We start from the raw sequence: 72,089 nt of genomic DNA, 5'->3' as shown, positions 1-72,089 counted from the left end.
GAACTTCATCCGAGAGGGGTACTTAAAACATACGGTTCCCCCTACCCAGTGGAGGAAATAACAAACATAATGAACAAAAGCAAAGGAGAGGGGGCTCCAGGGCCTAATGGCATACCTCAAGCCATCTTTAAGCACCACCCAGACTTTTGGAGCAACCACCTGGAGACCCTGTACTCTGAAGTTGAGTCCCAAAATCAAATACCAGCCAGCTGGAGGGGTACATTATCACACCTATATACAAAGGAGGCAACAGAAGTAATCCATCAAACTACAGGCTTATTGCACTGCAGGATGTAGACGCAGAGACCACGCCTCCTTGATCTTGGAAGACCTGGTCAACTGGTCGGAGGACCTCAACTTGATCCCAAAAATTCAAAAAGGAACATCTTATCAATCTCCCTAATAGCAGAGAAATGCAAGAAAAATAAGCAGAGCATGCATCTCTGTTTTATTGACCTAAAAGCTGCATTTGACATTGTAGAACAGCAACTTCTGTGAATCAAACTCTTGGCCTGGAATATACCTCACATGATTTTAAGAGAACTACAGTTATTTTACTTACTCTGAGACATAGTTGAGAGTAAGACTTGGAGACATTCTAGAGTCTTGAGAAAACTTTACACAAACAAGGGCTTGAAATGAGATGTGTGCTGTCCCCACAACTTTTTCAATCTATTCATGTCAGACCTGTCCGACAAGCTTAATGAGATCAACTCTCACCCACTGCATTTGGGTCCGTTAGCTCTCTCACACCTTGCCAACACATATGATGTAATCCTACTGAGTTTAACCAGCATTTGCCTGAGCAGATTACTACTACAAATGTCAGAAATCTTATCAGTAAACAAGCTAGAACTCAACATACCAAAAACAAAAACAATGCTTATTAGTAACCGGGCAGACCTTCATCACAACACCTATCTAGAAGGCAAACCTTTGGAGGAAGTGTCGAGCTATAAATATCTGGGATTTTACTCTAACAATAAACTAACCCACCCTGAGCAGAAAAATGATATGGCTCAGCGTGCATGTGCACTGACCTTTGCATTTAGGTCATTGGCAAAAAAACAGGGAGGTCCATTATTCAGACCACTGCTGCCAGTAATAGCAGTTAAAACACTCCTAACTTTTACCTATGCTAGTGCCGCCTTACGCAGGAGGGATTCAGCCCTTCTTAATAAGTTAACAACTAGCACTTTCAAAAAGATTTTTCAGCTTCCCCGGACTGCTTCGCCGGTGCATTGGGGCTAATGAACGAAACAATAGGCAGGTATGTACACATCCATAATGGTCTTGTAACATATAAAGGAAAATAAGGAGCACTGTGGACTTAATGAAGCCAATCCAATCCAAAACAGCTTTATTCGACAAATATGTCATCAAAGCATACAACATGATACATACATTTGTTTTAAAAAGTTAAAACTAGTCATAAGTACAATAAAAAGTACCCACAGTTACAAATGTGATCGAAGATAATAAAACAAAAAAAAACCTCAATAGTATCGTTCAATTCATCACCCTACATGTGGCCAGCACCTACAGTTCATACAATGGAAGAAACAATAGAAGCCGCCATCAGCCTAAAGAGAGAACATGCAATCTAATGGCCCAAGCTAAACATAGAAACTTTGCCAAGGCAATAACAATGGTACTAGATGTATCAGAGTGTAATAGTCTTAGGGCAACCTCATTCCTTCTGGTGCCTAGAGATTTACAAATTGGCATCAGCCATACTCGACATGGGGCAGCATAGGCTGGGCAAGCAAATAATAAGTGAGCTAAAGACTCCGGGTGAGTAAGACAGATGGGACAGGAATCAGCTTCTAGTTTCCCCCATCTTGCTGTGAATGATCTTACTGGCAATGAACCAACCCTGAATTGAAAATAAAGCTTCCGATCATGCGGCTTGGTAATAGTGTACCAGTATTGCTCAAAGCTTGGTGCTGGCTTAAAAGCAAGGAAGTGTCACAATTCCTATAAGCACCTTGGGTCACCCATTGCCAGTATTTAGCTTTTAAAACCACTTTATAGGGGAACGGAGAGCCTGCCGGATTTTCCCATAGAGGGGCCATACCGAGACTGATCAGGGATGCTCTAATCCCCCGCAACCATTTACTCTTATGGAAACGATCAGCGTTGATTAGGTCCCTGAGGCCTGCAGCATGATTGGCCAGCTTTGGGGTACACCAGATTCTCCGCCAATAAAGCAAGGGACGCAATCTTGCTATATCGGCCAGTGCCTTCTTACCTATGTCGTATAGCAGTGGGTGCACTGGGGTGCTTTGTGGGAGGCTAGTGATCTTACTTAGGAACCTGTTTCTTCTATTGTTAGTTGTGAGAGGTTCTCAAAACCCCAAAGCTCGGCCCCGTATAGGGCAGAGCTGACCACTTTCAAGTCATATATTTGGAGCGCTGGTCTTACTGGTTTTGTAAAAGAAGAGCTAAACTCGGATTGCAAGACACCGGCCTGTTGCCGGTGTTTCAATGAAGCCAAATCGAGTTGCTGCTTCTTACTCAGGTCTCTCTGTAGGGTGACCCCGTGATATACAAAGTCCGTGACTTGTTCTAAGGGCCGGTTATTCAGCACGATGCCTCCTTTAAAAACTTTATGTGGGTTAAAAGACATAAATTTTGTTTTCAACACAATGATTTCCAAGCCCCTTAATCAACAAAACTCTTCGAAGAGGTTGAGGGCTCGCTGCAGGCCACTTGGTGTTTTTGAAATGATCAACATGTCTTCCGCAAACATTAAAATAGGGATTTTAACACCTGCTAGGGCAGGGGCATCTGTAGGGATGGAAGCTAAAAAATCTGCAATCCCATTTATAAATAAAGAGAATAGTGTGGGAGCCATTACACACCCCTGTCGCACACCTCTCTCTATAGGAAAGGGAGTGGTAACTTCGCCCTGAGGTCCTCACCGAATTTGGGCAAAGTTATCCTCATGAAGTCTAGCGATAAGGATTACCACCTCCGGAGACATCTCCTTCTCTTGAAGTACAGACCATAGTTTACTACGGGAGACGAGGTCGAAAGCTGATTTAAGATCCACAAAGGCAGCATAAAGGTTGCCCTTGTTCAAGACTACCGTCTTCCAGTAAAGCATGATGAATCAAAATACCTGGTCTATTGTACTGGTACATGCCCTGAATCCTGCCTGTAGTGGGGATAAAATATCTGTCTCTCCCAACCAATCCTATACTTTATTTAAAACTAAATGCCCCATTATCTTTTAGAGTAAATCTATTAGGCTAATGGGCCTATAATTACCAGGCTGGGATTTATTCCCCTGTTTAAAAGCGGCGATGATCTCAGCCCCTTTCCAAGAATCAGGAACTGGAGGACCCTGAGCGATTGCATTAGCCAACATCACAATGTATCGGCTCCATTTAGATTTTTAATGCAGAAATATATCGGCCGGGATACTGTCTGGGCTCTACCCCCCATTATTGCCCCCTAGGCCATACTAACATCAGCCTCATCAAAAACTGTACGTAAGTAGTGCTGGCACAGGGGCTTCTCAACCTTCCCCTCTTCTGCACTACATGCATATTGAGACTTGAAGTGGGTGACCCATTGGTCCTGTGATACATGGTTTTGCGTCTGGGTTGGCTGGCCACCACTATCCCACTTAACTATGTTCCAGAACTATTTAGGGTTTTTATTAACACATGTTTCTTTAAGGTCCTGCCACCTAGCGTTGTCCCAGGATTTTTTGGCCTTCACTTGTGCTCTTCGATAATTCTGCCTTAGTAGCCGTACATTGCCAGAATTCCCCTCTTTAATCGCGGCTCCCAGTTACCTACGCACCTCTTTACATTCCATGTTAAACCACTGTGGGCCTTTCTTAGGGTGAGCACCCTTGGCCTTATGATGTCTAAGGAAATGGGTAAGTAGCTTGGCAAAAAACCCAACATGGGTGCCAATCACCGACTCTAGGGCCGTTAAATTTACCACACAAACTTCCAACTCAGTGATCGCACTTTCAACGTCCAGGTATATCGAAGCTAGAGCTTCGGGATGCTCAAGTATGTTAACTCATTTTAACCGTCTCATATTGTTTGTTGAGACCACATCACGAGTGAGCAAATTACTCCCTGGTTGCATTTGTTCCCGTTGTGGAAACAAATCAAAGGTCGCACACAGGGGGTTGTGGTCACTCTCTGGCCGCTCTCTCACTACCATATCCCTTGGGGCATGCCACACCTGCAAGTTGATTAATAAATTGTCTATGCGACTAGCACAGTGGCCATTATTAAAGGTATTAGCTCCATGCCTGTCAGATAGGGATCTGCCGTTAGCCGCCCGGAGTCCCTTCTCCAGGCATGTGGCATTAATTTGAATGGCCTCATCAGACCGTTTTTGTATAGGTGGCAGATCTAACTTTGGGATCCCCAATGCTCATCTTCATCTACAGTAAAGTCAAAATGCTCGGAGGTAAGGGGCTCGAAAGTCGCATTAAAATCTCCTGCAATCAGGATATTTGAGCCATGGGAATGAAGGTCTAATAAGTCGTCGAGAGCTGCTATACCTTCCGACTTCTTACCCTTTGAGCCCCTAGCGTAGACATTATACACGTCTACACCTCTTTGCTGGCCCCACTTCAACCTGACCACGAGGATATCACTGCTGTGTTTCAAGGACCTGGATGACAAAGCCAATAGCTTGGTGTATCCATAGCTATAGCTGACATTGAAGTGTCATATGCTATTGCAACACTTTATGATGAAGGGGAAACTAATGATCTGGTAGATTTTGCACGTAGTCTAGATGTCATAGAGGACACCACAGTAGAGAGTGGATTACGAAATACCTCTAAGTTTATACCCCCAAATCAATCATGCGCTGCATTAGATGAATTTGCACTAAGGGTTACACAGGATCTTTATCATCTAGAGGAAACACATAACACACATAGTAAATGCAAACGTGTTTAATTTTACTAAAGTAGAGAAAATGTGTTTGAACACACTCAGAGATGATAAGAGTATAGTGATCCGTGAAGCGGATAAAGGAGGCAACATAGTCCTGATGGACTATACAAACTATGTTGCAGAAATAGACCGTCAACTAAATAATGCACAATACTACAAAAGACTTAAAACAAATCCCACAATGCAAATTGAGAGTAACAACAATGCCAAATATTTGATTGGCGGGAATCAGGTCTAATTACTGATCAGGAATATAGGTATCTTTTTGCTCAAAACTCGCGACATCCCTGTATCTACATACTCCCCAACAGTGGTTCCTACAACAACAAGGGACCGCGATGGGCTCCAGATTTGCTCCATCTTATGCCAATTTATTTATGGGACTATATGAGATGGAGCATGTCTGGGGTGCAAGAGCGCATCACTGGATTGAGAATATTCTATTCTATGTTCCGGTATATAGATGATATACTGTTGATATGGAAGGGTAGTGATGAGGATTTGCAAGAATATTGTCAATATCTCAATGACAATGACATCCAACAGTTCTAAAACGGAGATCACATACTTGGATTTGCGACTATACACTTTGGGTGACAGCATTCAGAGTGATATATTCAAGAAAACTACGGCATGCAACAGTGTGTTACATGCGGATAGTTGTCATCCCAGTGCTACTATTATGGCCATTCCATTTGGCGAAATAGTGAGGGCACGACGTAACTGTAGCCAGGAAAACGATTATGAAAGAACATTGGGAGGCATTGAGGGAGACTTCAAGGCAAGAGGATATAACAACACTTGCCTTAAAAGAGCTTCGGCCAAGGCTAAAGGATTATGCAAAAAAGATACTCTTGCAGACAGAGTGCCAAAAGTGAATAAGAAATATACAGATCAGGTGGCATTTGTGACATAATATAATATGTACAGTACACATATTTATAATATACTGCGTAAGAATTGGCGTTTTCTGCAATCAAACACATTACCTGAAAATACTGTCTCTCTCAAACCCCGGGTTATATACCGTAGGAGAAAGACTTTGAGAAATATGCATTGTCCTAGTCATGTTACGGGACCAAAAGCAGGATCGCAGATATGGCTACCAGACAAACCGGACGGTTTCTATGTCTGTGGTAGTTGCTGTATCTGCAGATTTGGGCAAAACAAATGTTATAGCTTTCAACATAATGGTTCTAAAAAATATAATATACTGTCTTTTATAAATTGTAACACCACCTATACAGTATATATATTGAAATGTGCATGTGATCGAATTTATGTTGGCAGTAGTATCAGATGCTTAAAGATCCGCATACAAGAACATGTCAGAGACATTATAAACAAAAATGCTCAGTCTCCTGTTGCTTTACATATACACGACGCACACCCGGACAGACTACAGATCACGTTCCATGCGATTGATCAAGTAAAGAACAGTCCTAGAGGTGGAGATAGGATGACCATGTTGAGACAAACTGAAGCGCTATGGATTTGCCGTTTGAGAGCGGTTACATTGGGTCTTAATCATAATAACGAATTTCATAATTTTCTATGAGATAGTCATCTATGTGTATTGTGGTACAATCTGTATGGTACAACCTTTAAATGCGTTACTGCCCATTCCATAGGCAGATCGAGGAATTAGAACCTGGGTTGTCACAGAATTTTTACACAATAAATCATGAGGTCACCAACATAACACTAGATAACTACAGAGACGGCTAAAGGTAGGAGTAGGGACTGCCAAATGAATCTAGGTGATAAGTTGAAATTAATGTTATCACTAAATTAGTCATTATATTCTGACATAAACATTTAATCCTGGAGATAATGATGTAGTGATTTGGAGTTGTTACATATTATTCCCTCTCTATAGTGCAGTGGACTCCAGTTAAACACTCCTTTTGTTTGTGGCACAAATTATGTCTCAGGTATATGTCGAGATGTTGCCTATTACTGTGTATAGGGACAAGAGCTCACAGGATCTACTCTACTCCCCCTGGGTATAGTTCTTAATAGACTATGCGTTATTGTAATCTTATAAAGAAGAGACCGGAATATAGTTATTGACTTAATATTGCTGAATAAGTCATAGTCGTTGCATATAAACTTTCCCAATATATGTACGAATTATTTAACCCAATTATTTACTTACACACACAAAGATGGCGCCCAAATTTAGGGTCATGTGATCGCGTTCACTTTATATATCCATATTGGGTATAGCTCCTACAAAATTTTGGGCCAATCTCATGCCAAAAGTTATAAATTATATATAATGGCCAAATTAAATTATTTATAGACCCACGTGTAGATGCCGCTATGCCTAGGGTCGTGTGACCGCTGATTAACGCTCTGACAAAAAGGATTTTATATCAATCCTATACTTTTTCGAAAGATAAAAGATAATACAGACGTCCGTTTAATATTGATAAGAAGCCGCAATGAGGGTATATAATAATCTTGGCAATCGTATACAATGCTCAAACTGTGCATTTACCTGTGTTAAGATGGCGCCCATGAATACGCATTTATGCAATGCCCAAATTACTTTTTTACCCGTGCTAAGATGGCGCCCACGCATACGCATTCAGCCATGTGATTACGGAATTATTTGGATGGATCACAGGTGCGAGCACTTTTGAGAGAGGATAAAAGACATTGCAAAGGATAGCTCGTGTTTTCCAACCACGTTTTCGGTTCAAGTGCGGCATGGACATGGAGGAGGCAACATAGCAATGTAAGTTTTACTACCCCTTCGCTAAGGAAGAGATAACGCGAGTCACGCACCATAAACATTATATTCTAGACGCCTATGTAACTATTTGTTACATTTACTTTGACATTTCATTAGGTACTTCTGGGAAAGTGTGTTATCCTGTGATATTTTATAATATGGTGTGAGAATTTAAATTTTTTTGGGGTTTGGACACGCAAAAAATATGGTGATTAGGATAAGTCTTTATGAAATTAGCGTTTGTTCGAGCTTGTCTTTTTAAATTTGACAAGATGTGTTTCTATGTAGCATTACTCTAGGTATTATGATTCGTAGACTTATAGTTACGAGATGCATTTTGGTTTTAACTTGTGGGCTAGTGAGTAGAAGTCAATTTAAGTCCTAACATGTTAAATGTATGATGGTTTGTCAGGCGCTAGTATTCCTGTTGTTATACAAACGGGTTGATTCACAAGTTTATGTGGGTGATAATACTGAGGTCAGTGGCCCCTGAAAATGGCACGTCGCCTGTGACACAATTTGTGACACTATTCGATGATAAAAAGCGAGTGTATCCAATTGAGCAAGTCACATTCTATTGACAATAATAAACTTCGAAAGCTCTGTTAAATCATGCGCTCTCGTATTACACTTTTGAAGTTCTGCCACTGAATGAGATTGAAATAGGACTCTGATAGATGACAATTAGGTCATAATTTCATGTACTTTACAGATTTACACCGGAGAAGAATTCACGCTTCTTACATAAAAAGTGAAGTCCACATTGAAAACATTTATTGACCGCACAGAGACTTATGCTAATACCCACGCTTGATTCTAGTAGTAAGTGTTTTTATATATTTTTTATTTATATGAGAAACAGGCTATTATACCTAGTCCCTGTTGTGTAATCAAGATATGCACACATTAATGAACAATGAGTAGTAATCCATGCACTTTTCAATGTATTATTGTTCTAATTTTATTGAATAAATACTATAGTTTGTTTGCCAATACATTTTATACTATGAATTCTTTTTGTCAATACAGTGAATATTTTGCGATTGTATGTGTGTATATAATATGAATATGTGTTGAACCAAAGCCTAAGAGCTGAGACACAACTGTTTTTGTCTATAGGCATACAGAATTTCACTTGTGGTGCTGTCGACATTGGTCTGGCACTATACTCACTACCAAAAAAGACAGCACGTTGATGAGGTATGAATAACAGTATTATTAATAGAGTGACTTATTAATACAAACAATATCTTGACTTAAATTAGAACAAGGAGTGATTCAATGTATGATCTATGAATTTACTTACTGATTATGAGACAGCCATATTGAATTGGGTATCTTAAGTAGTGAATGCACTGAATACAGAGTGAATATAGTAATTGTAATACTTTAAAGCACTACAGAGTAGATGTGTTTCTTCCTTAATAAATTAAAACTGTGAAATTCCAGGCACTATATAAAGTAGCTTCCCAGTCTGCTAAGCATGCAATGAGAATGTTTTCCATTCACAAATATGAATTGTGTCATTGACAGAGTGTTGTGACATATAAAGTGATTTAAATTGTTATTCAGGTGGTACATAGAGGTCCACGATAATGTTTTAGCATACAAATATTGTACATAAGATTTGTAAATAAAGATTTGTAAATAGTGTTTTTGTAAATTGCTTTTAGCCCTGAAGAAGTCCCAAGAGGGATGAAACGCGTTGGCAAAGCAATCATTTTATGATGTTAAAGGAAGATAATTGAATTTCAATAAAGAATGGAGTAAAAAAAAAAAAAAAAGCTACAATCAAGACTTACGTCGTTCATAGATAGATGCATGCATGGGAAGCCTAATAATTGTGTTTTTGTAATGTTTCCATCACAATAAGCTACACTACATTGGGATAGAGGAAATATACATCTCTCGGGTGCAGGATCAGTGTGTAGTTTAGCTTGGTGCATCCATATTACCAAACCCCCTGAAGGTCGACACTTACCCCCACAAATTGCAGTAATGTAATAGGTTAAATAACCTGAGCAATAGAGGGGGTCGGTTAGCCATGTTTCCTGAAAGAGACAGACATCAAAATGTTCAATAAAGGTGAACCAATCGGGGGTGGAGACCTTTGTCTTCAATCCTGCTGCATTCCAAGATAGCATAGATGTCCCATGGGTATTAGGACGACCTAGCCTTTGGCAATTTGGGTTGTTAGTGAATTCACCAATAAAACCCGGCGATCCTACTGGTAAAGGGGATGCTACCCAAGAGTTACTGGCCTCCCAACCGGGATAAAAACAAGAGGGTTGTGTACCAGAAGAGAATAAAGGAGGGGCTTCCCTATGCATAGGGGAAACAGAAAGACCGCATGATTGTTTTAGGACATTACTAAACAGTCAATCGTTAGCCTCAAGGGAAGAAGAACCCCTTAACTGAGGCAATGTTTGTTCTAATGTTCGATGGCACTTGCTGTTCGGTAAATACCATCTTAATTGAATAGAGGAACCCTCTGGGGGACAAGTATGATTTTCCAGGGCAAGGAGGTTTCCAGCCATATCACCCCCATTCAGTGTAAGCTCAATACAATCTAGTGGTTGAGCTCGGGAGGTGAGTATGTAGGCCCTTGAAATATCTTCCCCAATTACAGACCAGCAGCCGCTAACATGGCGTATCCAATGTATGACCTTATTGGTCAAAGAATCAGCATTTTAAGGATCCTTATTTAAGTCATACTTGGGTGCGTTAATCATGTAGACTTTATGCGGTAAATTAGGATTTGTCTTGGCAGGTGGTCATGCATTTAGGTTTTGAGGAGAACGATGTGCCTGGGGTAACTGGGTGGTTCTAGTGGCAAGTGGGTGTGCCTGCTTTAGAAATACATTGTTACACTTTGCCTTGGGTTGACCAAGACTAGGGACAATTGGGTGCTTGGGCCTGGGGGGTACTGGCATCACTATGCAAGACGTGGCGGCAGGGGCTAGCTGCACAGAGGATTTATGATTGGGGGCCTTGCTTGCAGTCGGTACCTCACGGTCTGGGCAGATCACCTGACGAGATGTAGGGTCAGTGTATACGGGGCGAGAGGGACAGGAGAAGTCCTTATTCAATAGCTGATCAACCATGGAGGTGAGGTCCTCAATCATGGTTCTCATAGCCTTAACCTCTAGTCTAAGAGTATTAATAAGACTTAATGTTTCCTGAGAATCTGTAGTAGGGCTTCGGCCTAGCTCTGGGGTATGTGTCTGGGGAGGCAGTGTAAGAAGAAGAAGGGGGAGCACTGAGGCCCTGTTTCTGTGTCCCCCTCAAGCAACTCCTCCAGCGGTGACCTGTTGGAGCACTGGATTTCAGATCCTGACTTTTGTGGGTCACTCCCAGGGGACTTATTTGGGGATTGGTTGTCCATCGCTGCAACTAGGTTTCCCTCCCCACATAGATCTGAGCCCCCTTTCCTAGATGGTTTGTGGAGCATGGCAAGAATAGCTATTTGGCGGGACGTGGTGGGGTTAATTTTACTAGCAGATTGGGTGGGGCATTGTGGGGATATGGTGTTTGCTACGTGAGTGGTTGAATCAACTACTAGTATGTCCTCACACTCGCTGATAAGGGTGTCTATCCTGTCTAATACACAGTTACTTCCTGCATGTTTCTGTGTCTTCCTGGCCTTTTTCCCTATATTGTCCCGCCCAACCCCTCCTCCACCACCACTGCCCTCCATGGATTTCCTTTTCCCCATTTCAACTCTTCGTTTCAAAATAAGCAAATTAAGTCCAAAATGACCTCTCGCTAGGCTAAGCTACCAGGCCCCTTGAACCCTCAAAAAGACCCACAGGCCACCCTTAAAGCAACCACATAAAAGGATGAGCAAAATAAAAAGGTTAAAAATGAAAAATAAATTTTAGTCAGTGCATAACGTCCCAATATGCTGGGAATCTTCTGTTTAGACAGTACCTGAACTAGTCCACAGCAGCCACCATGTGTCCAGCGTCTTTGGAAAAACTAAGAACCCAATGCCAGTTAAAAGAGGGTGGCCCTCCCCTGCCTCTTCCTGGCAATGACAGGCCCACCCTTGGACCGGGCTTTGCCCGGGCACGGACCACACGCGTCCCGCACTGCGGGAGCCCCGGGCTCACTTTATGCGCCTCCAGGCGCATTCCGCGGTAGTTGGCGGCTTCCAGCCACAAGGCACGATGGTGGATGGAGTCCCCTTTCAGGATACGACGTGAGGCAGAGAGGCAGAGGCAATGACGGGCCTCCCACACAGCGAGAGCCCCGAGCTCACTTTATGCACCTATGGGCGCGTTCCGTGGTAGTTGGCGGCTTCCAGCCTCAAGACACGATGGGGGATGGAGTCCCCTTGCAGGATGCGGCGTGAGGCACGGAGGCAGAGGTACCGATGTGTCCTCGAATTCCCAAACGTCAGCGCCTGTCCAGCAATGGGCCAAAAGTGCAGGAAGTGCAGTAGGGACAATCATTTTCCAAGTACGTGCATGACCAGACAATTTAGAAATGAGAGGGGCAGAACAATGAGACCACGGATAACGAGCAACAGGTATGCCCGACACATGGAAATGGCGAATCGCAGCTCCCCCGACTATATCTAATGTCAGACACCCCAAGAGAAGCAAACAGGACAGAACACGTTCATCTAGTGGAGAAACAACAAATAAAGAAAACAGCCACTGTGAACATTGGCGTAGGGGATCACCAAGCAAAATTCGTGCTTGACAGTAGAGCAACATGCAACATCATGTGCATGCCAGAATACAAGAAAATGAGAGTGAAACCACAGCTATCACCGTCGACCGTAGATGTATTCACATGGGGCTCCAAAAGCCCGGTAGAAAATATGGAAAAGTTCACGGAAACTTTAACGTACAAACTACCAAGAAGAAATACATGTGCTCAAGGGAGACATCCCAGCGCCATGCCTGCTAAGCAATGTGATGGCACAGGTGATGGGGCTGCTGGCAATGACATACCACATGTCTGAAACTGAGAACATATTACAACAGTACCCAGCCATACTGAAAGGTCTTGGTAAGCTGAATGGAAAACAGATAACATTACACATCAATGAAGCAATCAAGCCTGTGGCCCAACATCATAGACGAGTACCAATTCACCTACAACCACAAGTAGAAGAGGAAATAACTAGCCTACTAGCACAAGATATAATTGAACCAGCCGAAGGGCCAACACATTGGGTGTCTCCGATTGTGGCAGTTCCAAAGAAGAACACATCAAAAATCCGCATCTGCGTAGACATGAGGATCCCGAACACCGCAATTGCAAGATTCTCGAAGCTGGACTTGTGCAAGGGGTACCATCAATTAGAACTGGACCACCAGTCCAGATACATCACGACATTCTCAACACACCTGGGTCTGTTTAGATACAAGCGACTGAGTTTCGGAATCTCATCTGCTGTGGAGATATTCCAGGAAACAATACGGCAAGTGATAAGGCCGGTACATAACAGTCTAAACTATAGTGATGACATTTTGGTATTTGGGAAAACAGACAAAGAACATGACACTGCTTTGTGTCAAGTGTGCACACAACTGAAGAGAGCGGGCCTAACACTGAATGGAGGAAAATTCGAGCTGGGGAGAAGGGAACTAGTGTTCTTCGGACACATCTTCTCCAAACAAGGGATGAGGCCAGACCCCAGCAAAGTTGAAACACTGAAGAACGCACATCCCCCACGGATGTTGCAGAAGTAAGATCATTTCTGGGACTCTCCAGCTACTGTACGCGGTACATACAGGAATTTGCCACAGTGAGCACACCACTACGAGAACTGACCAAACAAGGACAGAAGTTCATCTGGTCTCAGAAATGCAACAAGGCATTCGAGGAAATAAGACAAGCAGTGGTGACTGTGGAACATCTGGCCTACTTTGACCCCCTGCTCTGCACTGAACTGACTGTCGTTGCCAGGCCAGTAGGACTAGGGGCAATATTAGCGCAGCACCTGCCAGGGAGAGATTCACAACGGAAAATTGTCGCGTATGCAAGCAAAAGCTTAACAGAAATTGAAAAGGCATACTAGCAACCAGAAAAAGAGAGCCTAGCAGTAGTATGGGCATGTGAACACTACCATATGTTTATCTACGGGAAGTCATTCACCATTGTAACTGATCACCAGGCGCTAGTGACGATCTATGGCAGCCCGTCAGCCAAAATGCCACCCAGGATTGAACGATGTGGCATACGGTTGATGGACTATGACTTCACCATTGTGCACAAGCCAGGGAAAGAGCACAACCCGGCAGACTACATGTCGAGACACCCATTACCACAAGCACAAGAAATGACATCGATGGCAGATGAATACCTTAACTTCATACTAAAACAAAACACCCCAGGACTGATAACACTCGCGGAACTAGCATGAGAAACAAAGGAAGATGCCACACTGCAAATGGCCATGGAGGTAACGAGAAGACAGAGATGGAGGCACATTAACAATAATTGCACCTGGGGAGCAGGAGTATACAAGGAAGAAGTGCTAGCTCTAAAGAAGGTACACGAAGAACTTTCGGAGACAGACACAGGAATACTGATGAGAGGGACACGAATAGTGATACCAAGCTCACTCAGGAGGCAACTGATAAATCTGGCTCATGGGTCGCACTGAGGCGTAGTAGCAACACAGAAAATGCTAAGAGAGAAAGTATGGTTCCCTGGCCTAGATCGCATGGTAGAAGACAGCATAACAACATGCCACCTCTGTCAAGTGATAGCACCACCGGTTAGGCATGAACCACTAAAAATGTCAGAGCTTCCACGATCAGTGTGGACGACACGAGCAGCTGACTTCTACGGACCACTAGAAACAGGCAACTAACTGCTGGTGATCATGGATGAATATTCACAATTTCCAATAGTACGACAGGTCCCGTCGACATCGGCAGCAGCAACACTACCGATACTAGATGACACTAAAAACAGATAATGGTCCTCCATTCTCAGGAGAGGAGTTCCGCAGATTCATGGTTTATCTACGGATAAACCACAGGAAGATAACTCCTCTGTGGCCTCAAGCGAATGGAATGGTGGTGAGGTTCATGGGGAACATCAAAAAGGCAGTTCAAAGGGTGAAGCTAGCACAGATATCACTCAGCCAAGCTTTGTGTCAAGTACTACGTGACTACAGAAACACCCCCCACAACTCCACTGGAAGGTGCCCAGCAGAGTTATTACTGGGAAGAACAACCAGAACGGGGCTTCCACAAATAGAAGCAACAATAGCGCCAGACCACAGCAGCAGAGAGGAGAAAGAAAAAATGAAAAGATATGCAGATGCCAAGCGGCACGCCAGATCATCAGATCTAAAGGAAGGAGACACGGTGATAGTGCATCAACAACAACAAAGGAAATCTGACAGCATGTTCTCCAAAGATCCGCTACTGGTCACCAAAGTGAAGGGACCAATTGTCACGGCATAGTCAGAACATCAGAAGATAACACGGAACAGCTCACATTTCAAAGAACAAAAAGAGAAGAAAAGGGAAGACCAGGATAAGGAAACGGCAGAACAAGAAGAGCAGGAGCATAACAAGAAGGAAGGAGACAATGATGAGGGACCAGCAGAAGAGCACCAGACGGAGGCCTGCCCGAGAAGAGCATGCCGACGTCCAAAAAGCCAATAGAAGAAATGTGATGATGGGAGGCACACCGACCTGTGCCAGGGCAGACTTGCATCTATCTCTATCTAGACATCTCTGTGTTTCATTTCTCGTCACTTCTTTGTGACAAAAGGGGGAGATGTAGTGACCTGGGGGCAGGGCATTAGGACCCTGAAAGAGTAGGTGGACACCGAGGGAACCGGACACCACATCCGGTCAAGGGTGTGTGGAAGGGGCAGTGAAGGACGAGAGGACGCGTGGGTGGACGTGCGTGGGCACAGCGCTGTACAATATCTATGAATAAACCATAAAGATCCTTACCTGCCTCCTGAGTGTTTGTGGGGGCTCAGGACACGACAATATCCAGCACTGAAAAATAAATGTCACTGTAATGTGTTCAGTACACACCATGATTGTAGGATTGAAAATGGTCCATGCACAAAATGCCAGAAGCTAAACGAGCCAAGTATGAAATAGAAATATAACAGAGAGCCCAATAAAATCAATCTTAAAAAAAATTAGGCTAAAAATACTGATTGAAAGGCAGAAGCGTTTACATGAAGACAATATTTGCATTTTGGAATAAGACCGAATCTAAGGTCTACAATTCAGATCACCTACATTTTCAGAGACTGCCGGGAATCCCAATCATTGGTCTGTCTCCAATTCTATATCATTTTGCACCCATTTCCCACATTCCCAATTAATGGTGGAGAAACCACTGTGTTTATGCCTGTAGAGCCTAAGCCGATTTCACCACCACAAACACTTGATCTGGCAGCTTGTTCATGATGAGGCCACCGGCTCATAGTGCCAGTTGCCCACCCTACTTAAGGATATGGAATTTCATTGCATATTTCTGCCTGGCATCACCATGCCCTGCTAACCTCACCTGGTGTATGTTAGGCGAGGGTGTAACTTGCTGAATTCAGTGTAGCATAATCACACAGAATTAACTGAGAATTGCATGAGATTATGCATAATTATGCGAAAAGAGTAATTCTGTGTTTAGCTCTACTTTTTAGTGCAAAAACACCTCCATGCATCCTAAATGTGAGCAAGGAAGCAATCAGCAAAATGTCTTTGGGCTAAATGCAACAGAACACAAATAGCGGGTGTGAGCGGATGTGAGCAGCCTCTCATGCTAGCTAAATGTGCTCTTGGGGTAAGAGTTTCCCCCAATTTACTCCCAACATTTAGCGCTAATTGCTTTTTGCAGAATGCACCCTGAAGTCCAAAATGGATGCCAGGGTGCATTTTGCTCTAAGATATAGCTCTAAATGCAATAAAATACAAAACACGAGCGTAAACAGGCACTCGCTAAATGTGCTCTTGCGCTAGGATTCTTCCCCTCAGATTACTCATAATTATGCAAGCATGAGTAAGCGGGAAATTATCGGAAATTCTGTGTCAAGATTAATGAGGAATCATTGCAATTACTCTGATTACTCCAGCGTAATTGAAATTACATACAGGTCCAGCGTATATTTTCTTTGGTCATATGATCTGGTAGTGGCACCAGATCTAACCATCCTTATATTCGATTTCTGTTTACATTTGATTGATAATGGAATATATTAATTAAATAAATCAGTGAATCAATCAGGCAGCCAACAGAGACCCTGCAGGACACCAGGCCTCTTCAATAGATTGTGTGAGTCACTTCATTCTTTTGAAACTAACCTTGCACTAAAGATTTAGTCGCAGTAATGTACTGTTCCATCCCTCACCGCAACTCTAATAACTAAACACAATATAATACCTGAGACAAATAAGAGCAGCATGGAAAGGGGAATGGGATAAGAGAGAAATTGGAGACACCAGATATTTCTCCAATACCTTCGAATCTTGCAGTGACAGCAATATGCACTGAAGCAAACTGTGTGACCAACTCTCTGTATTCTTGATATGAAACTGACTTCCTGAAATTGAAATGTAGCAAGACAAAATCGATCACAGAAATGCTTATTTATCATCCTTCCCATTGGCAAGATAGCCTTAAACTTATAGATTTCAAACATCATATGTATGTGCCTTCTGCTTTCCCTTTGTGCAACTCATAACATAACTGAAATTCATTACAATATGTGTTTCCAGCATAATCTCCTATATAAATATTACCACTGGGTACTTATATTTAGGATTATGTTTCCATTTGGTTTCTAATATCTTTGGTGAAGTTTGATAAATCGTCACAAAACTCCCCCACCCCCCCAAAAAAATGTTCTCCTGGGCTCCTTCCTGGAAAGTTTGAGGCTGATCCAGAATCATGAGAACAGGGTAGTACCAAAACGTGTTTTCCTTATTCATTTTTCCTTAGGATTGTTAGACAGAGCTGCAGTCCAAACCGCTGAAAGGGCTTTCACCAAATTTGGCAGAAAACTAAATCTTGATCCGGAAAGAGATTTTTTTTTTTATTTAATGTAAATCAGTTTAGTAGTTTTTGAGCAATTCATGACAAAAGCATTGATTATATTTCTAATCACGCTGCAGAGGATCTGTGGATAAAAAAATAAAATAACGGGGCACCCTGACCCGCTAGGCCTGGAGGACCAAAACATTTTTTTTTAACATTTTGCTGGGAATTCACAGAGAATCTGCTCATCCACTGTAAGATAAAAAAAGAGACTTGGCTCCCACACCTGTAAAAAAACACCTCCTGGGGGGGCGTGGGTCAAGGACAGGGTGGCATATTTTAAGGGTAGAGGAGCATGTGGCTGCCCTCCTAAGCCTATAAGGGGCTTCGGGACTCCATCCTCTGTGACCGATATTTTATTAACAGGGAGGGGGCAATGCCCCCTGAGCGAAAAAACACCCTGGTGATCCCATCCGGTGAGGCTTTGTCAACAATAAAGGGGAGGGGAGCATGTGTAAATGCAATGCTGGAAGCAAAATAATATTGTGACCTGGCTTTGAGGAATTGCAAATTACCACCAACTTCATGTTTTTGCATTTTTTCTACTTGCTATGTGGCATACATACACCCGCTTAGGGCATGTATGTGCGCCACATGTGCACAAATGCATATTTCAGAGGTGCAACAGGGTGTCCTTTTGGCCTCCTTGCACCCTTGAAATTGCATGCGCACTTTGCGAGTACCTATTGGGTACTCGCAAATTGTGCATGCAATTCCCATTCAATCCTGTGGTGGGCCTATAGGCCCGTACAAATGAATGGGAAGCCATTCCTTATTTGCGAGTAGCAAATAAGGGATGCATAGGAATCGCAATTTTATTTGCGAAACCTACATACATTGCATTTTGTAAGTCCATAATAGCTAATCGGTAAAATTCGCTATTAAGGACTCGCAAAATACAATATTAATACATCTGGCCCCATATTCCCGGCAGTTACAGAATCATCAACAAACGGCTCATGATATTCTGACAAAATATTGTGCAAAATGTTTTATAGTTCAGAAATAGTGTGCCAAAAATATTTTAATTAGTTTGATAAATATTATATTAGTATTATAGTGTATTATTGTTTGAGTAAAATGTGTGTGTTTTACATTATTTTTTTTAATTAATTTGAAAATGGCTACATTTGTATTTTTTATTTAATTTTATTTATTTTATTTTTAATGGATATGTTTATTCATTCCAATATATTTCAATTGTTTTTTGTCTATAATCATCTGCTTTTATTGAAAAATTAGGCACAGAAATAATCAATCTGACCTTTCCAAAATCACTCCTGTTGATGAGGCTGGAGTTGACCTAGTACATCTATCCCTTCAAAAGTCTAACACTTTTTCTACTTCTGCTTATGTTTGAGTGAGAATAGTAAATTTGACTCCCGAAAAGTCCAATACTTTCATCACTCTTGCTCAGGCTGCAGTGGAGGTAGTGAATTTTACCTCTACAAGTCTAGATTTTTAAATTGATTTTTGTTAGTTTGATTGACCAAACCAGCACTCTTATGTGTCATCAGAGAGCCATCATTACGGAAATAAATCAAAGGGGAAAGGGGGGAATGTCTGTGTGGGTGTAGTGCACATTATTTATGAACCCCGGCAAATATTGGTGATGATAGACATCGAGTACCAGTGATCCCCGGGGCAGTACCCCATCTAGACCAATGAATACCTGTTTACTGAAACCCTGAAACCTCTCTGGGATCCAGATTGTGTGCATTAAAGCTCTCCAATAGCATGTCCCTCTCCATTAAAATTGGGTATTTGCAGAGCACTTTATATTCCTCCCGCCTAAGGGCTAAACTTTCAGCAAGGCCCCATTGCTTCCATCCTTCTCAGCAGTTTGTTAGATTTGGGGACCTGGGGACTTCCAACATCGAGTGAGAAGGCACTTTGCCAGTAATAGTGCCATGTTTGTGAATCGCATCCCCATCTTAAAGCCTCAAGGGCTACGGGTAAACCCAATAAACAACACTTCATGGTATCCTATCGGCCTGGCCAGTGACTCGACCCAGCGCTCTGGTTATCTGTGCTCATTATTCTTATAATTGTGGGCAGTCCCACAGCATATGGAGCAAGGCTGCCCCCTCCACCCTGGAATGGGGACACATTGAGGACACAACCGGGTATATCTTGTTCATTTTATGTAGTATCAAGTATGCCTGGTGTAGAATGGGATATTGAATAAATTTGTATCTCAAATTATAAAACACTTTCTTGTGGTATTCCAGCAGTCGTGCTCATTCCTTGTCAGAGAGTGTCCTGCCAAACTCTGTCTCACACTTCTCCCTTAGTGCAGTAAGTGGTGTCATCAAATGATTTCAGAGGCCTTTATATAGCCGTCGTGCCAAGTGCTATCTGTGTCCCATTGTGTGCAAGGCCCTCCATAACTCATGAGTTGGTGGCTCATGATCATCAGGTCCCTTTGTTGACGCACATACCTGGAGGAGACTGCCTTGCATTACCAATAGGGTGTCTGAGATTGTGTGTGTGTATGTATAAAGTCCTCATGTGCCATGAGGGAGTCTTCTGCACACAGGTCACTCACCGCGGTGGGTGACCTTTGTGCAGGTCACCCACCGCGGGTACAGGTGTGTGTAGGTGCGGAGGCATTGCAAGGGTATGATGGATGTTAAGGTGCCTAAACAGAGGAATACTTCATGGCCATTTTCCAGTACGACAACGCAATGCATAATAGTAAATTGTGTGTGGGCAATGACTGGGTGCCAATTGCTCCTCTGTAAAGTCTATTTCCAGCAGATTATAACCAGCGAGGCAGTATGATAAACAATGCCGATGTCCTGTGATATAGTACGACTTAAAGTCAGGATCCCCTAGTCCTCCTCTCTCCTTTGGAAGTTGTAGTTTAGCTAAGCTGACTCTATGACATCCCAGCCCCCATATGAAATAACTCATTAGAGTTTTGAGTTGTTGGAAGAGCCCACTAGGAATTACAATTCAAAGGCTCACAAAAGGGTATAAATGACATCACCATTTTGGCCGGTGCCAACTGTCTTGCCACTGATAGGGGCAAAGTCATCAAAAAGGCAAACTGTGTTTTGAGTGCTGCCATTGTGCATGAGACATTTTCTTCTAATATATCAGGATGTTCTCTAAATATTGAATCCCATGGTACCGAAGGTAGTAATGGTCACCGGGGTAACATACTCCCCAAAATACAGGGCAGGTTCCGCATCCATGCCAGTGAAGGAAAACACTCATGATTTGCCTACATTGCTGCGGGGGACAAACAGGGTCCCAAAGGTGGACAGAAATGTGACTATTTCCATCTGCACTTCTGGGATATCATTGAACTATAGGATCATGTCATCTGCATACAGCGAAATGGTGTGGACTCTGTTGCTTACTGGAATCCCCTTATGTCCATCTTCCTGTCTTATTCTTTGTGTTATGGGTTCAACCGCAAAGATAAAGAGGAGCAGGGAAAGGGGAAACCCTGCCTGGTGCCTCGCCATACTGGATATGACTAGGAGAAGTGAGGACCTGTTTTGGCTCTGGCCATAGGGCCATAAATAGTAACTTGACCCATCTGATGCAGGCCTAACGTATCCCAAATTGAGTCAGTGGGGCAAGCATATAAGTCCAATTTAAGGAGTCAAACACCTTGCAGATGTCTAATGAAAGACAACCAGCATGTAGGCAGAGATCTCGGCTGGCATCTATGATCTGGAACAACCGCTGTATGCTTAATGAGGTGTTTCAGTGAAGTACAAATCCACACTGATCGGTATGCATCAATCGGGGAAGCATCGGAAGCAGTCTTCAGGCGAGGATCTTATCTTACTAAGTATCTCCTACTCATGATTTGATATCAAAAGAAAGTGATTTGAATTCAACTCTAATGGAGGCTTCTTGGGTTTCAGTAAGGATATGACTAGTGCTTCTTTGGTAGAGGATGGAAGTAGTCCTGCATCTAAGGATGTGTTTTACAATTTTTCTAATTGTGGGATCAGCGGGGTAGAGTCAAAATCAACCAGATATCCACTAGTTCCCAGTGTTTTATAGTGTGCCATTTCTTCTGGGCCCCTCTGATTTTGTTCACCATGATTGGAGCAGAAAGGTTCTCACTATCTGCTTCCTGTATTCTGGGGGGTGCACCCTCCATAGGAACTCCAGTAACTCTGTGGGGTTAGAAGATGGGTGTGCAGGGTACAATTCCATGTAATAGCCTTGAAATGCTAAGTTAATCTCAAATTGTGTGATCACTTCTCCCTGGGCTGAGATATCTACAACTAGAATTGGTGCGGGGAGGTGTCTGGATGCATCATACATGCAAAAAGAGTACCCAATCTGTTTGCCTCTATGTGTACTCTTTCTGAATATTGGTGATAGTCCATTACTCTGACATGTACCAGCAGGTATGCATACTGTGCCCTGGCCTTCTGTAACTGAGGCACTGCATCAGTGTTTTCCCATGCCGCCTACACAAGGGGCCCCAGTGAGTCCTCTATAAGGGTGGGCATAGTTGGCAGAGTACTACTACGCAGAACTCCACGAAGTTGAACAAAAACTACGTGAATTTCGTAACTTCGCTCCGCCAACAGAGACCTCATATATTTTTGGTAAAAGAACAAGTATCTCTGTTTTTACATGCTAAAATGCATATAGTCTTTTCACAAAAGTGAAAGTGATCATTTAACAATCAGTGAGAGAGGTGATGATTTGGGGATCCTTCCTAACCTAGGGGGAGGACCAAGCAGATGCCTTGAACACAAAAAGCATATCATGCTGAACAATCCTCTTACGACCACCCCAAGCACAGTTATTATGGGCAAAAATACAATCCCAACCAAAGGCCCTGTAAAGCATTATGGGACAAGATTAGCAGTGGGCAGTGAATATTATAGTATCCAATATCAAATTAATTCTACAAAGAGCTGCAGTTCAACTCATCGTTACTAGGTGTCCCTCACGAGTCAAATGCAAAAGCATTTAATCAAGCTGCAATTCCACTAGTCGTTACTAGATGTCCCTCACAAATCAAATGCAAACGCATTGAAATTATTACATCAAGCTGCAGTTCCACTAGTCGTTACTAGATGTCCCTCACAAGTCACGAGTCAAATTTAAAAGCATTGAAACCCTGAGCTGAGAGCTAATACTATGAATTCTACAAAGAGCTGAACTGCAGCTTCATGAAAGGGTTTCAATGCTTTTCCATTTGACTCGTGAGGGACATCTAGTAGCGACTAGTGGAACTGCAGCTTGATTCAATGCTTTTGCATTTGACTCGTGAGGGACACCTAGTAACGACGAGTTGAACTGCAGCTCTTTGCAGAATTATTTTGATATTGGATACTATAATATTCAGTGCCCACTGCTAATCTCGTCCCATAATGCTTTGCAGGGCCTTTGGTTGGGATTGTATTTTTGCCCATAATAACTGTGCTTAGGGTGGTCCTATGAGGATGGGACCACCACTAAATCGTTCAGCATGATATGCTCTTTGTGTTCAAGGCATCTGCTTGGTCCTCACCCTAGGTTAGGAGGGGCCCCAAAATCATCACCTCTCTCATTGCCTGATATTTCAATTTCAAAGTTCACTTTTGTGAATTGGTTATATGCTTTTTATAACATACTAGAACAACTATGAGTCTCATACAATTGAAAACCTTGACATAAGTATAAAGGTGATGCTAGAAATTAGTGAAGCTGTGGATTCGAGTATGCATATGTGTATGTATGCATAAGAGTAAAAATTCCCATCATCAACCTCGAGAGGTTAATTTCATCATCTGGGAAGGGAGGACTTGAAAGAGTACCATCTTCTACTTGGCAATTTGTAGATATTGGTCTCTTATATGTCCCAACCAGTGGCTGATGTATTAGTTGTTGTTGGATGATGGGAAAGTATGATGGCTGCAGTGCTCGTGAAATGTGATAGTGGGAGGGTGCTCGATAAAAGTTGTCTAACAAGGCACTAAACACATTTTATTAGATCGCTACCTTGTTGGCAATGTATAAAAACAGTGCTATAACAGTTTTAATAATATAATAACTGTGATGGAAAAAAGGGGTCTACATGTTTCTGCTAACGGGTGAAATTCACCCAAGCATTCGTCAGGACCAATTTAGCTACTGCAAAGGTGAAACAGTGCTCGAGTGAGCAGTAAAGTGAATAATACAACCTGGACCCAGTCGTAGGGCCTAGAGAGTCTGTAGGAAGTAATTTTACTCCATTAACCTACAGAGATGAAAACACAAAAAAGAGAAAACACAGCATGGCAAAAAACCTTTTAAAAAAGTGATATTGTCAAGGTCAACGTTACAGCATTCAGTACATTTATCTGGTATGCAAATACTCTTAAATGTATCAAGACTGTAATAAGTCTGTATCAAGGTGAGAGGGATAGAATTTATGGCACTTACCCAAAATGTTGTGGGTGTGCACCTCACCTCACCTGGCTACTGCTCAGGTTACGGGAGGCCCCGCTCTGTAGAAAAATCAGAGGGTTCACAAGTGTTATTGCTCCGAATAGGGGCATGTTTAAACCGCTGGCGCTCGCTCCGCGAAATGTCAAAAAACTTCTAAACTCACATGATGTCATTCGTATGCTACATAATGATAAAAAATCCCTACGGACAACCCTAAGTGGTCGCCATGGTAACAATTAAAGCGAGAAACTTCGTCTGTAGCGATATAGTAAAACAAAGCTTTGCCTCTACCAAAGTGCCCGGAGAGCACGATCTGAGGCAGCGATATGCTCGCTTTGTAACAGTTAAACAGGGTAGAAAGAGATTTCTACTCACCTATCCGTCGGTACCTCAAAACGGGACTGAGCTCGTAGGGGAGGCAACCAGTGGGGTGGAAGCAACCAGCTAAAGTAAAGAAAGCCGGTGTTCGTTGTCAAGGCAACCGAGTGAGTGGGACTCTTGTAGATTGCGTCATCACGTCGCGTCAAGAGACCCTGGGATATGTAGTTTTTTAAGAAAGCGCTACAAGTAGATGGCTGAGGAACAGAATCTCATAGAAAGGCCGTGAAGTCGATCTCTATTGTTATCCATGAGATTTATGGAAGAGTATCAAATATACGGAGAAGGCAGTCGCTAGGGTGGGTGTAACCAAACACCAGCCTGAGTGATTTGATGGTGTGAAGGCACATGATATTCAGGGCATATCGACCCGAACCAACTGTTCAGTGGGATCCAAATATATGTCACAGCTTAGAGTGACGCCCAAGGAATGTCATCATTGAGCCCATCCTGATCACTATGAAGCCTAAACACCCATTTCTGTTCTTTTTGAAAGAGGTAGTTCGTGACATCTGTGATGTGTGATGGAATGAATGGTTGTTCCAGGACGAGCCATTGCATGTCATCTGGTTTGTGATTCGATGTCAGGAAATGTGTAGTCATTTTAGTTGCCTGCTTCTTACGCCTGATTGTGCTCTTGTGCTCACTTATTCTTACTTTGATTTTTCGAGTGGTCATCCCTACATATTTCAGTGAGCAAGGGCAGGTAATCAGATAGATAACTTTCTCTGAGTTACAGTTTGTATGTTTGTGAAGCACCCATGGTCTTGAGGTACCAATGTCTACTGATTTAGTGTGTGTCGTCTGTGGGCACACTGAACAGTTCCAACAAGGATAATGGCCTTGTACTGGTGGCAAGTCCCAGAGTGTTGATGTAGAGGGGTTCCTCATAGTTTTGGGTCGTGTATGTACAAGACTGTCTTTTAGACTCGTCCCTCTCTTAAATGAGAAGAGGGGGGGAGGTATAGCTTCATTGTTCAGATTCAAGATGCGCCAATGTTTCCGCACTACTTTCTGCACATGGTTGGACAGTGTGCTGAAAGTGTTGACAAAGGTCAATCTCGTCAGTGGAGGTTTAGGTATTGAGGGAGCAATGAGGGCGTCTCTGTTGTTATTCGACGCTCTTTTTTTGGCTTGTCTTACCAAGAAAGGAGGGTAATTTTTAATTCTAAGTTGTTTGGACAAGTCAGCAGCGTGTTTATCAAAAGTCTCCTTAGTGGAACAGTTCCTGCGTATCCGCAGGAATTGTCCAACAGGCAGGTTCTGTTTAAGAGACTTGGGATGGTGACTTTGAAAATTCAGTAGGGAGTTTTTCGCTTGGGGTTTTCTGTACAAGTCACTCCCCAGAGTACCTTCTGTTGGAAAGATGACAATATCTAAAAAAGGCAGCCTTGTTTTATCATGTGTCACTGTAAAATTCAGAAAATTGTTTTGTGCATTAAGCCATGTATGAAAATCAAGCAAAGTGGTCACATTGCCACGCCATATAACCAAGATGTCATCAATATATCTTTTCCAAACGACAATCCTGTCGTGGAAAGGATTGGTGTTATTCAGCACTTTGTCTTGTTCAAAAAGATGAACGTAGATTGTTACCATGGCGACCACTTAGGCTTGTCCGTAGGGATTTTTTATCATTATGTAGCATACGAATGACATCATGTGAGTTTAGACGTTTTTTGACATTTCGCGGAGCGAGCGCCAGCGGTTTAAACATGCCCCTATTCGGAGCAATAACACTTGTGAACCCTCTGATTTTTCTACAGAGCGGGGCCTCCCGTAACCTGAGCAGTAGCCAGGTGAGGTGAGGTGCACACCCACAACATTTTGGGTAAGTGCCATAAATTCTATCCCTCTCACCTTGATACAGACTTATTACAGTCTTGATACATTTAAGAGTATTTGCATACCAGATAAATGTACTGAATGCTGTAACGTTGACCTTGACAATATCACTTTTTTAAAAGGTTTTTTGCCATGCTGTGTTTTCTCTTTTTTGTGTTTTCATCTCTGTAGGTTAATGGAGTAAAATTACTTCCTACAGACTCTCTAGGCCCTACGACTGGGTCCAGGTTGTATTATTCACTTTACTGCTCACTCGAGCACTGTTTCACCTTTGCAGTAGTTAAATTGGTCCTGACGAATGCTTGGGTGAATTTCACCCGTTAGCAGAAACATGTAGACCCCTTTTTTCCATCACAGTTATTATATTATTAAAACTGTTATAGCACTGTTTTTATACATTGCCAACAAGGTAGCGATCTAATAAAATGTGTTTAGTGCCTTGTTAGACAACTTTTATCGAGCACCCTCCCACTATCACATTTCACGAGCACTGCAACCATCATACTTTCCCATCATCCAACAACAACTAATACATCAGCCACTGGTTGGGACATATAAGAGACCAATATCTACAAATTGCCAAGTAGAAGATGGTACTCTTTCAAGTCCTCCCTTCCCAGATGATGAAATTAACCTCTCGAGGTTGATGATGGGAATTTTTACTCTTATGCATACATACACATATGCATACTCGAATCCACAGCTTCACTAATTTCTAGCATCACCTTTATACTTATGTCAAGGTTTTCAATTGTATGAGACTCATAGTTGTTCTAGTATGTTATATTGTTGATTAGGAGATGTCACAACTATTAGAGTCTTTAAACTTTTTCCCTTTGACCCCCACTCCTTCTGGAGATATTAAAAGACAGTATATGCTTTTTAACCTGTAAAGTTGCTTTGTTAAAGCATTTGTGGGTGCAGTTTAGAAGCTGACTCCGGCGGATTTTTTGACTGACTACGTGTTTTTCATGGAAAACTCTCCGCAAATTCTGACAGCGGAGCAGAGTGCATTGCCCAGGTTTAGTTCTCTACCCATTGGAGATTCAGAAGGAACTCCCTCTTAGTTCCCACCAATGAATTAATGGCAGTGACCCAAATAAATACCTTAAATGTATCCCATTTTATGATGGGAGAGGAAGCAGTACCAGTGTTGTCATTAAATAACTATCTATGGTGGTTGCCAGGGTTTCACAAGAGACCATATCTTCTAATAGGCCAGGCTGTAGCTGCCACCTCAGGATTGGGGCAGGTACCCTGCCCCATGTGAATGAAATCTCCATGGGATTATGATCTGAGAATGTCTTGCATAAGTTAGCGACATGGGTAATGTTCGATTGGAGATCCATTGGGCTTAGGAAGCTATTTAGCCCTGTGTGCAGGGTATGTGGATGTGAATAAAAAGAGTAGTCTCCCATGCCTTCATTCTCACCTCGCCACACATCAGTCAGTCTCCATCTATCCATCTATTGCGTCAACGTTATGGCATGGTGGGCCATTGTGGTATTGGACAGTAGGGGCGTGATCTATCAAGCGTCACAGCTAGTACCACATTAAAGTCTCACCTGAACACCCAGGGGTATGAATCCCAGTAAGCTTGCATAGTTGACAAGTTGACCCTCACATTGCTCACACTCTGTTTACGCTGCATGAGCTAGGAGGAGGTGAAGAGAATATGGTTGATCAAATGCTGGATGATTTAAACATATTGTATGATAAAGCTGCCAACACAAGTTTCAAACCCATATCCACCTTTCTGCTCAACATGTCACATGACAACATTGATACTTTTCAAGACATGGTAAGCAACCAGCGACTCAAATTTAGACAAAAGAACCCGTTCTCCAAGGCTAGCAGGTTCCAAAATAATCTCTCCCTTCCACAAAGAAATGTCATTAAGGATCTGGCAGGTGACAACAGTTTAATTATAAGACCAGCGGACAAGGGTGGGTAAATCATCATCCTCAGCAGAGAAATGTATATTGATGAGGCCATTTGTCAACTCAATGACCCTTCTGCTTATGTTACCGCCAGTAAAACTGAATAGAATAACAGGCATTTGGAGTAGACTAGTAGACTGGAAAGACAGAGGTCTTTTAGAATGAGAGGAGTATTGTTTCCTTAAAAAAGACTTTCCCTAACTCCCGGTACTATACTTCCTACCCCAAATTCATAAGAATCAGACCAATTCCCCTGGGTGACCCATCGTGTCCTCCAGAGGTGGTGCACTTGAGAATGTCTCCAGATATGCCGACCACTTCCTCAGGGACCAAGACATTACTCTAACCTCATATGTCAGGTATATTAAGGACTTTCTCAACAAGATTAGTAACTTAAAGTGGCGGGATGATTTCCTCCTGATTACCATGGATGTGAACTCTCTGTACACTGTCAACCGAACATTAACAGGGGGTAGCTGCCTGAACCAGACATTTGTCCAGGAGACCAATTTGGCACATGGAACACACCCAGATGCTCCTGGACATGATCAGGTACTGCCTTCATAACAACTTTTTCATGTTCAATGGTAGTGTATACAAACAGATCCTAGGCACCGCCATAGGAACTTGTTTTGCACCGATATTTACAAATTTGTTCCTGGGTGCCTGGGAGGAGGAAATCAGGATGGACACCACCTTTGTGAATGACTTCAACAAAGTATATCGACAACCTGTTTGTAGCCTGGAAAGGCAGTGATTACAAAGTCAAGGACTTTGCAGACAGGTAAAATTCCAATATACATAATCTCAAACTCACTAGTATCGTGAGCAACAAGGAAGTGGAGTATCTGGAGAACAAGGTGGAAATCACCAGCAATGAGATCAACAGATGATTATTCGGGAAGACGACTGCAGGTAATACTCTGCTACATGCCATAATTAGCCATTTAGACAACCTCAAATTGAGTATCACCTTTGGGGAACTCTTGCGGGTCAAACACAAATGCAAGATTGAACAATGGATCAGGATCTGCAGGGTTATTGAAAGGAGTTATCCGAAGTGGGTACTCCAGTGGGCCATGAAGAAAGTAAAAGGGGTTAGTAATAGCAGCACCTTGGATGATAATGTCTCTAACACCAACAATACTAGTAAAAATAATGAAACCAGGATCATACTCACCTACAATTGGAGCTCCAGAGAGATTAAGAAAATCTTATCTAAGAATTTGGACATGCTCACCAAAGTCCCCATTATAGGGAACACCATCCCTGAAAGGCCCACAATCACATATAGGAGAGGCCACAGTCTACGTGACCTTTTGGTACACAGCGGCATTACCAACACAGATCAGAGGAGGGTTATCAACCTACAGGGCTTTTTTCCATGCGGCCACTGCAAGGCTTGCAGCAGCAGCCGCATGAAAAGACAATACTATAACCTGAGCACTGACATCATGATTTCCATCAAATAGTTTCTGACTAGTAGCTTCACGTTTGTTGTGTACATCTTATTATGCCCCTGCAATCTTAAATAGGTTGGCAGTACCACACACGGCTAAAATGAGAATACTGAAGCACAAGAGGGTCATCACCAACAAGGATCAACATTGCCCCATTGCCAGGCATTTTCGAAACACATTATTTTTCTGATTGCTCTAAACTCAGTTACTATTCCATCGAACAAGTCAATATTAACATCAGAGGTGGCAACAGGGTATTTCAACTCAGGAAAAGGGAATCTAGGCATAACATCAGCCTTGGGACCTGTTTTCAAGGGTTTCACAAAATAGATAAAGAGATGGCTGTATATATCCAGAAAGAATAGGTGTCCCGATGCTCAGCTTCCCTCTTCTATGTGCCTTTCCTAGGTTTCCTACTGATTCTCTGCTGATAGCTTACATGGTTTTACATCCGCTCCATCTCTGCTTGTTTCTCCTCTCTCTCTAATCTCTTCTTTTCTCTTCTTCGTCTGTAGCTCTTTCTCAAGTTTTACCCGTATGACCATTTAGCTCCATGATCATTATATTTTGAAGTTCCTCTCAACTTGACAGGATACTGTGACTATGATATTCTGTGCACGTCTTGTCAAGGCTTTGCCTTTGGCAACAACATGTAGCATGTGATTATCATATCAGCACACATTTTTGATAATTTTATATGGGTATTTACCTTGTACCACCTACATGTAAAGACTGAGTATTGAGTCTATATCCATGAACTTACCTGTTGCTATATCTATCTTTTCCAGGAGGAAAGGAAGGAACCCAGGAATGGATCCACTGCAACCTTTTGGCTTCCCTACCCTTTTCTTCAAGACATCCATCAGATGTATCATACCCTTGAGATGAGACATTCTCACACTTTTTTATTATTACTATTTTCTTATTGTATGTTCATGCACTATTTTGGGGTGCTCAGGGATTGGTATCACATTTGCATTGTCAAAACGTTTGGCAATCTGCTTACATGTTCTTGTTAGCAGCCTTTTTATTTGATTGCATGATTGTTCCATTTTGTACATGTCAACTTTCTTTTGCCTTCCTTATATATTTGTGGACACCTACATGATTTTTGCATTTGCTTATTAATCCACAGCAGCACCTATCAGGCACTATGTCGATAACAGCTTTATGTATTATTTTCACATGCAGGATTTTTTCAGGCACTATGCAATCTCCAGTTTTGTCAAGCCCCCTGCGGCTTTGAGCTGTGCCTTGTGATGACTATCACACTGACAATTAAATACAGTGTCCTACACTACGATGACTTCAATGTATAAATTGCAACTGAGAAGGTGAGGTACCGTTCTCGCTTTCAACATTATTTCATGAATTAGATGCAAACCATTGCAATTTGTGCAGGCATTTAGTACTTGACAGCATATTACTCCAGAGCATAGATTCACTCGGAACATGTTTCAATAGGGCCACCATTGCCTCATTACTTCTGATTGTCAATTCACAGGTCAAAGTCCTATACCGGTTTTGAATCTCATGTATGGAATGACGTTTTGAACTGTACTCTGTTGTGTGTTCAAGACCATATACCAGTCAAAACGCATCATGTAGGATTTATGAAGTGAATAAATCCCTATTTTGTTGATCATCTCACAATCTCTGCCTGAGCATGTGCTGCAATGCTTGGGACTTGTTCACATTAGTAACTGGTAGACTCACCCGGTGAGTGCTTCACCTTCCATGGGCTGCGGTTCCCAGAATCACTTTTCTTTGCACTTGGATATATATATATATATATATATATATATATATATATATATATATATATATATATATATATATATCACTTCCACTCGCCTCACTCTTCCCTCGCTGGAAACAAACGAGCGTAGACCCAGTATTATTCGTGCAATTCGTTATTTATTTAGCCATTCTCCGCCATTACGCGTTTCGGGCGATCCCGCCCTTGATCACATGACAACACTTTGGCTGATGACCGCTCTTTTTAAAGTGCAAGTGCTAGTGCATCAAACAATGGACATAGAAAACATACATTTCTATCAACATTCTGTGTGTAAATCCCGGCGAACACGATAACCACATAATGCCATTGTTTTATCCTAATGCTGATTTTCACATCATATGACACTTGATAATTGCATAAATGCATGATATGTGCTTCACATTATGTCCATTAAAAATAATTATTTTACAAAATTGTGACAGTGCCCTCACCTCAACATTTAAGTGCAAATTCATCCAAAAATAAACGACTAAATTCATACAAGGAAAACTAGATGATGACCTTGGAAGGTTACCATTTTCCATTCTGACCCGAGTCTGGCGCAATATTAAACCAAAGCCAGATCTGAACAGAAAGCAAAATTACATAAACAAATATAAAGTGCATTAAGGTTGTAGATGATATGTACTAATAATTAAATTGAGCTATTTCTAGGAGATCCAACAGGAATCGTCAATTACTTAATAGACGCATATAATATGCTTTCTATTTGATTAAAAACATTCCTAAAACCTCATTTTATATTCAATAAATAACCATGTACAGCATCCTAAAATTTCACCTAAAATATTCATGTCCAAAAACAAACTATGGTGATGGAGACTTCCGTCTAACCCTCCAAGGAGACCGAGGTAAAACAAAGAGGCACAGCCTCCAGCATATAATTAATTCGTCCCTATGGACTGTCATATACAGCGTGAGACTAAAATAGACATTATCCTTCCATTATACATACTCAATGTCAACACACATATATATATATATATCACCAACACTCGCCCACAATCCGTATATTTTCTTGGAAAGACGAGGCGAACCCAGATTCTGTGTTTTCAAAGATTTATTCCGTGCCCTGCACCGCCGCTATTACGCGTTTCAGCTCCCAAAGAGCCTTGGTCACATGATACACCACATGATTGACGTTACACCATTCAAAGTGACACTGCGCGGGAAGGGAACGACAGGCTCTGCCGTGTCAAAATCATAGACATAGACAGCATACCAGCTTAATGCTTCCAAATTCCCTTTCCACTGTATAAGTTCAAGTTTGTAATAAACAAATCAATATTCTTAGCATTGTAACAATACTAAATGTGCAAAATAATGCTATGTACAAACAGATGAAAGTGTTATGGTCTAAATACCAAACGAACTTCATGGTCAATAAATATATGAATAAATATATAAATATATAAATATATTCATTAAGAACAATCATATATGGTTAAAAAGGGATTAAAAAAACAGGGTTTAAATAACCACTCATATTTTATAAAATCCTAATACATAATGTAACTTTGGTTTAAATCCATTTATGTATAACCTTATTGACACATGAATAAAATGTGCTCATATTTGTTGAATAACTACCACAATGGGTAATTGTACATAGCAAAAACTAATAGCACGCTGAGTCAGTAATCTACCCGGTGTCATTTTCAAATGGTGTTAAAAACCTAATGTGCAAAATTGTGCTATAAATAACAAAAATCATAAAATTGTGTGTGTACAAAAAAATAAAAATCTTATTCTTTCATAGGTTTAAAAAGAGAGAATGCGCTAGTGATATAAATGTTCAAAAGACAGCAGGATTGGATATTAGTTAAATCAATATATCATAAGTGAGTAAAAAAGTCCTCACTAGAATTCAATCCATTGGGGATCTTGCTATCTAACTCAATTATATATCTTGTTTCTAGTTTTCTAAGTAGGGAATCACGATTCCCGCCTCTCCTTAGGGGAGGAACTGAGTTGATCAAAAAATATTGTAGTTCACTAGATCTCCTAGAGTGTGTTTCGTCAAAGTGGCGGGCTACTGGATAACTAGGGTCACCATGGTTGATAGCTCGAATGTGCTGCAAAATTCTTTTATGTGCCTGTAGTTTTGTACTGCCCACGTAGCGTAAGCCACATGGACATTCCAGTACATAAATAACAAATTCTGTTTTGCAAGTGAGCTTTTTATCAATTTTGGTCATCCTGTCACTCCATGGAGTAGTATATTCTGTTTTGTTTATTCCATATTTACATGCTTTACAACTTGCACACTTCATGAAACCTTTGCTAGTGGACAACCACGTAGAGTTATCAATCAGCTCAGGACTGCTTTTGACCAGTTGATCCCTCATAGAGCGTGCCTTTCTGAAGGTCAGGTTGGGTGATCGACACAAAGTGTCTCCCAAAACTAAGTCAATTTTGACCAATGCCCAGTTCCTAGAGACAATCCTTCTTATGATATGCTGTTGTCGACTATATGTCAGGATTAATCTAGGTGATTCTGAGGTACCTGGGTCAGTGGTAAGACCACTAGATGATTTCTTAGCTAGTGCCTGGGTCCTACCCCGATCATTGGCTTTAGATATAGCTGTGTCTATCATTTTCGTGGTATATCCCCGAGTCAGAAACCGTTCTCGGCATTCTGATTGCGCCTTAAAGCCTTAAATGAAAAAATATGTCATTTATTCATTACCAACTTCAAACGGTCAAGTGACCAAATCACCAATTTTGCACAATATTATCAATCACCAATGATTTTATTGTTTTGCCCGACACATGGCCTTGTCAAAAACATACATGAATGTATGTAATTATATGTAAATATATGTAAATGTAGCCCCAGTGGTGATTGATAAAATTGTGCAAAATTGGTGATTTGGTCACTTGACCGTTTGAAGTTGGTAATGAATAAATGACATAGATATTTTGGCCCACTAGGGCAGTGAATGAAATATAATGAAATACAATGAAATCATATATCACGAACAGCAACAGTGGTAACATTTGAGTTGCTCGCTCATGGTTAGATGAATTAAGTTGAAACGGTTATAAAGTTTAAAATCTAGCGGAACTAGTAATCCAATGATTATTTAATGGTTGATTTATCACTAAATATTGATTGTACTTGCATTTGTATTGTTTGATTCAACAATGAAATTGTACAAGGTTTGACACTATCTGTGTGAAATGCCGAAATTCAGAATCAAAAACTACTAGTCTGTCTTTACCTTCTATGTTTTTGTAGTCCTCACATGACACGGCATAACTTTCAGTTAAAATGATGGAAAAACTTTATTGCAATGTTAGTGAGCAAGCCTGCTGGGCAGGCGAAACGCGTCTAACATTATCAGCTGACATTAAAGCGGATTAACTGAAAGACACGGCGTCGACTCTCCTTTTGTGGGATTTTGTGGCATATTGCGACCGAGTTTCGGAGGTCCGCAACGCCGACGCGCCTTTCGTTTCGGAGGTGGTGGGTTTACCGAGGCACGAGTGGAGTTTATATATATATATATATATATATATATATATATATATATATATATATATATATATATATATATATGTATATATGTATATATATATATTTTCACTGAAAAAAACATAGGTTTCAGGCACGTTATAGTTAGGAATTAGCATTTAAGAAACCTTATAAATTCACTGAAAAAACCATAGGTTTCAGGGGCGTTATAGTTAGCTGGACTTTTCACTCGAACAAAACCATTGAAATTCCCCCGTTATAGTTAGTTCAGCTAACTATAACTCACGCGCCCGCAATGCACTGCTGATGATGTCATATATTACATCACTCATGACATGGTCAGTGACATCACTCCTGACATCACTGATGACATCTTAAATGACATCACTGATGACATCATCCAGTGAATGTGTGTTTTTCTGAAAATTACATATGTTTTATATATGTATATCTCAAGGTCGATGGAAGAATAAATGGGTATATAAGTGTCTAAATGGATGATTTGTTTTTGAAAAATGTATTGTATAACTGACTGATTAAGTGTATCTTAGTGAATACATGGCTTAGTGAGTAATGTTTAAATGTGTAAATATCTGTATCAGTCTCTCACTTTGTGTATAAGTGGCTGCATGGAATGGTGAGTAGCTACATGAGTGTCTATATAGGTTATTAGTTGGTTTTTGGAGTATCAGTATGAGTGTCTGAGGGTCTGTATGGTTCGGTGGGGGGTATTACGTAGTGCATAGGTGCATGAATGAGTGAATCACTGTTTGTATGTGTTGAAGACAGCATGTGTGCAGGACTGTATGGGTGGATGAGTGTGTGCATGGGTGTGTTAGTGAGTGATAGACTGTCTCAATAGTGTCTTTATGAGTAACTCCATATGTTTTAAACTAGTATATGTGACTATTGGTGTATATAAGTGAGTATATGTGAGAGTGAGAGATTGAAAGAGTTCCTGTATGAATAAGTATGTGTTTCTATAAGTGATTGTTTAAAAGACTAAGTATGTGTAAGTTTCTGTAGAAGTAAGTGTGGTGGTGTGTGTATAACTGTATATGCAAGTGAATGGATGTTTGATTCTTTATTAGCATGAGTGACTATGTGTGTGAGTAACTCTATGGATGAGTGGCGTTGTGTAACAGGATGTATAGGTGTGTGAGTACATATGATGAGTGAGTACATGTATGAGTGACTGTATAGGACTGTTGGTGAATGAGTGGATGTGTATGTGGATCTTAGAATTACTGAATAGGTTGTTGTAACTTGTATTGGTATGTCCATTGTTTTGAACATTGTAGTTTCTATTTTTGAATGTGTGTATCAAAGGTTATATTAGGGGGAGAGGAGGTCTGCCATTCTATCACAAGGATGATGTCATCAGTGATGTCATTAGTGATGTCATTTGAGATGTCATCAGTGATGTCATGAGTGATGTCACTGACCATGTCATGAGTGATGTAATATGTGACGTCATCAGCAGTGCATTGCGGGCGCGCGAGTTATAGTTAGCTGAACTAACTATAACGGGGGAATTTCAATGGTTTTGTACGAGTAAAAAGTCCAGCTAACTATAACGCCCCTGAAACCTATGGTTTTTTCAGTGAATTTCTAAGATTTTTTAAATGCTAATTCCTAACTATAACGTGCCAGAAACCTATGGTTTGTTCAGTGAATTTCAAAGGTTTTTTAAATGCAAATTTCTAACTATGCCTACAGAGATATGACATATGAAGAAAGAAGAAAAAACGCACAGAAAGGAAAAAAAGAAATGCAGAAAGAAGCAACAGAAGTCCACAAAGACGAAGAAAAGTGCAGGAAGAAGGATAACGTGCAGAAAGAACAAACAGAAGAGCAGAAAGAAGCCTTGTTGCAAAATCCTCCTGTACCCTCAACTTTTTCAGACAGATACTGGTGGTAACTGAGTCTGACTAACCAGTCCTAGAGCCAGTGCTATGTTAAAAGACACTCAGAATACAGTGAAAACACCTTTATACACTAGGGAACACTATGCGTTGGGGTCCCCCTGTGATCAGCATGACCTCCTCTGTAAGCCCCTAGTATATATTAGGGCAGGGGATTAAAACTACCTCTTAAAACGCGCAACAGGGCGTGTTTGCACACGTCACCTCAGGCCCCGTCCCCTCACTTCCCCACTGTGTAAACACGCCCTGTGGCCATTTTAAGTTGGGAGATTAAGTCCCCTTGAATCCTGAGGGTCCCTAGGGTCCAACTAGACCACTAGGTACCTCCAATAAGCGCCACAGAGCTGCGTTGCAGAGAGATGCAAAAAGGGGCACAGCCTAGACCACCTCTCTGCAACGCAGCGGAGTGGTGCTTACTGGAAGCACCTGGTGGGCTAGTTGGCCCCCAGGGTCCCTCAAGATTGAAGGGGAATTATTTCCCCAACTTATAATGCGCCACAGGGCTTGTTTGCACACGTTAACTCAGGCCCCGTCCCCTCCCTTCACCACTGTGTAAACAAGCCCTGTGGCCATTTTTAGTTGGGAGATTAAGTTCATTTGAATCCTGAGGGTCCCTAGGGTCCAACTAGCCCACTAGGTACCTCCAGTATGCGCCACAGAGCTGCGTTGCGGAGAGGTGTAAAAAGTGGCACGGCCTGGAACACCTCTCTGCAACGCAGCTCAGTGGCGCTTACTGGAAGCACCTGGTGGGCTAGTTAGCCCCCAGGGGCCCTCTGGTTTGAAGGGGAATTATTTCCCCAACTTAAAATGCGCCATAGGGCGTGTTTGCACACGTCACCTCAGGCCCCGTCCCCTTCCTTCCCCGGTGTGTAAACATGCCCTGTGGCCATTTTTTAAGTTGGGAGATTAAGTCCCCTTGAATCCTGAGGATCCCTAGGGGCAAAATAGCCCACTAGGTACGTCCAGTAAGCGCCATTGCAGAGAGGTGTAAAAAGGGGCACGGCCTGCACCACCTCTCTGCAACGCAGAGCAGTGGCACTTACTGGAAGCACCTGGTGGGCTAGTTGGCCCCCAGGGTCCCTCAGGATTGAAAGGGAATTATTTCCCCAACTTAAAACGCGCCACAGGGCGTGTTTGCACACGTCACCTCAGGCCCCGTCCCCTCCCTTCACCACTGTGTAAACACACCCTGTGGCCGTTCTAAGTTGAGAGATTAAGTCCCCTTGAATCCTAAGGGTCCCTAGGGTCAAACTGGCCCACTAGGTACCTCCAGTAAGCGCCACAGAGCTGCGTTGCATAGAAGTGTAAAAAGGGGCGTGGCCTCAGAACACCTGTCTGCATCGCAGCTCCCTGGCGCACACTGGAGATTCCTGTTGGGCTAGTTGGCCCTCAGGGACCCTCAGTATTGAAGGGGAATTAATTCCCCAACTTACAACTGGCCAGGGGGCGCATTTGCAGAGTGCTGCAAGGAGGGGGCATGGCCTCCAGCGCGATGCTGGTCTTTTATTTTTTTAAGAAGGAGGGCTGTGTGGCCCCCCTTCTTTTTCTAATTTACTGGCCCTGGGGACCCCATCCCCAAGGGCCTGCACCCTAATTTTTTTTGTTGAAAAAAATACATTTGGCCCTCCCAAGGCCTTAATCGGCCCCGGGGACCCCAACCTCCGGGTCATGGCCTTTTTTTAATTTAAATTCTTTAGGAGGGGGCTGCGTTGCCCCCCTCCTCAGGCCACTTATGGCTCCAGGGACCCCATCCCCCAGGGCCGGCCTTTGTTTTTTATTATTTTAAAAATATATATATTTATAGAAACACCTAGGACATGCTGGACAAACCGTATGTACCTATCACCATGACGATTTGCGTGATATTCATTAAAAGGTGACTATGCATAGAATGAATCCACATGGAATGTATTTACACCGCTAGTGAAGCTCTCATGTGTCTGACGCCCTACCGTGCCTAATCCCGGCGCAACCGCCGGTGGGTACTCTCCAAGTAGACACCCTTTCGGTTTATTTATACAAACATGGGTAGCTATTGACAGGCACATTTAACATACACGCACACCAAGCCATTCAAAGGGGATTCAACAAAAATTCGACCAAACTATGCAAGAAACCCCCCTCACGGTTAATAAAACACACATCCACCGCCGGATGTGTAATACTTTTTATTTTACTCTCTGGAAAGGAGACAAACCTCACTGGAGAGTCACAGAGTGCTCCTGGCTGAGCCCAATGCTGTGTTACACCCACCAGTGCCCGCCGATTGCCTCACACCTCTGTGTTGTATTCCACCAGCTAGTGTGTATGCTATGACACTCTCTAGCCCATGTGCACTGTAACACCACCCCGTGAATATGTCATGCCACACTTGCCTTCGCACGGGTTATATTGCCCCATCTAACGTGCCTTCCTCGATGTGTATGTTATAACGCACAGCACTATGCCATACATATTACAATCTGGGATCCATATCTTTGTCACAGTGCATATGCAACGTTACACTCCCCAGCACATATTTTATATTACAACTTTGGAGACTAGTTATGTTACACAACACTGCCCTGTGCATATTACACTCCAAGGCGCATATCGCATAGCACGCGCTAGTGCCTGTGCTATCTCGTGCTCTCCAATGAATCTGTCACTGCGCACAATGTATTGCATATTATATTTCACGCCCCGGTTCATCTTATATCACACTTTTTGGTGCATAGTTTATACCATATACTACATCTAGTTTTCATTTTCAATCGTGCTCTCAGGACTATGTTCTACATAACACTGCGTCCACCTACCCTTTTCACGGGCATTACATTTTGCGATGGGGTGGAGGGTCAGGGGTTGTTTCTGCCAACTGAGCCCGGAGTCACAGTCACAAACGTCCTCTTCTTCCTGAATAAAAGTGACATTATGCTGCATACTTGTTCATATTTTAAGTAGTTCGCACAGACACACATTTTAAAAACAATAAAGTTCCTAATACCCAACTTCTCTGAACAGTTAGCTTGCTGCCCCATCCACCTCCTCCCTATCCTCTGTTGTCTGAATCCATGGACTAGCCTCCTCCCTCCTGCCATGCATGGTCTGATGTGCTGCCACTGCCCTCCATTTAGCATGATGTACCAGTCCACTCCTCCTGCCCTCCATTGCCCAATTCTATGGCCCATCATTGACCTCCTGCTTAGCCTCTGTGGTTAGCTTGCTGCCCCTATTCTCCTTCCCCCTGCCCTCCGATGTCTTTGTGCATGCCCCTGCTACATCCTTTTTGCCCACTATGTTCCATGGACCTGCCACTCCTATCTACTCTGAGTGTTCTGTTGAGCTGCCACTTCCCTCCCACCTGCCTAGCATTGTCAGATGACTGTAACCTGTCCCTGACACCTCCACCCTGCCTGTCCACATGCCATGCCCTTATCCCCTTCCTCCTGTCCTCCATGGTCCATTTTACTGCCACACTCTTCTGCCCTCCCTGATCTGTTGTGCTGCAACTGCCTGCCCCGCGCAGTCTGTTGTGAGGCCCCTTCCCCTGAACTCTCTTGTCTGTGCCCAGGTCCTGACCCTCCCTTCTATCCTCCATGGCCCTTTGTGCATGCCCCTGCACCCTCCTTCTTGCCCATCATAGCAATTGTGCTGCCACTAACCCTCCCACTTGCCATGCATGGTCTTCTGTGCTGCCATGGCCCCTCCCACCTTCCCTGTGTGGTCAGCTAGCTAAGGGGGCAGCTGGTTTGAGCCCCCTTAGCATTTCTATACCATCTTAGTAGTCCATATGATACAGCATGTGGGTCATTTAAATTTCATGTGTGACAACCGGCGGATGTTGGTATAATAAACGATGAAGTCCATACCAAAAAAAGACAGTAATAAAATCAAAAACTTAACCTGTACCATCCGGGTAGTCACTAGTCTGTACAATTTTGCTGGGCGTCACATAGTAAGTCAGTAACATTTGAATTGAGCGTAGAGCGATAGTGAAGTGACACACATAAGGCGCAGTGTAGGCAGCTACGGCGGTCTACATAATATGGCCGCCACTGCCTTCAGTAAGCATTCACGCATGCGCGCAGGTAGTGCGTGAGACGTATTTAAACAGGAAGCGGTCGTCCAGCCCGCGATGAAGGTTGAGGAGTATCCGGATTGTCAGGCTGACGAGTAGGGGTGAGCGGAATTTGCGTAATTGTGTTTAGGGGTGGGCGGAATTTGCGTAATCGTGTTACGCAAATCTCCGCGAAACGGTAAAAAATCTCCGCAAACACGCGGAAATTCCGCGAACACGCGGAATTGCTTGTTCGCGATGCTTTTTTCCTGTTCACAATTGCTGTTTGCATGCTCGGGGAGAAATATCTCGCGAACACGCATTTTGAGAACGCGAACAAGCAAAAATTTCGCGAAATCGCGGAAAGCATACTTTTGAGCAATTGCGTGTTCTCCGCGGAACGCGAAATCACGCAAATTCCGCAAATTCCGCGAGCGGAACGGAATTTACCGCCCAGGCCTAATTGTGTTACGCAAATCTCCGCGAAACGGTAAAAAATCTCTGCGAACACGCAGAAATTCCGCGAACACGCGGAATTGCTTGTTCGCGATGCTTTTTTCCTGTTCGCAATTGCTGTTTGCGTGCTCGAGGAGAAATATCTCGTGAACATGCATTTTGAGAACGCGAACAAGCAAAAATTTCGCGAAATCGCCGAAAGCAGACTTTTGAGCAATTTCGCGTTCTCCGCGGAACGCGAAATTACGCAAATTCCGCAAATTCCGCGAGCGGAATGGAATTTGCCGCCCAGGCCTACTGACGAGGTGAGACCGCAATTAGACTGTAGTTCGAGGATAGAACCCTGTGGGCCCCTTCATTTGATTAAACAACTTCCTGTGGGGTACCTGTAGATTTACACGTCCCTCTCATGGTGGGTCGGAGCTACCGAAGGATCGGCACTATGGTGATCCGGCCGACTTACTAGTTATGTACGTGGGGGCACTAGCGTCAATTGCAATGAGGAGGCTGTGTGAACGTGAGCGCAATGGGGGCTCGGAGCGCATTAGACCATATACGAAAGCAACTCATATTGGGGAGATAACAAAATGTGGGTAACACCAGTAGCAGCCGGTAACAATGAGATAACGAGCTCAAGCACAGCTGACAACAGGCACATGAGCTGAGGTGGCTGTAAATTCCTGGTCCATATGCGTAACACTTTGACATGTCTTTATGCATTTTAGAAACGCAAATCTGCGGCCAGGGGGCAAGCAGTCCAGGACTATTTGATGTAGCACACACCTACCTATACCAAGGGTTGAGGTATGCTGAATGAGAGCAACCCTAGCGGTAAATATGAATGTCACAGGTGTTTGCAGGCACCGCCTTATTTAGGCAAGTTAGCGAAGCTACAAATCGCTTTCATGTATGTGTGAAGGACCTATATGAGCAATATGGGTGCTATACTGAATGTGTTTTTTTAAATTGTGTTTTCCTCAGGTGCAGACAGATAAATTACTGGTCTGAACTAGCAACGCAGAGAGGCCAGTCGACCCTAGCGCTGAAGAAGTTAAATTTAAACAGGCAACGAAACATGTTGGTTTTATTGGGCAGACACACAGCACAGAATAAAGTTTCATATAGCCAGTGTAGTCTTGCTCGGTTTTAATTTGGAGTGGCGTGGGTCCCTGATCAGACTCAGTCTTCCTTGTTTTTGGGTCGACACTCCCATTATTACTATTTCTTGAATATAGACACAGATTAGAATATTAGTTTCACTAGACACCAGTTATTAGGATTGACATGAGGTTTCTTGATTTATTCCTTCTTTTCCTTTTGGGCGGCAGTTGCCTATGATGTGAACGTGAGGTAGCAGGCGAGTACCTGTCTGCGCATCCTCGTTTGGGTTACTTCCGTGAGGCACTGCCGGCCCCCTCACTTTTTTTCCATCTCTGTGGCGTTTGAACAGGTACCACACTATTTGGTCCTGTCTAGTTTTCCTCCTTGTACACATTATCTGGGAAACAGATCACCAGGGAAACACCTCTGTAAACACTTTTACACACACCTAGACATCTAGGAGTCTCTTGAGCTAGTGATACTAGACCCGTTTGGTGAATGGCAAAAATTGCCTTGTATGTGGTATAAAAAACAACAGTGTTGAAAGAGCCAGGGTCTTTGACTAGAATGTGTTCACTGTGCTCATAAAAACAAAAAATTCTTTTTCAGGGCAGGTCTTGTTGTGTATATGGTCAGCTAGCTGCCCCTGACCCCCTCCCACCTTCCCTCCATGGTCTGTGTGTATGCCACCATAGTCTCATTGTTTCTCTCCATGGTGTGTCTTGTTTCTAGTGCCCATCCTGCCTGACCTCCATAGTCATCTTGCTGCTCCTGCCCTGCCACCTTGGCCCCAGCCCTCTGTTTCCATGAGCAGACCCCCTATTCCCTCCCTCCTGGCTTGTCTGTTCCATTGTAATGCCCCTGATCCGTCCCTCCTGCCCTTTATGGTCTGTTATGCTGCAGCTTTCTCTCCTGTCTGTCCATTATGGTCAGCTAGCTACCATTGCCTCTTTCCCATCTGTTCTTTGTTGTCCATGTGCATGGTCCTGTCCCCTCCCTATTGCTTTCTATGGATTGTTGTGCTGCACTCCCGTCCCGCATGCGCTGTGTGGTGTATTGTGCTGCTGCAAACCCTGATGCCTGCCCTGTAGGGTCAGTTTATGCACCTCTCCATGTCCCTCCTGTCCTCTGTTATCCGAGTCCATATCCCTACACCAATTCCTCCTGCCTACCATGATTCAATGTACCACACTTGCGAACATTTTGAACTTGGTAAGAGGGAGATTTTGAAAAAAAACTGGGGTATTGATTTTCCCCTTTGAGTTACATTGAAAAAGAGGAGATTGTAGACAGGAGACAGATCAAATAAAGCCCATTTGAGCTTAATAACATTGGACGTTTCCTGGCTGAAACGGGTCTGTTGGCATGTATGGTTGTACTACCACTGCCTCTTCCTTCTGCCCACAATGGTCTATTATATTGCCACAGCCTCTCTTGCCAGTCCTGTATTGTTGGTTTGTTGCCCCTGCCCCCCTTTCCACTGTCCTCCATAGTCTGTTGTGCTGCCACTGCCCTTCCTGCCTGCCCAGTGTGGTCAAATTGTTGCCTCTGCACTCTCCTACCTGCCTTCAATTTTCAGAGTCCGTGCCCCTGGCCTCTGCCTCTCAACAGTATCCCAATGAACAACTAGATTGCTAACATTCTATATTTATTACAAAAGTGTGGAACGCCTGACGTCACCTTGATGTAATCAAAACTGTAATACCTAGAGTATTTCCTTTAGAAATTACATATATGAGAGGGTCTTATTTGCATCAAAATTATTGTTAGTACTCTAAAAAACTAAAATGAGGACATATATTCTGAGTTTTCAAATAGTGACAAAGAACTTTTAAATTATTTGTAATCTTTATGTTTTTTTTATCCAGTTGACCACTTGATTAAATGTTGCACCTTGGCGAGAGGATGTGGTGTTACTTCCAGAGCTGCAGACTTTGCAACTGGGGAACCAGGTTGGAGTTTCTGCTTCAGCTCAACATTCTGTGATTGTGGTCAAGTCACTTAATCTCCCCATGTCTACAACCAAAATGAATTTGATCTTGTGTGATGTAACGAATGCTCATGTAAAGCATTCCAATACCTGACAAGTCTGCACTATATAAAACTGCAAATACACAAAAAATAGGTGTTTTGCACACTTCTGTCATTGGGCTACATGTGGGCTACATCTGGGTGATATTTGTGCTGCATTTAGGCTCTTTTGTGTCTGGTGGCCATCTTGGGAGATTTGTTTGTTTTGAAGTTTCCTAATTTCCTCATTTACTGCAGTCTCATCAGTAGGAAATGCTTTCAGTTTTTTACTTTGATTCCATCAAGAAGGTATTCAGATATGTCACACATTTGCCATAAATTCTGAATGTTAGCACTCTAGTTGCTCATTAGATCACTGTAGTAAAGCTACTGCTCACCATGGAAGTCTGCAGCTGGTATTAAAAGTGCATGTTTCAGTCTGCATATCAGAATTTTTTAATGAAATAGAAGAGGATTTGAGAAGTCACTCAAAATGTGCCCTAATTTTTCTTTCTTCAGCACTAATCATAATTTCTATGGCAAAATGAACCCCCTCATTGTGTTCCTTATTAAATTAAATGTTTTAAGTGTTACCAGTTTATTCCAATCAAGATGGCTTCAGGTGTGCCATACTTTTGTCATAAGTAAGACTGTTAGCGCTCTAGTTGTTCGTTAGAACAATCTGGGACATTCTGTCATTGGGCTATACTTGGGCTACATCTGGGTGATATTTGGGCTACATTTGGGCTCTTTTGTCTCTGGTGGCCATCTTGGGAGATTTATTTGTTATGAAGTTTCCTAATTTCCTCATTTACTGCAGTCTCCTCGGTAGGAAATACTTTCAGTTTTTTACTTGGTTCCATCAAGAAGGCATTCAGATGTGTCACACATTTGCCATAAATTCTGAATGTTAGCACTCTAGTTGCTCATTAGATCACTGTAGTAAAGCTACTGCTCACCAGGGAAGTCTGCTGCTGGTATTCAAAGTGCATGTTTCAGTCTGCATGTCAGAATTTTTTTATGACATAGAAGAGGATTTGAGAAGTCAAAATATGCCCTAATTTTTCTTTCTGCAGCACTAATCATAATTTCTATGGCAAAATTAATCCCCTCATTGTGTTCCTTTGTAAATTAAATGTTTTAAGTGTTACCACTTTATTCCATTCAAGATGGCTTCAGGTGTGCCATACTTTTGTCATACGTAAGACTGTTAGCGCTCTAGTTGTTCGTTAGAACACTCTGGGACATTCTGTCATTGGGCTATACTTGGGCTACATCTGGGTGATATTTGGGCTACATTTGGGCTCTTTTGTCTCTGGTGGCCATTTTGGGAGACTTATTTGTTATGATGTTTCCTAATTTCCTCATTTACTACAGTCTCCTCAGTAGGAAATACTTTCAGTTTTTTACTTTGATTCCATCAAGAAGGCATTCATATGTGTCACAAATTTGCCATAAATTCAGAATGTTAGCACTCTAGTTGCTTATTAGATCACTATAGTAAAGCTACTGCTCACCAGGGAAGTCTGCTGCTGGTATTGAAAGTGCATGTTTCAGTCTGCATGTCAGAATGTTTTAATGAAATAGAAGAGGATTTGAGAAGTCACTCAAAATGTGCCCTAATTTTTCTTTCTGCAGCACTAATCATACTTTCTATGGCAAAATGAACCCCCTCATTTTGTTCCTTTTTAAATTAAATGTTTTAAGAATTACCACTTTATTCCAACCAAGATGGCTTCAGGTGTGCCATACGTTTGTCATAAGTAGGACTGTTAGCGCTCTAGTTGTTCTTTAGAACACTCTGGGAAGCTGCAGTAGAACACAAAGGAATCAACTGACAGTCTCTGCCCTTGTTGGATGTACATGTTTTACTGAGAATGTCAGACTTCATTATTACATGACTGAGAAAGATAATGTGAATTTACAGAAAATATGCTCTCAGTTAGCTTATAGATCACCTTCCAAACCTCTGTGGGAAAAGCATGCGAAAATAGTTTTCTCTCAAACATGATTCATGATATCACAGCAGAAGGCTTTTTCACATGGTAAAATCACCTTAGAACACACCACAATTCCTAAAATGAGTATGGTACCATCAACAAATGATTTATAATGTAACTTAAGTCTTAAAACCTTCTATTAACTGCAATGCTTTTTAATGAGGTGCTATCATGTATATTGGTCCCAAGATGGCTGCCAACACTTCTTGGATGAAGTGCTGACAGCCAATCAGATCTCACGATGAGATGTGTGGTTAGGCTCCGCTCAGATATATATGTGATTTTACTTTTGATTTTCTCAGGAACTACTGAACGGATTTACACTATTTAAGCAAAAGGCACATGCCTGACCTGAGGACTACCTCTTTGCCAAATTTCAAGTAATTCTGTTCAGCCGTTCGTGCTGTACCTTCGACTAAAGGTCCTATGGGAAATGCATGGGGAAAATGCGTTTTGGGACCCCTCTTTTTTCTCAGCCCCAGCTTGACGAACCACCCGAGACTATCAGGGTAGGAGCTGAGCGGAGCGCCCCATTAGTTTTGAAAATTTCACGAAGATAAGTCAACCGGCGCCAAAGTTATTCAAAATAGAATTTTTATCAAAAAGCAGAGTTCCCTCCAGGTAAGAAGGCCACACACGGCAGATTTAATCCTTTTAATCTGGGGATAACATGAGCAAACAGCCTTGCGCTCCTCGCACATATCAAAAAGCCAAACGCGTTTCGGGCGTGGTCCCGCCCTTGTTCACTGGCTCAAGGAAACAGTAGCTCTGTTGATCTACGCGCATAATTTAATGTCCCGCCCCAGTGGGCGTATGCGCAATGAATCTTGGTCTAAGTAGTTCACCATTTAAATTAAACCCCAGTGGGCGCCACCTTACCTCCAAAATGTCACAATGTACACCAGTGGGTGTGCAAGGGGCTCCTTAGGTCGATGCCATGCCATACACCATCCGCAGACCGGACCCGTCGTATCACTGCACCTCTTTGTCACTGGTGCAGCAATCCCGCAGGTTAAGCAGTGGGGCCTTCTTGCGGCTGAGGCGGCTGCAAATATCAAAAAGCAGAGTTCCCTCCAGGTAAGAAGGCCACACACGGCAGATTTAATCCTTTTAATCCGGGGATAACATGAGCAAACAGCCTTGCGCTCCTCGCACATATCAAAAAGCCAAACGCGTTTCGGGCGTGGTCCCGCCCTTGTTCACTGGCTCAAGGAAACAGTAGCTCTGGTGATCTACGCGCATAATTTAATGTCCCGCCCCAGTGGGCGTATGCGCAATGAATCTTGGTCTAAGTAGTTCACCATTTAAATAAAACCCCAGTGGGCGCCACAGTACCTCCAAAATGTCACAATGTACCCCAGTGGGTGTGCAAGGGGCTCCTTAGGTCGATGCCATGCCATACACCATCCGCAGACCGGACCCATCGTATCACTGCACCTCTTTGTCACTGGTGCAGCAATCGCGCAGGTTAAGCAGTGGGGCCTTCTTGCGGCTGAGGCGGCCGCAAATATCAAAAAGAAGAGTTCCCTCCAGGTAAGAAGGCCACACACGGCAGATTTAATCCTTTTAATCCGGGGATAACATGAGCAAACAGCCTTGCGCTCCTCGCACATATCAAAAAGCCAAACGCGTTTCGGGCGTGGTCCCGCCCTTGTTCACTGGCTCAAGGAAACAGTAGCTCTGGTGATCTACGCGCATAATTTAATGTCCCGCCCCAGTGGGCGTATGCGCAATGAATCTTGGTCTAAGTAGTTCACCATTTAAATAAAACCCCAGTGGGCGCCACAGTACCTCCAAAATGTCACAATGTACCCCAGTGGGTGTGCAAGGGGCTCCTTAGGTCGATGCCATGCGATACACCATCCGCAGACCGGACCCGTCATATCACTGCACCTCTTTGTCACTGGTGCAGCAATCCCGAAGGTTAAGCAGTGGGGCCTTCTTGCGGCTGAGGCGGCCGCAAATATCAAAAAGCAGAGTTCCCTCCAGGTAAGAAGGCCACACACGGCAGATTTAATCCTTTTAATCTGGGGATAACATGAGCAAACAGCCTTGCGCTCCTCGCACATATCTAAAAGCCAAACGCGTTTCGGGCGTGGTCCCGCCCTTGTTCACTAGCTCAAGGAAACAGTAGCTCTGGTGATCTACGCGCATAATTTAATGTCCCGCCCCAGTGGGCGTATGCGCAATGAATCTTGGTCTAAGTAGTTCACCATTTAAATAAAACCCCAGTGGGCGTCACAGTACCTCCAAAATGTCACAATGTACCCCAGTGGGTGTGCAAGGGGCTCCTTAGGTCGATGCCATGCCATACACCATCCGCAGACCGGACTATTTTTGTTCGAATTAATGAACCTCATGAAGCACCTTTAATGCCTTGGGTCAAACCACCGTCTCAAATTGGTAAACACCGTCATTTACATACCACTCTCTCATATGGGATTGTTGGTTAAAGGTTAGACAATAAGGTATCAGCAGCTGGGATCAGCAGCTGATTTTCTTCCCTACTTGCACTATCATTGCACTTTGTTATTGGACGTTGTCTTCACTGTTTACATATGTATTTATATATTTTATAGGTTATTGTATGAAACAGTTTTTTTAATGTATAATGACTGAGTGTTAAATTATTGGATAATATGTTAATTTATTGGCATATATTTGCACTCAGCACATTTCCTCATATTCGTGCACAATTGCAGGGATCTGCAATTAGATGGGTTAGTAAGACCATGACACATGGAGTTTCCTTAATGTGCTTTGGGATTTATCCCGCGATTTGAATAAGTATGCAGACTCTTAAAGGTTTTGAATTCCTGTGGGTGTTTTACCAATTAGTATGTGCTTTTTTCGTATGACAAGACTAAAAAAATATACAATGCAAATTTTGTTAAGTATATACTTGTATACCAAGCATATGTCTCGATGTGTTGACTGGATTCAAAGAGTCTGCTTTCCCTTTCCATGTCTAACCACATCACGTGCCGAGTACCGTTCTTCCTATTTAAGGAAGTGATTTGTATTTACTTGTTGTCATGTGATCAAGGCTCAGGGAGAGCCGAAACGTTATGACGACATCTTTGCAGTTGAGCGATTAAAATCTTTGCACTAAGAAGTTGGTCCGTGTTTGTATTATCTGAACAGAGGCTACGTGGAGGCAGCCCTGCCAGGGATACGATTGAACTGATATATATATATATATATATATATATATATATATATATATATATATATATATATATATATATATATATATCACCTACTGGCGGTCGCCAGTAGGTAGTTATAGTTAGGACCACGTTTCCATAGGAAATCCGCAACATTCTATTTTGAATAACTTTGGCGCCGGTCGACGAATCCTCGCGAATTTTTCAAAATAGGTGGGGCGCTACGCTCCGCTCCTACCCTGAAAGTCTCGGGGGGATTCGTCAAGCGGGGGCTGAGATAAAGGGGGGTCCCAAAACGCGTTTTTCCCATGCATTTTTCCATAGGACCTTTAGACAGGGCTACAGCCCGAACGGCTGAACAGAATTTAATGAAATTTGGCAGAGAGGTAGTCCCCAGGTCAAGGAAGTGCCTTTTGTAGGTTTGGTGTAAATCTGTTCAGTAGATTCTGAGAAAATAGCCTTTAAATCAATATATATATCTGTGGCAGCTTACGGTGCGCTTACCGCGCGCTTACCGTAAGCTTACCGTACGCGTACGGTGGCGTGCGCGAGCGCGATTCTGATTGGCTCTTAGATCTTAGTAAACATTCGAGTCGGTCGAAACCAGGAAGCGGCGGCCGCCATTTTCTCTCTCGCTTCCTGAGTTGGGCAGCAAAAACGTACCCCAAATATATGTAAAGAGGCAGTTTCATGAGATCCTAACCACCCAGCATTGATACAGGGGTCCCCAAACCAACCCCAATCCCCAAAAAAAAAAAAAAATTTTTTTCGGAAAATCGCCGCTTACGCTTACCGTACGCGCACGGTAAAAAATTATAAAAAAAAAAAAACTATCCACATTCTCCCCACCCCGTGTGCAAATGGTGCCCGAAGAATACATTTCACAAAGATGCGCAAAATATGTCCCTCATGTGCGCACGGTGCGCGAAGCGCATCGTGCGTACATGGCCCATCCCGCTTAACGTGGGCACGCGGTGCGCGCAGCGCACCGCGTGACTACTGTGCGTGCACGGCACTAACTGCGTAAAGTGGGCGCGCGGTGCGCGAAGCGCACCGCGTGCTCACTGTGTGCGCACGGTGCGCGAAGCGCACCGTGCGCGCATGGAACGAACTGCGTTAACTGGGCGCGCACGCCACGAATGGCGTAAAGTAACTTAGCATTTAAAAAACCTTGCAAATTCACTGAAAAACCATAGGTTTCACACATGTTATAGTTAGCTGGACATTTTACTGATAAAAAACCAATGAAATTCCCCCGTTATAGTTACTGCAGGCAACTATAACTCACGCGACCGCAATCTTCTGCTGATGACATATGTGTCTTTATGAAAAAAAAATATTTGTAATATATGTAAAGCTAAAATTTAATGGAAGAAGACATGGGCAAATAAGTGTCTAAATACAGTATTAGCATCAGCAGAGGATTGCGGTCGCGTGAGTTATAGTTGCCTGCAGTAACTATGACGGGGGAATTTCATTGGTTTTTTATCAGTAAAATGTCCAGCTAACTATAACATGTGTGAAACCTATGGTTTTTTCAGTGAATATATATATATATATATATATATATATATATATATATATATATATATATATATATATATAGTTTGACATTTGCTTGTATTTCTTTTAGTGCCGCTTGCCCGTGATCAAGGATACACGATATCTGAAACGCGTTGGGCTACTTATTAAAGCATGGAACACGCTGAATCTGGGGGCATATGTATCAACATCACCATTTGCGATTCTCAAATAGCGATTTTTAAAGAATCGCTATTTGAGAATTACAAAACGGGATGTATTAAAAAAATTGCAAACTTTTTGCGATTTCTTAAAATTTCTTAATTGCGATTAGCAAATTGCGAAATCGCAATTAAGGAATACCTGCCCATTCATTTCTATGGGCCAGGAGACCCATAGGAATGAATGGGAAGTAATTCTCAAATAGCGAATCGCAATTTGCTAATCGCAATTTGAGAATAATTTCAAGGGTGCAAGGGTGTCATGATGACACCCTGATGCACCCCTGAAATGAGCATATGTGTGCATATGGCGCACATACATGCCCTAAGGGCATGTATGAGCGCCACGTGGCACTTTGTAAAATTCAAAAAAGTGCTTTTTGAAAGGAAATCGCAAATTACCACCAACTAGAAGTTGGTGGTAATTTGCGATTTCTTAAGAATAATTCGCACAACTTGGGTGCTTTTTACATATCATTTAAGAAATCGCAATTTGCGATTTCTTAAATGCTTACGCAAAATTAAGAAATCGCTAAATTAGCAATTCCTTAATTTTGCGATGGGATTTGGCTCATACATCCCGATTACCGATTTTTTAATCGCAAACGCTGTTATTTTGCGAATCCCAGCGTTTGCGATTAAAAAACTCGTTTGATACATATGCCCCCTGGTTTGCTGCAGGTTATTTTCCTGATGGGAGTGCGCTTTGTTCTTTGGGCAAATGTGAAACTTGATATATGCACGGCGTGTCCGGCCGTGAAAGCGCACCACCGTCTTTGCTGGAATGGCGGGTCTGAGACTTCTCACTGGGGAAGCCTGGCAGAAAACTGGGATGCGGTATTTGGCTTATCAGTACAGCGTGGAGACTATGGAACTTATCATGGTAACGCTAATATGAACTTTGATTTGAGCGACACAAGTAAATGTGATGAAAGCAGTATTGTACTATATAGCCCAACATGCACTATGGATTAGCATGCACTCACCTGGGTAGAATGAATTATTATGTGGGTATTTATAGATAGCCCCTAAGTCACGCTTGTATTTCTTTTAGTGCCGCTTGCCCGTGATCAAGGATACACGATATCTGAAACGCGTTGGGCTACTTATTAAAGCATGGAACACGCTGAATCTGGTTTGCTGCAAGTTATTTTCCAGATGGGAGTGCGCTTTGTTGTTTAGGCAAATATGAAACTTGATATAGATATATATATATATATATATATATATATATATATATATATATTACCTACTGGCGGTCGCCAGTAGGTAGTTATAGTTAGGACCCCTTTTCCATAGGAAATCCGCAACATTCTATTTTGAATAACTTTGGCGCCGGTCGATGAATCCTCGCGAATTTCTCAAAATAGGTGGGGCGCTACGCTCCGCTCCTACCCTGAAAGTCTCGGGGGGATTCGTCAAGCGGGGGCTGAGATAAAAGGGGGGTCCCAAAACGCGTTTTTCCCATGCATTTTTCCATAGGACCTTTAGAACGAGCTACAGCCCGAACGGCTGAACAGAATTACTAGAAATTTGGCAGAGAGGTAGCCATAAGGTCAAGGAAGTGCCTTTTGCAGGTCTGGTGTAAATCTGTTCAGTATTTCCTGAGTAAATAGCATTTAAAAGCATATATATATGTGGGCGGAGCCTAACCACACATCTCATCCTGAGATCTGATTGGCTGTCAGCACTTCATCTCAGAAGTGTTGGCAGCCATCTTGGGACAAATATACATGATAGCACCTCATTAAAAAGCATTGCAGTTAATAGAAGGTTTTAAGACTTTAGTTACATTATAAATCATTTGTTGATGGTACCATACTCATTTTAGGAATTGTGGTATGTTCTAAGGTGATTTCACCATGTGAAAAAGCCTTCTGCTGGGATATCATGATTGAGAGAAAAATATTTTCTCATGCTTTTACCACAGAGGTTTGGAAGGTGATCTATAGGCTAAACTGAGAGCTTATTTTTTGTAAATTCACATTATCTTTCTCAGTCATGTGAGAATGAAGTCTGATATTCTCAGTAAAACATGTACATCCAACAAGGGCAGAGACTGTCAGTTGATTCCTTTGTGTTCTACTGCAGCTTCCCAGAGTGTTCCAAAGAACTACTAGAGCGCTAACAGTCCTACTTATGATAAACGTATGGCACACCTGAAGCCATCTTGCTTGGATTAAAGTGGTAACTCTTAAAACATTTAATTTAAAAAGGAACAAAATGAGGGGGTTCATTTTTCCATAAAAAGTATGATTAGTGCTGCAGAAAGAAAAATTAGGGCACATTTTGAGTGACTTCTCAAATCCTCTTCTATTTCATTAAAAAATTCTGACATGCAGACTGAAACATGCACTTTCAATACCAGCAGCAGTTTTCCCTGGTGAGCAGTAGCTTTACTACAGTGATCTAATGAGCAAAAAGAGTGCTAACATTCTGAATTTATGGCAAATGTGTGACACATCTGAATGCCTTCTTGATGGAATCAAAGTAAAAAACTGAAAGTATTTCCTACTGAGGAGACTGCAGTAAATGAGGAAATTAGGAAACTTCATAACAAATAAGTCTCCCAAGATGGCCACCAGAGACAAAAGAGCCCAAATGTAGCCCAAATATCACCCAGATGTAGCCCAAGTATAGCCCAATGACAGAATGTCCCAGAATGTTCTTAAAAACAACTAGAGCGCTTACTGTCTTCATTATGACAAAAGTATGGCACACCTGAAGCCATCTTGATTGGAATAAACTGGTAACACTTAAAATATTTAATTTAAAAAGGAACAAAATGAGGAGGTTCATTTTGCCATAGAAATTATGATTAATACTGAAGAAAGAAAATGAGGGCACATTTTGAGTGACTTCTCAAATCCTCTTCTATTTCATTAAAAAATTCTGACATGCAGACTGAAACATGCACTTTTAATACCAGGAGCAGACTTCCATGGTGGAGTAGTTTTACTACAGTGATCTAATGAGCAACTAGAGTGCTAACATTCAGAATTTATGGCAAATGTGTGACATATCTGAATACCTTCATGATGGAATCAAAGTAAAAAACTGAAAGCATTTCCTACTGAGGAGACTGCAGTACATGAGGAAATTAGGAAACTTCATAACAAATAAATCTCCCAAGATGGCCACCGGAGACAAAAGAGCCCAAATGTAGCCCAAAATCAACCAGATGTAGCCCAAATATAGCCCAATGACAGAAGTGTGCAAAACACTTATTATTTTGTGTTTTTGCAGTGTTATATAGTGCAGACTTGTCAGGTATTGGAGTGCTTTACATGAGCATTGGTTACATCACACAAGAACAAATTCATTTTGGTTGTAGACATGGGGAGACTAAGTGATTTGACCAGAATCACAGAATGTCGAGCTGAAGCAGAAACTTCAACCTGGTTCCCCAGTTGCAAAGTCTGCAGTTCTGGAAGTAACACCACATCCTCTCCCCTAAGTGCAACATTTAATCAAGTGGTCAACTGGATAAAAAAACATAAAGATAACAAATAATTTAAAAGTGCTTTGTCGCTATTTGAAAACTCAGAAAATATGTCCTTATTTTAGTCTTTTAGAGCACTAACCATAATTTTGATGCCAATAAGACCCTCTCATATATGTAATTTCTAAAGGAAATGCTCTAGGTATTACAGTTTTGATTACATCAAGATGATGTCAGGCGTTCCACACTTTTGTAAAAAATATAGAATGTTAGCAATCTAGTTGTTCATTAGGATACTGTTGAGAGGCAGAGGCCAGGGGCACGGACTCTGAAAATTGAAGGCAGGTAGGAGGGTGCAAAGGCAACAATTTAACCACACTGAGCAGGCAGGAAGGGCCGTGGAAGCACAACAGACTATGGAGGGCAGTGGAAAGGGGGGCAGGGGCAACAAACCAACAATACAGGACTTGCAAGAGAGGCTGTTGGAGGGAAGATCTATTACGGGTCAAGGAAGCTAGGGGCGGTCCCCAGATCCCCGGGAGCCACCACAGAACTGAGCAGGAGAGTGAGTCAGGGACAAAAGGGGCACCTTAATTTGAGCCGGGGTGCCTAGGAACGCTTGCTCCAAAAATGAAGAAAACAGACATATGAGACATGGAATTGGAGGCAGAATACAATGGCAGTTTAATGAGAAGATGCAACTTCAAAGAAACCGCAGAATAGAGACATAAAGTACAAAAAACAGAATCCAGATAATCATACAGCTGTCATAATATTCTCTGTATCTCAATTAATGTACTGACAGAGAGAGAGAGAAAACACATCTATAAATGCATCATGAGAAACAAGTTACACCAAGGAAAATGTTACCTAGGAACACTCACGTTTACTCTTAGAGCAAGCATTCCTGCAATTACAATACAAAATCTTTTAAATGCAAAAGTAAAGAGAACAATGGTTAAACATAACATGACATTTCATATAGGTAAAATAGAATAAGATACTTCAAGCAAAGCAGAGCAAGACATTTTAAGCAAAGGAAGACAAGAGCTCCCAGCTCTTGGGGAAAACCTGCACTGCCTGTTAACCTACATACAGACGGCGAGGTAGTCCGTCGATATCTGTGGGTGCTCCCTTTTTGTATCATTTTGTGGGCTCCTTTGCACGCTACATCTACCTACGTATGCTACCCAAAAGCTTCGACTGCAGATTTTACCAGACATTTCGTCATTTACCCACTTAATGCTGACAATGGACTGGGTGAAAAGGTCAGTCTCTCAGGCCAATCGCTTATCGTAAGTTCCATAGAGCAAGCAGAAAATAATGGGTATTGTACGGGAATTCAATATATTCATGTATAAAATCTCCTCAGTTCTCCTAACTTGACGCTCTGCGGTTGCCACTTCCTTAAAAGCGGGAAACCTGCCCAGGAAGCAAGTACCAGTCCAGGATGCAGCCTACTGTATGTCGACAGCTTCAGGGGGATGTTGAACTTTGATACCGAGCACGGAGCACTCGGGTAGGGTGGGGGCTACTAGTTTGGATCAGAAGGCCTCGCAGACCTGCCTTCAGACTGCTATACACTAAAATTGCAGAGCTATGGTCAATTTAACAAAGAGGCCTACATATTGAACAGAAGGGCCTACACAGGGGTTTTATGCTGGCTGAGTGGTAAGGATGTCTCAGGATAATTATATAGCAATACAGGACCCGCTGGTCAATTTAATACGGCCTACAAATGCAGCTGGCAGGGCAAGGACAAGGGTCTCATACTTCAGGTGTGGACAGAACGGGCCAGGGGCCCCCTGTGATACAAAATCTACCCTCCTTCAAGGCTGTGGCAATGTAATAGACCATTGTGGGCAGAAGGAAGAGGCAATGGTAGTACAACCATACATGCCAACAGACCCGATTCAGCCAGGAAACGTCCAATGTTTTTAAGCTCAAATGGGCTTTATTTGATCTGTCTCCTGTCTACAATATCCTCTTTTTCAATGTAACTCAAAGGGGAAAATCAATACCCCAGTTTTTTTTCAAAATCTCCCTCTTACCAAGTTCAAAATGTTCGCAAGTATGGTACATTGGATCATGGAAGGAAATGGGATAGGGACATGGACTTGGATAACAGAGGACAGGAGGGACATGGAGAGGTGCACCAAACTGACCCTGCAGGGCAGGCATCAGGGTTTGCAGCAGCACAATACACCACACAGGGCATGCAGGACGGGAGTGCAGCACAACAATCCATAGAAAGCAAGAGGGAGGGGACAGGACCATGCACATGGACAACAGAGAACAGAGGGGCAAGAGGCAATGGTAGCTAGCTGACCATAATGGACAGACAGGAGAGAAAGCTGCAGCATAACAGACCATAAAGGGCAGGAGGGACGGATCAGGGGCATTACAATGGAACAGACAAGCCAGGAGGGAGGGAGTAGGGCTGGGGGCAAGGGGGCAGGGCAGGAGCAGCAAGATAGCCATGGAGGTCAGGCAGGATGGGCACTAGAAGCAAGACACACCATGAAGAGCAACAGTGAGACTGTGATGGCATACACACAGACCATGGAGGGAAGGTGGGAGGGGGTCAGGGGCAGCTAACTGACCACACAGGGAAGGTGGGAGGGGCCATGGCAGCACAGAAGACCATGCATGGCAAGTGGGAGGGTTAGTGGCAGCACAATGGCTATGGTGGGCAAGAAGGAGGGTGGAGGGGCATGCACAAAGGACAATGGAGGATAGAAGGGAGGGTCAGGACCTGTGCACAGACAAGAAAGTTCAGGGGAAGGGACCTCACAACAGACCACACGGGGCAGGCAGGAGGAGCAGTTGCAGCACAACAGACCAGGGAGGGCAGAAGGGTGTGGCAGTACAATGGACCATGTAGGACAGGAGGAAGAGGATAGGGGCATGGCATGTGGACAGGCAGGGTGGAGGTGGCAGGGACAGGTTACAGTCATCTGACAATGCTAGGCAGGTGGGAGGGGAATGGCAGCTCAACAGAACACTCAGAGTAGATAGGAGTGGCAGGTCCATGGGACATGGTGGGCAAAAAGGATGGAGCAGGGGCATGCACAAAGACATCGGAGGGCAGGGGGAAGGAGAATAGGGGCAGCAAGCTAAGCACAGAGTTTAAGCAGGAGGTCAATGATGGGGCATAGAATTGGGCAATGGAGGGCAGGAGGACTGGACTGGTACATCATACTAAATTGAGGGCAGTGGCAGCACATCAGACCATGCATGGCAGGAGGGAGGAGGCTAGTCCATGGATTCACACAACAGAGGATAGGGAGGAAGGGGATGGGGCAGCAAGCTAACTGTTCAGAGAAGGCGGGTATTAGGAACTTTATTGTTTTTAAAACATTGTGTCTGTGCGAACTACTTAAAATATGAACAAGTATGCAGCATAATCTCACTTTTATTCAGGAAGAAGAGGACGTTTGTGACTGTGACTCCGGGCTCACTTGGCAGAAACACCCCCTGACCCTCCACCCCCTATCGCAAAATGTAATGCCCGTGAAAAGGGTAGGTGAACACAGTGTTATATAGAACATAGTCCTGAGAGCACGATTGAAAATGAAAACTAGATATAGTGTATGGTATAAACTATGCACCAAAAAGTGTGATATAAGATGAACCGGGCGTGAAATATAATTTGCAATACATTGTGCGCAATGACAGATTCATTGGAGAGCGCGAGATAGCACAGGCACTAGCGCGTGCTATGCGATATGCGCCTTGGAGTGTAATATGCACAGGGCAGTGTTGTGTAACCTAACTAGTCTCTAAAGTTGTAATATAAAATATGTGCTGGGGAGTGTAACGTTGCATATGCACTGTGACAAATATATGGATCCCAGATTGTAATATGTATGGCATAGCACTGTGCGTTATAACATAGGCATCGAGAAAGGCACGTTAGATGGGGCAATATAACCCGTGCGAAGACAAGTGTGGCATGACATATTCACGGGGTGGTGTTACAGTGCACATGGGCTAGAGAGTGTCATAGCATATGCACTAGCTAGTGGAATACAACACAGAGGTGTGTGGCACTCGGCAGGCAATGGTGGGTGTAACACAGCATTGGGCTCTGTCAGGAGCACGCTGTGACTCTCAAGTGATGTTCGTCCCCTTTCCAGAGAGTAAAATAAAAAGTATTACACATCCGGCAGTGGATGTGTGTTTTATTAACCGTGAGGGGGGTTTCTTGCATAGTTTTGGTCGAATTTTTGTCGAATCCCCTTTGAATGGCTTGTTGTGCATGTGTATTAAATGTGCCCGTCAATAGCTACCCATGTTTGTATAAATAAACGACACGGGTGTCTACCAGGATTAGGCACGGTAGGGCGTCAGACATGTCAGAGCTTCACTAGTGGTGTAAATACATTCCACGTGGATTCATTGCATGCATAGTCGCCTTTTAATGAATATCACGCAAATCATCATGGTGATAGGTACGTACGGTTTGTCCAGCATGTCCTAGGTGTGTCTATAAATATATATTTTTTAAAAATAATAAAAAACAGTGGCCGGCCCTGGGGATTGGGGTCAAAAAAATATAATTAGGAGACTGGCCCTGGGGGATGGGGTCATCAGGGCCAATAAATTAGAATAAGAAGGGGAACCAAACAGCCCCCCTTCTTAAAAAAATAAAATAAATAAAAGACTGGCATCGTGCCGGAGGCCATGCCCCCTCCGTGCAGCACTCTGCAAACGCGCCCCCAACAGGCATCTCCAGTATGCGCCAGGGAGCTGCGCTGCAGCCAGGTGTTCTGAGGCCAAGCCCCTTTTTACACCTCTCTGCAACGCAGCTCTGTGGCGCTTACTGGAGGTACCTAGTGGTCTAGTTTGACCCTAGGGACCCTTAGGATTCAGGGGGACTCTCAACTTAGAACAGCCACAGGGCGCGTTTACACAGTGGTGAAGGGAGGGGACGGGGCCTGAGGTGACGTGTGCAAACACGCACTATGGCATGTTTTAAATTGGGGATATAATTTCCCTTCAATACTGAGGGCCCCTGGGGGCTAACTAGCCCACCAAGTGCTTCCAGTAAGCGCCACTGAGCTGCATTGCAGAGAGGTGGTCCAGGCCGTGCCACTTTTTACACCTCTCTGCAATGCAGCTCTGTGGCACTTACTGGAGGTACCTAGTGGGCTAGTTGGACCCTAGGGACCCTCAGGATTCAAATGAACTTAATCTCCCAACTAAAAATGGACACAGGGCGTGTTTACACAGTGGTGAAGGGAGGGGACGGGGCCTGAGTTAATGTGTGCAAAAACGCCCTGTGGCCTGTTTTAAGAGGTAGATTTAATCCCCATGCCCTATTATACACTAGGGGCTTACAGAGGAGGTCATGCTAATCACAGGGGGACCCCAACGCATAATGTTCCCTAGTGTATGTAGGTGTTTTCACTGTATTCTAAGTGTCTTTTAACATAGCACTGGCTCTAGGACTGGTTAGTCAGACTCAGTTACCACCAGTATCCGTCTGAAAAAGTTGAGGGTACAGGATGATTTTGCAACAAGGCTCCTTTCTGCTCTTCTTTTTGTTCTTTCTGCACGTTATCCTTCTTCCTGCACTTATCTTCGTATTTGAGGACTTCTGTTGCTTCTTTCTGCACTTCTTTTGTTTCTTTCTGTGCATTTTTTCTTATTTCTTCACATGTCCTATCTCTGTAGGCATAGTTAGAAATTAGCATTTAAAAAACCTTTGAAATTCACTGAAAAAACCATGGGTTTCACACACGTTATAGTTAGGAATTAGCATTTAAAAAACCTTAGAAATTCAATGAAAAAACCAAAGGTTTCACACATGTTATAGTTAGCTGGACATTTCACTCGTAAAAAACCATTGAAATTCCCCCGTTATAGTTAGTTCAGCTAACTATAACTCGCGCGCCCGCAATGCACTACTGATGACGTCACATATTACATCACTCATGACATGGTCACTGACATCACTCATGACATCACTGATGACATCTCAAATGACATCACTGATGACATCACTGATGACATCATCCAGTGATTGTGTGTTTTTATGAAAATTATATATTTTTTATATTTATGTATATCTCAAGGTCAAAGGAAGAATAAATGGGTATATAAGTGTCTAAATGGATACTTTTTTTTGGAATTTTTTTTGTGTAACTGACTGTTTAAGTGTATCATAGTGAATACATGGCTTACTGAGTAATCTTTAAATATTTAAATATCTGTATCAGTTTCTTACTTTGTGTATAAGTGGCTGCATGGGTTGGTGAGTAGCTACATGAGTGTCTATATAGGTTATTAGTTGGTTTTTTATCACTATGAGTGTCTGAGTTTCTGTATGGTTCGGTGGGGGGTATTACTTAGTGCATAGGTGCATGAATGAGTGACTCACTGTTTGTATGTGTTGAATACAGCATGTGTGCAGGACTGTATGGGTGGATGAGTGTGTGCATGGGTGTGTTAGTGAGTGAATGACTGTCTCAATAGTGTCTTTATGAGTAACTACATATGATTTAAACTAGTATATATGACTATTGGTGTATATAAGTGAGTATATGTGAGAGTGAGAGATTGGAAGAGTTCCTGTATGAATAAGTATGTGTTTCTATAAGTGATTGTTTAAAAGAGTAAGTATATGTAAGTTTCTGTAGAAGTAAGTGTGGTGGTGTGTGTATAACTGTATATGCAAGTAAATGGATGATTGATTCTTTATTAGCATGAGTGACTATGTGTGTGAGTTACTCTATGGATGAGTGGCATTGTGTAACGGGATGTACAGGTGTATGAGTACATATGATGAGTGAGTACATGTATGAGTGACTGTAGAGGACTGTTGGTGAATTACTGTATGTGTATGTGGTTCTTAGAATTACTGAATAGGTTGTTGTAACTGATATTGATATGTTCATTATTTTGAACATTTTAGTTTCTATTTTTGAATGTGTGTTTCAATGGTTATATTAGGGGGAGAGGAGGTCTGCCACTCTATCACAAGGATGATGTCATCAGTGATGTCATCAGTGATGTCATTTGAGATGTCATCAGTGATGTCATGAGTGATGTCAGTGACCATGTCATGAGTGATGTAATATGTGACGTCATCAGTAGTGCATTGCGGGCGCGCGAGTTATAGTTAGCTGAACTAACTATAACGGGGGAATTTCAATGGTTTTTTACGAGTGAAATGTCCAGCTAACTATAACATGTGTGAAACCTTTGGTTTTTTCATTGAATTTCTAAGGTTTTTTAAATGCTAATTCCTAACTATAACGTGTGTGAAACCCATGGTTTTTTCAGTGAATATATATATATCTACAGCAAAGTTTGCCTGTTGAAGAGAAAGCCGCACTACAGGTAAGTTTGTGCCAAACCATCATTTATTGAAGGATGCTGCGAGGATTTCGGCTGGAACAGCACAAGGTATTTGTCCAGAGCCTGACGCGTTTCGTGTGATACACTTCCTCAGAGGCGTGGACTTGCAATTTCAAAGGCACGGCAATTTTGGCGATGTTTTATCATACTTTCTCCGCCCTGAGTGGGCGTAGCCACTCCCGTGGCTTTCTGGTCTATGTAGTGCCGTTTCTTGCTTCAGTGAGCTGACGTGCCGTTGGTGCAAAATAAAGTCAAATAATACCGCAGTGGGTTTGTGATGTCAGCCTCGATACTTCGCTGCATTCTTTGCCCTTCGATAACAGGCACCTGCTCCATTAGCAGCGGCGTCGGTTGGCGTCGCTGCAGGAATGCAAACTGCATCAGGGCGTTCTCCGTGGCTCAGGCGGGGCCACTAACATCTACAGCAAAGTTTGCCTGTTGAAGAGAAAGCCGCACTACAGGTAAGTTTGTGCCAAACCATCATTTATTGAAGGATGCTGCGAGGATTTCGGCTGGAACAGCACAAGGTATTTGTCCAGAGCCTGACGCGTTTCGTGTGATACACTTCCTCAGAGGCGTGGACTTGCAATTTCAAAGGCACGGCAATTTTGGCGATGTTTTATCATACTTTCTCCGCCCTGAGTGGGCGTAGCCACTCCCGTGGCTTTCTGGTCTATGTAGTGCCGTTTCTTGCTTCAGTGAGCTGACGTGCCGTTGGTGCAAAATAAAGTCAAATAATACCGCAGTGGGTTTGTGATGTCAGCCTCGATACTTCGCTGCATTCTTTGCCCTTCGATAACAGGCACCTGCTCCATTAGCAGCGGCGTCGGTTGGCGTCGCTGCAGGAATGCAAACTGCATCAGGGCGTTCTCCGTGGCTCAGGCGGGGCCACTAACATCTACAGCAAAGTTTGCCTGTTGAAGAGAAAGCCGCACTACAGGTAAGTTTGTGCCAAACCATCATTTATTGAAGGATGCTGCGAGGATTTCGGCTGGAACAGCACAAGGTATTTGTCCAGAGCCTGACGCGTTTCGTGTGATACACTTCCTCAGAGGCGTGGACTTGCAATTTCAAAGGCACGGCAATTTTGGCGATGTTTTATCATACTTTCTCCGCCCTGAGTGGGCGTAGCCACTCCCGTGGCTTTCTGGTCTATGTAGTGCCGTTTCTTGCTTCAGTGAGCTGACGTGCCGTTGGTGCAAAATAAAGTCAAATAATACCGCAGTGGGTTTGTGATGTCAGCCTCGATACTTCGCTGCATTCTTTGCCCTTCGATAACAGGCACCTGCTCCATTAGCAGCGGCGTCGGTTGGCGTCGCTGCAGGAATGCAAACTGCATCAGGGCGTTCTCCGTGGCTCAGGCGGGGCCACTAACATCTACAGCAAAGTTTGCCTGTTGAAGAGAAAGCCGCACTACAGGTAAGTTTGTGCCAAACCATCATTTATTGAAGGATGCTGCGAGGATTTCGGCTGGAACAGCACAAGGTATTTGTCCAGAGCCTGACGCGTTTCGTGTGATACACTTCCTCAGAGGCGTGGACTTGCAATTTCAAAGGCACGGCAATTTTGGCGATGTTTTATCATACTTTCTCCGCCCTGAGTGGGCGTAGCCACTCCCGTGGCTTTCTGGTCTATGTAGTGCCGTTTCTTGCTTCAGTGAGCTGACGTGCCGTTGGTGCAAAATAAAGTCAAATAATACCGCAGTGGGTTTGTGATGTCAGCCTCGATACTTCGCTGCATTCTTTGCCCTTCGATAACAGGCACCTGCTCCATTAGCAGCGGCGTCGGTTGGCGTCGCTGCAGGAATGCAAACTGCATCAGGGTGTTCTCCGTGGCTCAGGCGGGGCCACTAACATCTACAGCAAAGTTTGCCTGTTGAAGAGAAAGCCGCACTACAGGTAAGTTTGTGCCAAACCATCATTTATTGAAGGATGCTGTGAGGATTTCGGCTGGAACAGCACAAGGTATTTGTCCAGAGCCTGACGCGTTTCGTGTGATACACTTCCTCAGAGGCGTGGACTTGCAATTTCAAAGGCACGGCAATTTTGGCGATGTTTTATCATACTTTCTCCGCCCTGAGTGGGCGTAGCCACTCCCGTGGCTTTCTGGTCTATGTAGTGCCGTTTCTTGCTTCAGTGAGCTGACGTGCCGTTGGTGCAAAATAAAGTCAAATAATACCGCAGTGGGTTTGTGATGTCAGCCTCGATACTTCGCTGCATTCTTTGCCCTTCGATAACAGGCACCTGCTCCATTAGCAGCGGCGTCGGTTGGCGTCGCTGCAGGAATGCAAACTGCATCAGGGCGTTCTCCGTGGCTCAGGCGGGGCCACTAACATCTACAGCAAAGTTTGCCTGTTGAAGAGAAAGCCGCACTACAGGTAAGTTTGTGCCAAACCATCATTTATTGAAGGATGCTGCGAGGATTTCGGCTGGAACAGCACAAGGTATTTGTCCAGAGCCTGACGCGTTTCGTGTGATACACTTCCTCAGAGGCGTGGACTTGCAATTTCAAAGGCACGGCAATTTTGGCGATGTTTTATCATACTTTCTCCGCCCTGAGTGGGCGTAGCCACTCCCGTGGCTTTCTGGTCTATGTAGTGCCGTTTCTTGCTTCAGTGAGCTGACGTGCCGTTGGTGCAAAATAAAGTCAAATAATACCGCAGTGGGTTTGTGATGTCAGCCTCGATACTTCGCTGCATTCTTTGCCCTTCGATAACAGGCACCTGCTCCATTAGCAGCGGCGTCGGTTGGCGTCGCTGCAGGAATGCAAACTGCATCAGGGCGTTCTCCGTGGCTCAGGCGGGGCCACTAACATCTACAGCAAAGTTTGCCTGTTGAAGAGAAAGCCGCACTACAGGTAAGTTTGTGCCAAACCATCATTTATTGAAGGATGCTGCGAGGATTTCGGCTGGAACAGCACAAGGTATTTGTCCAGAGCCTGACGCGTTTCGTGTGATACACTTCCTCAGAGGCGTGGACTTGCAATTTCAAAGGCACGGCAATTTTGGCGATGTTTTATCATACTTTCTCCGCCCTGAGTGGGCGTAGCCACTCCCGTGGCTTTCTGGTCTATGTAGTGCCGTTTCTTGCTTCAGTGAGCTGACGTGCCGTTGGTGCAAAATAAAGTCAAATAATACCGCAGTGGGTTTGTGATGTCAGCCTCGATACTTCGCTGCATTCTTTGCCCTTCGATAACAGGCACCTGCTCCATTAGCAGCGGCGTCGGTTGGCGTCGCTGCAGGAATGCAAACTGCATCAGGGCGTTCTCCGTGGCTCAGGCGGGGCCACTAACATCTACAGCAAAGTTTGCCTGTTGAAGAGAAAGCCGCACTACAGGTAAGTTTGTGCCAAACCATCATTTATTGAAGGATGCTGCGAGGATTTCGGCTGGAACAGCACAAGGTATTTGTCCAGAGCCTGACGCGTTTCGTGTGATACACTTCCCCAGAGGCGTGGACTTGCAATTTCAAAGGCACGGCAATTTTGGCGATGTTTTATCATACTTTCTCCGCCCTGAGTGGGCGTAGCCACTCCCGTGGCTTTCTGGTCTATGTAGTGCCGTTTCTTGCTTCAGTGAGCTGACGTGCCGTTGGTGCAAAATAAAGTCAAATAATACCGCAGTGGGTTTGTGATGTCAGCCTCGATACTTCGCTGCATTCTTTGCCCTTCGATAACAGGCACCTGCTCCATTAGCAGCGGCGTCGGTTGGCGTCGCTGCAGGAATGCAAACTGCATCAGGGCGTTCTCCGTGGCTCAGGCGGGGCCACTAACATCTACAGCAAAGTTTGCCTGTTGAAGAGAAAGCCGCACTACAGGTAAGTTTGTGCCAAACCATCATTTATTGAAGGATGCTGGGAGGATTTCGGCTGGAACAGCACAAGGTATTTGTCCAGAGCCTGACGCGTTTCGTGTGATACACTTCCTCAGAGGCGTGGACTTGCAATTTCAAAGGCACGGCAATTTTGGCGATGTTTTATCATACTTTCTCCGCCCTGAGTGGGCGTAGCCACTCCCGTGGCTTTCTGGTCTATGTAGTGCCGTTTCTTGCTTCAGTGAGCTGACGTGCCGTTGGTGCAAAATAAAGTCAAATAATACCGCAGTGGGTTTGTGATGTCAGCCTCGATACTTCGCTGCATTCTTTGCCCTTCGATAACAGGCACCTGCTCCATTAGCAGCGGCGTCGGTTGGCGTCGCTGCAGGAATGCAAACTGCATCAGGGCGTTCTCCGTGGCTCAGGCGGGGCCACTAACATCTACAGAAAAGTTTGCCTGTTGAAGAGAAAGCCGCACTACAGGTAAGTTTGTGCCAAACCATCATTTATTGAAGGATGCTGCGAGGATTTCGGCTGGAACAGCACAAGGTATTTGTCCAGAGCCTGACGCGTTTCGTGTGATACACTTCCTCAGAGGCGTGGACTTGCAATTTCAAAGGCACGGCAATTTTGGCGATGTTTTATCATACTTTCTCCGCCCTGAGTGGGCGTAGCCACTCCCGTGGCTTTCTGGTCTATGTAGTGCCGTTTCTTGCTTCAGTGAGCTGACGTGCCGTTGGTGCAAAATAAAGTCAAATAATACCGCAGTGGGTTTGTGATGTCAGCCTCGATACTTCGCTGCATTCTTTGCCCTTCGATAACAGGCACCTGCTCCATTAGCAGCGGCGTCGGTTGGCGTCGCTGCAGGAATGCAAACTGCATCAGGGCGTTCTCCGTGGCTCAGGCGGGGCCACTAACATCTACAGCAAAGTTTGCCTGTTGAAGAGAAAGCCGCACTACAGGTAAGTTTGTGCCAAACCATCATTTATTGAAGGATGCTGCGAGGATTTCGGCTGGAACAGCACAAGGTATTTGTCCAGAGCCTGACGCGTTTCGTGTGATACACTTCCTCAGAGGCGTGGACTTGCAATTTCAAAGGCACGGCAATTTTGGCGATGTTTTATCATACTTTCTCCGCCCTGAGTGGGCGTAGCCACTCCCGTGGCTTTCTGGTCTATGTAGTGCCGTTTCTTGCTTCAGTGAGCTGACGTGCCGTTGGTGCAAAATAAAGTCAAATAATACCGCAGTGGGTTTGTGATGTCAGCCTCGATACTTCGCTGCATTCTTTGCCCTTCGATAACAGGCACCTGCTCCATTAGCAGCGGCGTCGGTTGGCGTCGCTGCAGGAATGCAAACTGCATCAGGGCGTTCTCCGTGGCTCAGGCGGGGCCACTAACATCTACAGCAAAGTTTGCCTGTTGAAGAGAAAGCCGCACTACAGGTAAGTTTGTGCCAAACCATCATTTATTGAAGGATGCTGCGAGGATTTCGGCTGGAACAGCACAAGGTATTTGTCCAGAGCCTGACGCGTTTCGTGTGATACACTTCCTCAGAGGCGTGGACTTGCAATTTCAAAGGCACGGCAATTTTGGCGATGTTTTATCATACTTTCTCCGCCCTGAGTGGGCGTAGCCACTCCCGTGGCTTTCTGGTCTATGTAGTGCCGTTTCTTGCTTCAGTGAGCTGACGTGCCGTTGGTGCAAAATAAAGTCAAATAATACCGCAGTGGGTTTGTGATGTCAGCCTCGATACTTCGCTGCATTCTTTGCCCTTCGATAACAGGCACCTGCTCCATTAGCAGCGGCGTCGCTGCAGGAATGCAAACTGCACCACAGTTTAAGAGCAAGTACACGGCGCCTCACTGAAGGAATATGCATTGCACCACAAGATCCAGAAGGCTATGTCAGTAGCTACGCCCACTGAGGCGGGGAATAGGATATTTAAAATTTGGTGTAATGAACCACGCTGTGACTTTGTTTCCCGTGATGCCCCTGATGAAGTGTTTTCACGAAACGCGTTGGGCGAGGCCTTTACTGCCGCGAGACACAGCGAATGCTTTGGGGAACGTGTTCCTTCCAACAAATAAACAGCGTAAACCAACTTACCTGTGTGGGCCTTCTCTCTGCAGGCAACTGTTTGAATGGATATTAGCGGCCCAGCCTGAGCCGCGAGAAGGCACCGCTGCGCTTCTGTGCAGTCTTACTATAGCGCCAACCGACGCTGTGGTGTGCAAGACAGGTATGCTGTCGGGAGGATGTGATGACATCTCCTACATCGTTGTGGACTTTCGCAACCCACTTGGGATTTATTTTTTCACCACAGTTTAAGAGCAAGTACACGGCGCCTCACTGAAGGAATATGCATTGCACCACAAGATCCAGAAGGCTATGTCAGTAGCTACGCCCACTGAGGCGGGGAATAGGATATTTAAAATTTGGTGTAATGAACCACGCTGTGACTTTGTTTCCCGTGATGCCCCTGATGAAGTGTTTTCACGAAACGCGTTGGGCGAGGCCTTTACTGCAGCGAGACACAGCGAATGCTTTGGGGAACGTGTTCCTTCCAACGAATAAACAGCGTAAACCAACTTACCTGTGTGGGCCTTCTCTCTGCAGGCAACTGTTTGAATGGATATTAGCGGCCCAGCCTGAGCCGCGAGAAGGCACCGCTGCGCTTCTGTGCAGTCTTACTATAGCGCCAACCGACGCTGTGGTGTGCAAGACAGGTATGCTGTCGGGAGGATGTGATGACATCTCCTACATCGTTGTGGACTTTCGCAACCCACTTGGGATTTATTTTTTCACCACAGTTTAAGAGCAAGTACACGGCGCCTCACTGAAGGAATATGCATTGCACCACAAGATCCAGAAGGCTATGTCAGTAGCTACGCCCACTGAGGCGGGGAATAGGATATTTAAAATTTGGTGTAATGAACCACGCTGTGACTTTGTTTCCCGTGATGCCCCTGATGAAGTGTTTTCACGAAACGCGTTGGGCGAGGCCTTTACTGCAGCGAGACACAGCGAATGCTTTGGGGAACGTGTTCCTTCCAACGAATAAACAGCGTAAACCAACTTACCTGTGTGGGCCTTCTCTCTGCAGGCAACTGTTTGAATGGATATTAGCGGCCCAGCCTGAGCCGCGAGAAGGCACCGCTGCGCTTCTGTGCAGTCTTACTATAGCGCCAACCGACGCTGTGGTGTGCAAGACAGGTATGCTGTCGGGAGGATGTGATGACATCTCCTACATCGTTGTGGACTTTCGCAACCCACTTGGGATTTATTTTTTCACCACAGTTTAAGAGCAAGTACACGGCGCCTCACTGAAGGAATATGCATTGCACCACAAGATCCAGAAGGCTATGTCAGTAGCTACGCCCACTGAGGCGGGGAATAGGATATTTAAAATTTGGTGTAATGAACCACGCTGTGACTTTGTTTCCCGTGATGCCCCTGATGAAGTGTTTTCACGAAACGCGTTGGGCGAGGCCTTTACTGCAGCGAGACACAGCGAATGCTTTGGGGAACGTGTTCCTTCCAACGAATAAACAGCGTAAACCAACTTACCTGTGTGGGCCTTCTCTCTGCAGGCAACTGTTTGAATGGATGTTAGCGGCCCAGCCTGAGCCGCGAGAAGGCACCGCTGCGCTTCTGTGCAGTCTTACTATAGCGCCAACCGACGCTGTGGTGTGCAAGACAGGTATGCTGTCGGGAGGATGTGATGACATCTCCTACATCGTTGTGGACTTTCGCAACCCACTTGGGATTTATTTTTTCACCACAGTTTAAGAGCAAGTACACGGCGCCTCACTGAAGGAATATGCATTGCACCACAAGATCCAGAAGGCTATGTCAGTAGCTACGCCCACTGAGGCGGGGAATAGGATATTTAAAATTTGGTGTAATGAACCACGCTGTGACTTTGTTTCCCGTGATGCCCCTGATGAAGTGTTTTCACGAAACGCGTTGGGCGAGGCCTTTACTGCAGCGAGACACAGCGAATGCTTTGGGGAACGTGTTCCTTCCAACGAATAAACAGCGTAAACCAACTTACCTGTGTGGGCCTTCTCTCTGCAGGCAACTGTTTGAATGGATATTAGCGGCCCAGCCTGAGCCGCGAGAAGGCACCGCTGCGCTTCTGTGCAGTCTTACTATAGCGCCAACTGACGCTGTGGTGTGCAAGACAGGTATGCTGTCGGGAGGATGTGATGACATCTCCTACATCGTTGTGGACTTTTGCAACCCACTTGGGATTTATTTTTTCACCACAGTTTAAGAGCAAGTACACGGCGCCTCACTGAAGGAATATGCATTGCACCACAAGATCCAGAAGGCTATGTCAGTAGCTACGCCCACTGAGGCGGGGAATAGGATATTTAAAATTTGGTGTAATGAACCACGCTGTGACTTTGTTTCCCGTGATGCCCCTGATGAAGTGTTTTCACGAAACGCGTTGGGCGAGGCCTTTACTGCAGCGAGACACAGCGAATGCTTTGGGGAACGTGTTCCTTCCAACGAATAAACAGCGTAAACCAACTTACCTGTGTGGGCCTTCTCTCTGCAGGCAACTGTTTGAATGGATATTAGCGGCCCAGCCTGAGCCGCGAGAAGGCACCGCTGCGCTTCTGTGCAGTCTTACTATAGCGCCAACCGACGCTGTGGTGTGCAAGACAGGTATGCTGTCGGGAGGATGTGATGACATCTCCTACATCGTTGTGGACTTTCGCAACCCACTTGGGATTTATTTTTTCACCACAGTTTAAGAGCAAGTACACGGCGCCTCACTGAAGGAATATGCATTGCACCACAAGATCCAGAAGGCTATGTCAGTAGCTACGCCCACTGAGGCGGGGAATAGGATATTTAAAATTCGGTGTAATGAACCACGCTGTGACTTTGTTTCCCGTGATGCCCCTGATAAAGTGTTTTCACGAAACGCGTTGGGCGAGGCCTTTACTGCAGCGAGACACAGCGAATGCTTTGGGGAACGTGTTCCTTCCAACGAATAAACAGCGTAAACCAACTTACCTGTGTGGGCCTTCTCTCTGCAGGCAACTGTTTGAATGGATATTAGCGGCCCAGCCTGAGCCGCGAGAAGGCACCGCTGCGCTTCTGTGCAGTCTTACTATAGCGCCAACCGACGCTGTGGTGTGCAAGACAGGTATGCTGTCGGGAGGATGTGATGACATCTCCTACATCGTTGTGGACTTTCGCAACCCACTTGGGATTTATTTTTTCACCACAGTTTAAGAGCAAGTACACGGCGCCTCACTGAAGGAATATGCATTGCACCACAAGATCCAGAAGGCTATGTCAGTAGCTACGCCCACTGAGGCGGGGAATAGGATATTTAAAATTTGGTGTAATGAACCACGCTGTGACTTTGTTTCCCGTGATGCCCCTGATGAAGTGTTTTCACGAAACGCGTTGGGCGAGGCCTTTACTGCAGCGAGACACAGCGAATGCTTTGGGGAACGTGTTCCTTCCAACGAATAAACAGCGTAAACCAACTTACCTGTGTGGGCCTTCTCTCTGCAGGCAACTGTTTGAATGGATATTAGCGGCCCAGCCTGAGCCGCGAGAAGGCACCGCTGCGCTTCTGTGCAGTCTTACTATAGCGCCAACCGACGCTGTGGTGTGCAAGACAGGTATGCTGTCGGGAGGATGTGATGACATCTCCTACATCGTTGTGGACTTTCGCAACCCACTTGGGATTTATTTTTTCACCACAGTTTAAGAGCAAGTACACGGCGCCTCACTGAAGGAATATGCATTGCACCACAAGATCCAGAAGGCTATGTCAGTAGCTACGCCCACTGAGGCGGGGAATAGGATATTTAAAATTTGGTGTAATGAACCACGCTGTGACTTTGTTTCCCGTGATGCCCCTGATGAAGTGTTTTCACGAAACGTGTTGGGCGAGGCCTTTACTGCAGCGAGACACAGCGAATGCTTTGGGGAACGTGTTCCTTCCAACGAATAAACAGCGTAAACCAACTTACCTGTGTGGGCCTTCTCTCTGCAGGCAA

The sequence above is a fragment of the Triturus cristatus genome, chromosome 4_1 (assembly GCF_964204655.1).
Source record: "Triturus cristatus chromosome 4_1, aTriCri1.1, whole genome shotgun sequence".
NCBI classification, from domain to species: Eukaryota; Metazoa; Chordata; class Amphibia; order Caudata; family Salamandridae; genus Triturus; species Triturus cristatus.
The sequence above is the reverse complement of the archived record's forward strand: the minus strand, read 5'-3'. Positions refer to the sequence as shown.